Source organism: Glycine soja, chromosome 13 (assembly GCF_004193775.1).
Source record: "Glycine soja cultivar W05 chromosome 13, ASM419377v2, whole genome shotgun sequence".
In the NCBI taxonomy this organism is placed as follows: Eukaryota; Viridiplantae; Streptophyta; class Magnoliopsida; order Fabales; family Fabaceae; genus Glycine; species Glycine soja.
In genome coordinates this window covers 23,405,933-23,468,714 of record NC_041014.1, presented here as the reverse complement: position 1 = coordinate 23,468,714, position 62,782 = coordinate 23,405,933, and the positions used below count along the sequence as shown (strand labels likewise).

The window sequence follows — 62,782 nt, the reverse complement described above, 5'->3', positions numbered from 1 at the left end:
GTCGTGAATTTCTATATCTCTTTGACTAAACATTACAAAAAAGTTGATCCTATTAGTTTAAGGGGCGTACTTTTACATGCTGATGATGTAGTATTAACGACTAATTTATTTAACCAATGAAGTGTATTTAAGGACTTTACGTATTAATTATTAACATGATTTATTCTGTATTTTTTAGAAACTAAATTGAGCTTTTCTCCGCTTATGTAATTTGCCGGCTCCCCATTATGTAATTCTTAACAATTATATTATTTTTATGCAAAAAAACAATTATATTATTTTTTGCTTAGAAACTACCGTGGTTATGCCATTAGTGACGCATATTTGATTGTTTGTAAATTAGTAATACACTATTACGCTCCTTTTTTATTTGGTTCCACGGTTGCTATACCTCCCTAAAAATAATTTATTTTTTTTTGCAACAAAACAGTATTATTATTAAGGCTTTCTGGGGCCATTTGACTTCAGTTGAGGCCGGCCGGCCCAACCCATATGGAATTAAAGAGAAAAAACTAATTGCTGGTGGTTAAGAGTTAGGGAGGAAGGCACTATCGATGACCCAAAGAAGGTTTATTTTGTTTTTTATTTTTATTTTAATATATCTGAAATAGGGGGACGAATGACCTTGAACTTCTAGTGTGTATAGCAGCAGTGGGAAAATCAGAAATAGTCTTAGGCTATTTTTTATGGCATATTTTATGTAATAAGCAATAGTCTTAGGCTATTTTTGATGGCATATTTTATGTGGTTTTTAGTTTTTTTATTAATTGAAAAATTTGTGTAACTATTTGATAAATAATTTTTTATTAATATTTTAATAATTTATAGTGTTTTTTAAATGTTACTTGACGTAGCATTTTGTTCTAATTTTTTATATTTTCTTATATTTTTATTTTTAATATATTTATTCAATTTTTTTATTATTACATTTTTTTAAAAATGAATCATGATTTTATTATTTGTTATCATTTTACATTTTTTAATTACTTCAACAACTAGTTTTACCGAATACTTATAATTTTAATAAGATAGTTTTTTTAACTTCCAATTACTAGCTAATTTTTCCATTTTCAGCTTTTAATTAATTTTTCAACTAATTTTATCAAGCATAACATTAATTGAGTTGGTTGAACGAGATGTGTAAATTATTATAAATTTCAATGTTTATCTTTAATTTGTGTGGTGCCTTGTTATTATGTGATAGATGTGTGGTACAATATGTTGTATTTGTTTCAACTTTAGATTTAGTTTATATTTTAAAACTAAAGGTTAACTTAATTTTTAAATCTCCTAACTATTTTTAAAAAAATTAAATCTAACCAATAAAAGTTTTAAAAATTTAAATAAATCTTTACACTTCAAAAGTCTTTAATTTTTAAATTATATATTTTTAATTGGAACCTTAACTACATTTTCATTAGAGATTTATAAGTAGAAGGATTTGATAGAAATTTGCAAGTAGTCTAAGAATCACGTAGCCATTTTAATTATTTAATAAGTCTTTAAATTGATTAATTTTGTTTTTATCAAGTCATTGTACTTAACGGAATCTTAACGAGACATTGACTTCAGACCTTATTTAAAATAATTTATAGGTTTAGGGTCTAATTTTTTTTTTTTCAAATAATTTAGGAACCTATAGTATCTTACCTGAATTAAAATCGTATTTTCTTTAAAAGTGGAATACGGGAGTTTAGCCGTTTGTGTATCATCATTTCTATTAAATTATCATTGAAATTTATAAGAAAAATGGAGATTAATTTTGAGACATTATTACTACAAATCTTATCACTCAATCAGATATTATCTCATCATTAAACGAGTGTGAAAGTCGTTGTCAGTGTCAAGTTGTTACTAATAATGTAGTAATACATGATTAAGTGATAACGTACAATATTTTTACATTGTGTCAATATTGAATCCAAACAAAGATGCAGTAAAAAGTTTATCCCCTTAGAACTGTGTTAAAAGTTTGAATAGTTACATACGAGAAGCCCTGCATCAATCTTAATTTTTCATATTTTCATGTTATTTGATGTTAATGTGATCAATCTGATATGACCACATATTCAAATCTTAATCGTAGGGTGGTAGGACCATCAAAGATACTACAGATCAGATGAGAGCTGACTAGTGAGATTTGAGAGGAGGCAAAGTTCATATAAGAGAAAAGAGAAACCTCCAAGAGTAAGTAACAAATATTGAAAAGAGACTAAAACATGTTACAAATATTGACCCCTCGTGCTTTTCTTCATGTGACAAGTTGTTTCTTTTCCTTGTAATTAATCAGCACATGTGCCTCTTAGAACTAATCCATTTCATTCATAGGTTTTTCACTTTCAAGTCTTCCATGACTAATTAATACTAATATATAGTAATTATTAATTTTTCTCATATGTCTCTTACTAATCTATTTGCTTGCTACCATCACTCCTTTCCTATTTTATCCAAGAAAAGATGATTTTTTTTATTTGGTCAATTATCAATATGATTGACAGATAATCTCATGTCTTCGTCATGTCTTAAGTATGTGATTAGGAATTTAATTTTAAATTTGTGTGTATAAAAAAATATTAAAATTTAATATCTTAAATAAATTTCAATCCCTTAAAGAATTAGTGTTTGACTATTAACCGGAAAGAGATTTTCAAACAACCCAACAAAAAAAAAAAAAGAAGCTAATCCTACTAGTCAAACCTATTTATGAAGACATTCCACATCTCTCATTCACATCTTTGCTTATGGCACTGAACAAGAACCACTCCTACAACAACAAGCTTGGTAATGAAGCTCTCCCACCCATCAAAACCCAGGCTGGAACACTCCAACACCCACCACAACCTGCTTCATCAGACTATGCTTTTCCCATATTTGTCATTGTTGTGCTCAGCATCTTGGCCACTGTTCTGTTGCTCCTCAGCTACTTCACTTTTCTAACCAAATACTGCTCAAACTGGCGCCAAGTTAACCCAATGAGATGGATTTCCATCCTTCGAGCTCGGCACGAAGAGGACCCCTTCATAGCATTCTCTCCTGCCATGTGGAACCGAGGGCTTGATGAGTCTATCATCAGAGAAATCCCAACTTTTCAGTTCATAAAAGGAGAAGAAGGTGAGGACCAAAGTGTATATGGTTGTGTGGTTTGTTTGACTGAGTTCAAGGAACAGGATGTGCTAAAAGTTCTTCCCAATTGCAACCATGCTTTTCATTTGGACTGCATTGACATTTGGCTTCAGACCAATTCCAATTGCCCACTTTGCAGATCAAGCATTTCAGGCAACACACACTGTCCATTGGACCACATCATAGCACCAAGTTCTTCTCCTCAGGATTCTCAGTTGCTCTCCAACATGGGTAGTGATGAAGATTTTGTGGTTATTGAACTTGGGGGAGAATCTGGAGCAGTGATACCACCGGTGCAACAAGAGAGGAATGACTCAAGGGGAAGCTTGGCACATAGAAACCACACTACAAGGAAGTGCCACCATGTTTCCATCATGGGAGATGAGTGTATTGATATCAGGAAGAAAGATGACCAGTTTCTGATTCAGCCTATTAGAAGATCTTTCTCAATGGATTCAGCACATGATAGACAAACTTACTTGGATGCTCAAGTCATTATACAACAAAATAGACTTCAGAATGAGGCTAGTGCTAGTGAGGATTGTAATAGCAGATGTCGAAGAGCATTCTTCCCGTTTTGCTATGGAAAGGGATCCAAAAATGCAGTTCTTCCTTTGGAGAATGATGTTTAATTTGAGATGATTTTCCTTTTTTTCTTTTTTTTTTTATTTTTCCCATCTCTTTCGTTTTTTGGACAAAATTTAGATGCAGTTCTATAGGTACTTTTAGTGTTGTTCTTCGATCAGACTTGGAATTCGGGTTGTTTTTTTACTTTCAGTTATCAAAATGGAGATCTTCAAGTTCGGATTGGCTCAGTCATCCAAATGAAGCAAAGATCTTTGAATCTCAGTGGTGAAAAACGGCAGAGGCAAATGCAGACTGTAGAGTGACTTTTGCAATGACAGTGACTTAGTGAGTCTGACAGTGGAATTGTTGAGAAAAAGTAAAAAAAAAAAAAAAAAAAAAGAAGCCTTTGCTTTTAGACTTTGGTAATTAGTACCTTGCTTAATTCGCAAGGCGTGGGTATTTTCCTTTCTAAAGTTTGGTTTTTACTCGCTTAATTGATTGTTAGCAGTGTATCACTTTCATACTCATTATTTTTCACTAGGTTTTTTTTATTAGTCAGTTTTGTTAGAAATATCAAGGAGAGATTTGAACCCGTGACCTCTCTCTCCCTCCTTCTCCCTTCACTGCGTACACTAGTACTTGAGAACTTGCCAAGCATTTTGATTCCGGGTCCTTTTTCTCTGCATGCTATGATGCTCATGATTCATGCCTCTTCCTTTATTTTATTTTAGTGTATTGTATTTGGGTCCTGGGAATGTGTATGGGGGTAGAACTAGCAAGCAAGTGTTATAAGTAGAAGCTATTTATTGGAAGCCAGAGATCATAGGGACCCAAGCAATGAGAAACCATAAGTAGCAGCATGAGAAATGTCTTTTGTGGAAATTATCACTAGTGTCTTTTTGCCTCATTGCAATCATATGGATATTGGGGCAACTACATAATACAGCATTGAATGTGGCTTAATTTTAACACTATGGTTGGTAGGTATTCCGCTTCTGTCCTTGTCCCTTTAAAGTCTTAACCACTTTCTCCCCTTGGCTGGGCGTTAGTAGACTTATTTTTAATGTCACAACAATTTCAAGAAGGTTGCTGGCAACAGATTTATGCCAAGAATCAAGAGAATCTGAATGGAATTATAAGGATACTAAAAATCTAATGTACCCCAATGCCAAAGGCTCCTCACTTCACAAAAAAGTAAAGAAATTGTTTCTTAATTTGAATTCATAACAACTAGTCATCAAGACATAACTTTATTGTCTCACTAGAACTCACTTTCAATTATAAAAATACTAATACAAAGTAAATTATGACTTGAATTTTTTTTGTATAAAATGCAATTAGTACTCATGGTCATGGTTTGACAAAGCTGTCACAGGGGCTGCCATTTGGACTATGATTTCAAAACACCATTGATGAACAACTCTTATATTACAACCAGCTGTTCAGATTACCTTCTAATTTAGGATTCTATTAAATGTTTTATTCTTTGATACTTTTTACTTTAAATTCCTTCTTTAGCCTAGACTAGAAGATATCTTTTATACAAGACAACCATCCATCTTTGAACAGGAAACATTAAAAATATGATTCAATTATGTCTTCTAACAAGAGTTTTTTTTTTCATATACAACTTGAACCCAATATCTAACGAGTTATTTTTTTCTTAGACAACTGGAACCCAATATCTTATTTAAGGGAAATATGATGTGTACCATTTAAACCAATTTCTGGAGAGCCAAGTTCCTTATGGCACTGATTTTTGTTAATAATCTACAGTCACAGTTTGACACTCTCCTGTGATAAAGAAGAAAAGAACAGTAGCTTGCCCTTCAACTCCAAGCAAGCGCCCATAGACCATTATAGAAATTACAGTAGTTTCCTTCCTCGTCCTTACTCTCTACTATGCTCGTCCTCACTATTTGAAGGTCAAAACTTTATTGAGGAATCAATATCAAGTAACAACATATGCCAATAATTTTTCTCACTCCCAAAAGCCTAAACCAATTATACTTCAGTACGTATAGACACTTATTCCATTGGCTTAACAAAATCTATTATAGCTACAACAGAACAAGTTTTTTTAAAGACGTTATGAAACGTCAACTTTGAATTTGCTGTCTTCAAAGGCTAACAATAATAAATGAATAAGACATGTGCCAGCTAATTTTAGTTTCTCTCATATTGCATGTATGAAGATAAAAAACACCAAGTAATACTGTATCCTCTTACCATTCCTTCTACAAAATTTCCAACAATTTTATAAAGAAAGTTTTACATTATATGTGTTTTATTAAAAAAATTCTACAAAAAAATTGAATATAAGATTGGGCATAGGAATGATAATGAGCTGAGCGAACCTAGGTTGTAATCACCTTTTACCCGTATAAATAATTGTCATGTGTTTGCTCATTACCCACATAGTACCCGTTAAGCATACCTGTGGATTTTTTTTTATTACCGTGATATCTACGGGTATTCATGGATATTTTTGTAAAAATAAAAGAGTTTAAAAATATTTTAACAAACATTTTTTTGTAATTTTATTTATTTAAATATTTTATTGAAAAATAATTTTAATTGTTACAACTAAAGTTATTCAAATATTTTACCATATACACAATTAAAAATGCCTACGAATAATTCTAAATAAAGAAATTTTGTGAACTTCAAACAAAATTATCTAAAAATTACTCTCTAAGATATAAACTTAAATAAAAGTACACTAAAATATAAGTCCAAATAAAATTATACTCCAAAATGTAAATACAAATAAAAAAATATTTATAAAGAATATTTATGTATTTAAGATTAGTAAAAAAAATTAAATATATTAATATTAACAGATAATACGCAGAACAAACAGATAGTGACAATACATTTACTACTTCATTACACGTGAGTACCCACTAAAGATACTCATTTAGTATTTATTTCAAATTTTATCTACAAATATACGCAGGGTATGTGTTTCTTTGTCATTTCTAATTGTGCATACTATTTTTAAGTAAATATAAAACAATTTACTATATATTTTATTTTTATAATATTTTAATTAAATGATAAAATATATTTTGTAATTAAATGGTTGAACATAAATAAAAATATTCACAAATATTATATATTAAATTGATAATTATATTACTTTGATTGATATTTTAATTTATTATAAAAAGTATTTTTAAAAGATATGATAATTCAAAATTTAAGATACATATTTAATTAAAATAAATATTGATTATATATTCTTATCAAATTTTCTATGGGTAATTTTTATTGGAATATAAATAAAACTGAGAAGCAGAAGAGAGAGACAAATTACATGAAGAATAACATATGATGATTAAAAAAAATTATTTGATTGAATTAAGTTTAAATTATTAAAGTGATAGTTAATGTAATTTATTATAATAAATTTTGACTATAAAAAAATATAACAAATTTTAAAATTAAATATATTCAATGCATTGATTATCAATCAAGCATTAATTTGTTAATATTTATTATTTTGCATATATATTAATATATTTTTATATAACGTGATTATCAATTCTTCTAGTAATTTACTAATAATTTTTCAATATATATTGTTCATATAACTCATGACATGTATAAAAAAAATTTATGCGTAATGTATATTTTTCATATATATTAATTTGTAAAATACAAATTGATCAAACTAATTTATGGATTAATATCAAATTGATAATTATCTTATTAATAATTAATTTATTGTATTAATTTATTAACATGAATCTATTGATTAATTAATTTATTAACATGAATTAATGTTAATTGATTGCACTTAATTGTCAATTAGTTTGTTTAAATGAAAAATAAAATATTTTCATTTAATATTTCTAGAAGAGAATAAATTAAAAATTTATGTTAAATAAACAATAAAAAAGATAAAAAAAAATTACCATAATTTGATAACTTGAACCAAACTAACATTTTAATGACATTGGTTTAGTACATATTGATAGAAAAAAATTTCAGAATCCAAACCAAACCAACCCAATGAAATATAATTGATTTGAATTTAATTTTATCCAAAAAAGAAACTCAACCCAATCTAACTTAGCAACAACATCAAAAAACAAATAGGAAAAACAAATAGGAAAAGAACTATATTATTTGAAGAGGAAATTCCATATTATTAATGACAAACAACTGAGTACAGATTTAGAATTTTTTTAAAAATAAAATCTGAATAATATAATGACAAATCCAAAATAACTATATGATTGGGATATGGGATATAAGTACTACTTAATTTCAGTAGTCACCCACATAAATCTGTAAGGAAGCCTCAAAACTGTCAAACAATCACCAAAGTCGTAGATATTCATTGCAATATGCAATGGCAATGTGAAAGGGAAAGTCTACAAAACTGTTCAGGATTTATGTGGTAAGGGCAAAGCCTTCATAGGAAGTTCATTTGGCAAAGCCTTCATATGAAGCTCATTTGCAGAGGCGTCACGGGCCTTTTTCTTTAATTGGTCAAGAAGTCGTTGGCCTTCTCTAAGTTCATCTTCTGCACTAGCTCCATGGCTTTCCCAAGCATCAACAACTTGCTGTTGAAATTCAATGGCAAGGACATAGCTGCAATTCCAAGATACAACTGTTTAGAAAAGCATCAACTTATATCCCTTTGGTCAGACAGACATATCAGTTGTCCATGGCACTACCAATAAATTAAAACAGGTAGAGATAGTTGCAGATACTCCCCACAGAGACAGCAGAGAAAAATTAGGGACAGAAACATGCTTGTGCATTCCATTCACCCAATAAGAGTGTATTGTTACATTTAATTCCTATATTAAGAGAAGCTCAGAACTAAGAACAACCAATGTTCAAATATAAACACATTTCTCCCAATTCCTAAACTTTACTGTAGTTCAATATAGGAATGAATGAACAATTTGGCTTTAAATTTAATAAACAGCAAAATCCAACTGAATTGCCCTAAGAAACTCTAAAGTCTAAACAGAAAAGGCAGCTTACTCAAGAAATTAACTGATCAATATTTTACTAACATGACATCTTTGTATTTACTTGCAGAAATATCGAACAAAATAACACATGCAGATGGTGGCAAACATAAGAGGGAATTCTCCTACATGAACTTAGATATCTACCCATATCTCATATGTGCTCATCAAACAGCAACAACTGCACCATATAAGGTAAAATTCTAACACACATTCCCAGGATAGGATTACTATATAACAACTTCAAAAATAAAATTCTGTAGACTGTAAATAAAATAACATAGGCAATGGAACTCAAAATGAACATACTCATCCCTGAAATATGATTGGATAAAAGTTCAAAACAGACGCAAGGCTTATACGGGTGTTTAGATATGCAGCATTTCCTCAGGACATTATCCCTTGCACTCAAGATCCAACCTCAAGGAAAATCTTTCAACGCAATTACATTTTATCTAATATCTGAACAATAGAACTTTATGCAATGCGAGTGTGACCACCAAATCAGAAATCTTATGCTAAGTACAAAAGAGAGGATAGTGGTTTATATATTAACTAATTTTTAGGAGGCAATAAAGTATAAAACTTAGTTTAGTGAATAATAAGAACTAGGTCAGAGGCAGACACACAAATTAAAAAGACTAGGAGTATTGCGTCATTATATTACGAAGTTGTCAATAAACATAATGAGAAAATGCACACAGACATATAAACCATCATACTTTCTCTGTAATAAATTATTAAAGGGGAATGCATGGGAATTCACTCATCCAGGAATCTCACAAGCCAAAAAACAGTAGTTCCAATGGAATTTGAATGGCACACTAATGGGTCATGTTCAAAAGTATTGCATTTTTAGACCACTAAAATTACATAGAATGTAGTACATCACATTACAATAAGTGTACCCAAAACAAATTGTTCTCAGAATCAACAAATCAAGAGAAACAATATCAAGATACAAAGTCAAACCAACAAAAACCATCCATACCTTCCCATCTCGCCATAAGCCTTTGAAAGGTTTTGACATGCTTCAATTGTATCTGCATGATGTGGACCAAGAGATGTATCCATGATATCCTTAGCTACTGCAAACATTTGAGCTGCTGACTGGGGTCTATCCAACTCCAAATATGCTGCCCCCAAATTGTTGTAGATATAACCCACTCCAAAATGCTTGGGACCAAAGCTATCTTTCAATCTTTCAGCAGCACTTTCCAAATAAGGAATAGCCTGCTGCACCTTACCAGTCAACAACAGTAACCAACCTATTCTTGCAGAAACACTTCCTTCCGAGTGCTGCTCTTGTGGCTGCTTCTCAAGCAAAGCTAGTGTCCTCTTCAGCAACGAAATCGCAGTTTCAAACTCATTCATGGTTTCATACTGCATTGATATCTCCGAGTATGCCTCAGCAACTTCTACTGGGCAAATCCGTTCCCTTTTGTCAAGAATCCCAAGAGAAACCTCCAAACATCTTTTGCAGTCCACAAACTTCTCCTGATTACACAATGCTTTCGCCATCGACACAAGCACAAGCGCCTGAGTCTCACTATCCTTCTCTGTCTGCTGCACAACACCCTTCAAAGTACCAACAGCCTCGTCATACCTCCCTAGAGCAATCATCATATTTGCAGCATCAATCTCAGCACGCAACAAATCCGCATTAAGATTCCAGTTCTTCAAAATCCTCTGCGCCAAAACATTCTGCTCCAGCGCCTTCTCATGCTCCTCCAACCCGCTATACACAATCCCAAGAAGCTTCCTGTCATGCGCAACCTCCACTGAGTTCATCCCCAACCGCTTCATATGAATCTCCAACGCCTTCAAGCAATACGGCAGCGCCTCCTTGAAGTTCAAAACCGCAACGTAAGCCTCGGCCAAGTCGCGGTTCCCCTTACCCAACTCCCCACTATCCTCCTCAAAAGTCATCTCCTTGATCTCCAAACACTTCCTAAGATTCTCAAGAGCCTCCTCCCTTCTCCCCACGGCGTTCTTAACATTGGACAACTCAAGCTGCACAGCATGCAGCACAGGCCTAACATCATCAACACTAACACCACCCTCATCCTGCAACCTACCCAACACCCTATTAGCCCTATTAAGGTACCCTAAACTATCACTAAACCTTTTCAAGCTAAAACTAACAGACCCCAACAGCTGCAAACACATGGCAACAGGCAAAGAAGAAGGAAAGTTGTTGTTGTTGTTATCTTTTTCCAAAGCTTTCAAAGCTCTGTTAGCAAAGGAAAGAGCTTTCTCAGGGTCCTCACCTTCATGGTCAAGTTTAAGGCCAATTTTTAAAGAAGCCAAACCAAGTTCTCTCTCGTCGAAAACCCCTTCCATGTTGCTGAAGACTTTGAGCATTTCCTCGGTGGTTTCTGCGGACTCGAAAGCTTCGTCAAGCTGCGATTTTTCCATGATTTTTCGCTGCCTCGAGGGGATTGGAGAGGATTTCTGGACGAGGGTTTCCATGTTTCGAAATGGGGTGGTCGCAAATTTGTTGTTGGGTCTGATGAGTAAACCGTGGGTTTTGGTGCAGCGGTTGAAGGGTGCATCGGAAGAATACGATTTGGAGAAGGAAAAAGTTGATCTCCGACGAGCGAGGAGAGACAGCGAATTCCAGAGTTTTCTCATGGTGGTGAGTTGAAGAGCTTTCGTTTGTTTCGAGTTTATTTGGGGTTAAACCTACGTAAAACCCTCCATTGAAGCAGGGGGGAGAGAGAGAGAATGTAAAGCAGGAGAGAGGTAAACGCCGTCGTTTCCCCGAGATGGTATCATACTATCATATCCCACAAGTATTTTTCTTAAAATTATTGCATTATTGAAATTTATAAAACCGAAATTTAGTCATATTTTTTATCATTAATTCTGAATTAATAATTTCTAATTACTGTAGCAAATCCTGTGACTTTTTTTAAAAAAAAATTGAACTAAATACTTTATTTCCTTTTTATTTTTAGAAAAAAATATGATTTCATTATAGCATTAGCATCAATAAACCGAAGAAGCAAATTATTGGAAAAATTTAGTGCTTGCATAGCAACTCCCACTACAGTAGCGTACGAAATGGTGCTTCCTAGGTAATTGTTGTTTCATAAAACAAAGTTGTTTACCAAATAAAAAAATAAAGAGAAAAAGTAGCAAATTATAATTATAATGTGTACATGTGATAAAACCATGGGATAAAAACAAATCAAAATAGAACTTATGAATTTTTTAAGAATGAAATGAGATAAATTTGAGAGGTTTTAATTGTGCTAAAAAAATCACATTACACTCTATTTATATTGCAAAAATTCTAATGACTAGATTTTTTTTTCCAATGAATAGAATGTATGTTTTTATCACATGTACATATTATAATAATAATTTGATACTTTTTTGTTTAATTTTTATTGGTAAGCAAAACTGTTGTTTTGGAAGCAACATTTGGTATGCTGCTGTTCTGAATGCGTAACCTCCACCGATTACACGCAGATCCCATTGAAAGCAACTATTATGAGTTGATGCAATGTGGATACTCATTAGGACAACTCCAATTTCTCACTTTAAGAAAATACTGAATTGCTTATTTTCTATTTTTTTTATCTCACCTGTATGAAATCCTGAAAGATACCTTGTAAAATTAATTTAAGAAACTATTTTAAGAGATTGCAACTGTACAATTAAAATGCGAGTAAATAATTCATACAGTAAATGTAAAGATATGATAAATTTAGTCTTCTATAATAATTACTTTTAAAAGACTTATCATAATTTCTGTTAATAGTATAAAACTTTCTTTAGTGCCAATACATAAAAAAATAAACTCGAAAAAAGTTATTGAGCAGAATTACTCTAATAATCAAGTAAGGCCTAGCTTTAACTCAAGAAACTTAACGCAAAACAATTATAGAAATCTGAACTGCCTTATGTCAAAGAATCTATTTACAGCAAAGAATAGTTTCCATTTCCACACAAATAACAGAAATGACAATCATGACTTGACTTCGGAACTCTTGCATTCCAGAAGCAAGAACCAGCCAAAACAAATAATGAAGGACAAAGTCATCACTTAAAAGGTTGCAGTGCTAGGATTTACAGTGGAATTTTGTGGTGTACTGCTATAAACATCATCAAATAGAAGATTGAATTTTCCTGCATCTAAATCATCTACATGTGCTGTACTAGATACTACTTGGTGATAATCTCCCCAGTGCAAGTGTTGTTCCTGATCATGATCCTCTGACCCTCTATCAGAAAACTTTTCATGGTAATTGTATACTGGTTGGTGATTGAAATCTGGTGGCTCAAAAAAGCTTGTCTGAGCATGTCCACTCTGGGAGTGACTTCTAGCCCACCAATGACTCCTGGTAGTGAGGGGCATATCAATGGAATGTTGATCCTGAATTAGGCTTTCCCTGAAGATGGGAGCTGATGTGGAAGCGCCAAGATGGGAAGTGACATGTTCATCGCAATACTCATTTATGTATTCTTCATGCCCATGTTGCTCATTTTGTACCAAGATGGAGGGCATCCAATCTGGGGATTGATGCTCCGTTACTTCAAATGGATCATCAGCTTGAATATGTCTTTGAGTTGTTGCATCATGAGGTTGGGAAGTGTAGTACCAATCAAGAAGATAGGGATGATTGTTTTGATTTCTTGATTCAATTAGCCACAATGAACCCAAATGATTGCCAGTTGCAAAAGTACTAAATGGCATTTCCCTGGATGCAAACCTGTTTCTGTCTCCATTGCTTCCCATGTTTGGACTGCCTCTCCACAGTCTAAGAGGGGAAAATTCATGTCGGCTTACGTGTCCTGCTAAGTTTTGGTCTCTGAATGTTCTCAGATTTTGCAGAAACTGCTTCCCTTGAGCATTTGGTTCCCATGAAGGGTAACTACTCTGAAAGCTGCAATGAAAACAAATAACCATATATTGTCTCAATAGCTTTATTTAAGACCTGAGAGGTTCAGAAAAACCTCAAAGAAAATAAATTGTAATAGAACTTTAACAGACCAGTCTCACGACTATGATGAGCTCAGCCAAGAACATACCTCAAAAATGATTTCTCCAACTTCCCCTGGGAACTTCTCTGGCTGTGAGGTGCATTAAATGGAGAGCCATAATTACTGTTTCCATGCTCTTGAAAATTGAAGACACTAAAACTGATAATATGATACAATAAAACATAATTATATGGTTTGCCTGCCATTAACAAGTTAATATAAGAAGCCCAAAAAACATAATTAAAGGATGAAATTATATCATTCCATGCCAACCTGCAAACATGACCAACACCTTCAACATCTACAGTAAAATCTGCAATAAACTGCAAGATATCATCAACCCGCTGCAAAATGAAAAGAAAACATACTTAATACATTACACTAATGTGTATAAATTAAGTCATAATTCTATTGTTCTGCAGTCAAAAGTAGGGGAAACTATTCTGTCCAAGTACAGCAATGACCTTTGGGACAACCAACAGAAGTAAGTATGGAGTAAGGAAAATCGAGGCCATCTCCTCAAGTAACATCATCCCACTATACTGCACCACCAAAAAAAAATATTAGCATAAATAGAAGAATTCAAACCTATGCTACAACAAAAACAATGAAGGACACATAAGGGTGGGTCTACTTTAATGCAAATGTGTTAAACCAACACCTGAAAGAGTACCTGGAATAAGGTTTCAAACTCAATCCGGACCATTTCAGTACTTTCTTTTCCCCGCCATCTCTTCGGCATATAATGTGTATGCTCAACTACCATTGACATTGCTCCTTCGGGGTCTATGACTAGAAGCTCATCTGTAATTGAAGCCCGTCTAATAGCAGTTATAGTTCCAAAAACAGCAGCATACCAGAACAAGTTCCGACCAAATATCTGGATTGATTTTTTGTTTTTCAAAAAAAAAAACTATTACTACTGACTGTCATGACATATATTTACAACTTCTTTCAGCATAAGAATGGAAAAACCATTACATGACCCTCCAGCAGAGACTCCTCTAGAAAAGCAATGATGATCAGAATTGCAGCAAAGCCACCCGATACAAATGAGATGAATTTTGCAATGATAGATATGATAGGCGAAGGAAATTGCTTGATATAGTTAGTAGCATGTAATACACTGCTATTAATCCGATGCCTGAACAGATGATCCACCTATAACACAAGTTATTGGTAAGCACGAAATATGCTAAAAACAATAATTAGGCAGGCACTAGTTTCAAATACATAATGGTTAAATTTATAATACCACTTCAAACAAGTAATACTTTTATCTTGAAAGTACAAGAGAGCACATGGATAGTTAGTTACTAATTGATACATGGATTTCTTCAAATAATGTGTTAAACAAGTAAAATGAGCACAAGAGAGCTGGTAACTATGAGAACAAAGTAACTATGATGGCTTGCTGCTAATCTTGATTCTTACCTTGCCAAGCCAAGATGCTAGCCAAAAGGGAAAAAGGCAAAGCAATAACTAATAATTGTCTACATTTTTAAATATTTCCTGTATAATGATTCTTTTCAGATACTAACATTAATGATTAAACCCATGCAAGTAAATGGGCTGCAAAAAAGGGACAAAAAATAATAACGATACCTCATTGAATTCCCTAAAGACCCATCGTGACAAATTTGACCATCTTCGAGATGATGCTGTGCTTGGGTGATTATAAAATTGTTCAGCGTGCCCCAGAAAGAGATATACCAGCATAAATATGACAAGAAATGGAGAAAGTAAAAGCATTACAATCCCAACTACCATAAGCCTTTTCTTTAATGTCTTTGGATTTGACACAAAGTCTCTTCTAACACAGAAGTTTCTGCAGAGAAAGCACATTCAAATGAAAAAACCATCACTGGATACATAATATTATAAACATTAGGCTTAAACATGTTTTTCTTCAGCAGCTATGAAGATTTGAGATTGTGTGAAACCTGTGACTCTAGGCCCCAGTCATTAACAATTTTACTCATTGGTAGCAGTACTGCCACAACAAAAAATTTAGGATTAAATATGTTTTTAGTTCCTCAAGTTTTTGTGCTTTTACCATTTGGTAACTCATTTATTTTTTTTCTGAACAAGTCCTCCTTCAATGGCAATTTACAGCTTTGCATCAAACAGGGGTTAAAATTTTCAAGAACTTTTTTAAGGTGACCAATGTCAACCGCCCAATAAATTTCAATTTTCAAGCTTAATATCCAGAGTAAAGTGAAATATGTCTCCCGATAGTTTTAAGCATAAAAAAACAGATGGTTATATATCAATTGTAACTTTTTATGAGTCACAATCCTTCATCTAGATGGCATCCTTCAGACCAACACATAATTTCTAAATATGGTTTAAAGATTAATAACTACACATGAGATGGTGAAAGACCATCATCTATTTACAGGTTACAGGATCAAGTGATACTGCATATAATGATTATTTGTAGAAGGCATTTATACAATAATTAACATACCGATCAAACATGCTTTGCAGTATGCACCAGTTCAAAGTCCACTCAAGGGTCTTGGGAAGTATTAGACGATATCGTGTGCGATTAGTACCAGCTTTCACTGAAGGTCCGGCACCTGGGACCCACAGAGAAATTGGGAAAGAAAGCACACCCTTGTTGAGCATTCCAATCAAGTAGTTCTCCTTCCGCATCAACCTCATTACCATGTCATGAGCAGAAAGATCCTTTACCACACAGAGTTGTCGTGAGCTTTGCACAAGAACAACCTTTTCAAGAATTGTAGCCCAGGGCATGGTTTGAATTTCATTATCAGTAACACAGAGACTGCAAGAAGATAAGGTAAATTATGGCAAAAAGACTTGAGTCATGCAAAATTTATCAATCCCTTAAAATTCAATACGTTTCAATTGTTTATTATTCAATACTTACTCATTGTAGTAAAACTGTCGAATATCCAAAGTATCCTTTAGTTGAACAAAGAATCTCAAGAAGCAAAATATCCAATAGATAGAAAATATTCCCAAGTATCCAACAATAATAGCTTTGCCAAGTGTAAATGGGGTTAAAGGGTGTTCATGAAGAGCTTCTTTAGCAAGATCACAAGGCTTCCTTCCAGATTCAACTGCATCCATCCCACACTTTGCATTTCGGAGCCCATTCCAGTCAACATATAGTAAGAAAAAACCCGAAAAACATATGGTGAAACCAAGACTCAGAAGTTCAACTATCCACTTTATGATGATGCACCAGAGCCCTTTCTCACAGTAGTAGCAGTAAAGCCTTTCGAAGAAGAAATCCAAATCAGCAATGGGCTCTACATTTAGGCTCTCACCATTAAGAAGGTCTGAAGGGCTCTCACTACCTGGACTTGGGATCCTTCTATAATCCGACAATTCAATCTCTGGTGGAACATCCTGAAGTAAACCTGTTGTCACAGATGATTCACCTTGATGTTTCCAATTCAATACATTAAAAGCACGAGCACCTCTTGGCCTGTTAAACATTCTTCACAGATATTGACAGTTGGCATAAACAGCCAGTCCATGCCCCAAAGACCTAAATGTTTATTAGAAGGTTCTACAAACACGACAGAATCAATATTAGTATCTTCCAAAAGCAGTACAGAAAGAGATATTGCAAGATAGTATTTCATACTTCAGCCCAATGAACTATCAAATTGAACAAGGAGCAGAAAAGTTGAAAGCTTGGTGCAGCTACTAAAGCAGTGGTTCCTATTTCCAAACCCAACCTGAGGTAATAAAATCTAAAAAATAGAAATCACCAACAGAAATATGATCAGCTCAACAAGTTCTTATACAAGTGGTTGCAGTCAGCCCCTTGAAAAATGTTGCAAATGATTTCTACGCGGAGCTATCTACCAAAGACATCAGCATCATACCCAACCACTACTATCTCAGTTCATTACCAGCATCTCATAAGGACATGGAGGGCGGATAACCAGTCCTCACCAACAAGCAAATTGTATAGAGACATCATGCTAACATATCTACAATGAGACACACTAGACCCCACCAGAGGAACATAATTGCACAACATGCCAATCATGTTACAAATATACAGCCTAAACCAATAGAATCATATCCACCCCAAACTTCAAGAGGCAGATAAAGGTTGCAAATTTCAGTTTCACTAGCCAAGTTTGAGCACAAGAAGATTTTCCCCCTTAATTTCAATTGGAGGGGCAGGTGAAAATCGATAATATTTTTTTGTTTCCACGTAAAGAAAACAAAAAACCCAGAATGGGAAGTGGCCGTAGCATAGTATATCCAAATTGAGCTGAATAATCCATCGAGACATCAAAGTACAACTACATTATCAGACAATGCATTACACGTAAAAAGAACAATCAAACAGTACAATTACCTACTTATTGACACTTATAATCAGAACTAGAAAAGTAACAAAAAAAAAAACACTTCTAACAACACAAACAACATTCATTGAAACAAAAAGTGGCGAAACAACATAATTATATACAAAAAAAAAAAGAACCCCAGATGAAACCGATTGTTCAGCAACAAAAATCACACGAAAATACGAGAATTCAAGCATTAAAAGATGAGTTTTTGCGCAAAGATGGAAAGAGGTGAAGTTACCTAGAACTAAGCAGAAAACATGGAAGGAGGGAAAGTTGAGGATAGCCAGAAACAGAGTTTGGGAAAAAGACAGGGAAAGTTGCAGAATTTGAAAGGACGAGGCAAGTTGTGCAACGAGTGATTGAACAAGCGATGAAGACAAAGAAGGAAAAGAAAGAGAAGAAGAGAGGGGGCTTTGTTGTTTTTGGTTGCGTGGAGGGAGAGGAAATTACAGCGACAATAATTTCATATTATGATGAAATTCTTTTTATTCACTCTTTTTTAATTTCTCTGCTTCCTCTCTTTTTTTTCTTCTTCTTTCTAAATTTGTTTTCTTCTAACAAAGCAAAGCCTTCATATGGGGAAGCCTACTATGTGAGAATGGGTAAGTTCCGTAGAAGATTATTTATGGGGTTAGTTGGAAATATTTTATGAGAATCGATTAATTTGATCATATTGTTTGTTTAGATTTGATTTAAATTCGATTGAAATCTGATAATATACATGAGAATCTGATTTATTGACGTAATATATCAATTTTGATAAGGATTTTTAATTGATATATATTATGTAAATCTTTTTTCGCACCAGATTGGGTTGATGAGAGGAGATGGATTACATCCGATCCTAATTTAAATAACATTTTTCTAGTAAATAATTTCATTGTTTTTTTAAGTGTCCGTTATGTTCCGTTAATAGTTTTGGTTTAAGAAAAAAAAAGTGATGTAGTTTAAAAAGTTTTGTTGCGGAATAATTATATTAAATTATTTAAAACCACGATTTATAATTAAATAATACTATTGTGTATAAGCAATAACCTTTTTTTCATCCTTTGAATAAATTTTAATTTTAGTCTTCTAAAATTTTAAATCTATAAATTTGATCTTTAAATTTAAAAAAAAATATTTAATTCCTTTATTTCTTAGAATAAGTAACTTTAGTCATTCTGTTAATTAATCATTAATTAATCATTTAAACAAAAAATGTTAACTTTAATTTGACATATTTGTACTAACCTAATGACTTTTTTATTAAAAGATAAGGTAATAAATCATTAAAATATTTATTTTATTTAATTAATTTCATAAACATAATTTTCTATATATCATTAGTTAAGAGTTATTAATTTTTTTAAAATTTTATAAATTAAAAAAAATGAATATATAATTTTTTTAAAAAAATATTTTATCTTTTTATATATTTTTATTTTAAATAATTTACATATTTTTATTTTTATTTTACTAATTTATAACTAAATTTCATAAATTAATATATGAATTATTTACAAAATTATTTTGTAAAGTAATTTTAATATAGAGATTATGTTCACTCTAATTATAATAATCAATATAACTGCATCAATTAAAATATAAATTATATAAATTAAGTAAATTTATTTTAATATGTAGACTATTTTTTTAATTCTATAAATTCAAAATTTAATATTTAATTTTTTAGAAAACTTACCTATTAATATTTTCGTTTTAACTATCAAAAGTTATTTCTTAAATAATTTTTTAATACCAATTATTAAATTTAAAAAAATTATGTAAATTATCCATTAAATTATTTTATGTAATTTATAAAATAATACAAATTTATTTTAATTATTAATATTAATAAATTTTCAAATTTTAGATTATTTAAATATTATTTTAAATTAGCTTTATTTTGTATAAATTACAGAAAATGATTTTTTAAATAATTTATATATTATTTTATGTATTTTTAAAAAAATTATAATAAAATAAGAACACATTTGAATATATAATAACTTATTAATTTATATTAAAATAAAATTTGATAATAAAAATAAATGCATGTAAAATTAGATATATTTAAATATTAAATAACTTATTTTAATTTATAAATTTTAATAAATTTAAAAAATAATAAATTTTGACTAATAATATGTATAAAATAATGTTTATAAAATTAATTAAATAAACCAAGAGTCTTAGTGATTTATTGTTTGTCTTTAAATAAAGAAATCATAAATTCAACTTCTAAGTATCATTTTTTGTTTTTCAATTTATTTAACATTTATCATATAATTATATATCAATACATTACATCAAAATTAATATTTGACTCTAAACAATCAATTAGCATACCAAAATTATTTATTCTAATAAAAAGACAAAATGTCTTGATTTAAAAATAAAGAAATCAAGATTATAAATTTAAAATTATAGAAAAATTAAAATTATATATTTTTTAATAGTTATGGTTTTGAGGGGAAAAAATGCAGTAACATTTAAAAAGTTTTATATAATCATTTAATCATAATTTATGTATACTTTATTGATTTTTTAAAATAATGTAAATAATAATTTGTGATGGAATGCATAAATATTAAATTGTTTGTTTTTTTATAAATATAACGTACTTTTTCTTTTTATATGAAAAAAAAATTGAGACTAAAGGAGCCTAAACTATACCAGTTCTCAAAGTTAAAAGAACGTTCATTTGTCGTATTATGATAACTCACAAACAAAGTTTGACAAATTTGAAACTTGACTAACTTAATTAACACGACAATCTTATGCTAATTATAATTGACTTTGCTTGTTATTTATCCACATCTTTTCTTTTAATTATACAATGCACAGTACCATCACAAACTTTCATTCTTTGCATCGAGAAAAGAAAAACGAAGTTTCTTATTAAAAAAAGAATAGTACTACGCGCCAAGCTATTGAATTGAACAAGCATCCGAAACAATTATAACACGTACATAATTTAATCAGAAATATACATATACCTAAGCTTAAACCATAGCAGAGTTTAAACGTGTAGATAGCTCCATTAACATATAAACTAATTAGTTTAGGACAAACTAAAATGTTAGTCAATTTGTACGTGAATTTATTCAGCCTGACTCGTATAATTCACGAATCAAATAAACTAGCTTGCATATGAATTACTTATTTTAAATACTCTTTATTATTTTTTTTATTTTCTTAAATCAGAATATTTTTCTATCTAAAGTGAATGATTAATCGTATAATATTAAATATTATCTATTAATTATATCACATCATATTGATATTTTATTATTATTGATATATTTAAATAATTATTATTTGATGCTTGATTAGTTTATCCGTTTTTTTAGTATATGAATATTCATAATTTATTGACATAATCTAAATTAACTTTTGTATATTTTAATTTATGTTTACGTGATGTAAATCAAATTATCTTTTAGATTTTACTATTGAGTCCTTATATTTTAAAACTCCTAAATACCAAACACCCTAATAACAACTTTAATTTCATTTTAATTTTCTCTTCGTATCACATTCTAATAATCTTATTAATATTTTTCTTTATTGTTTTCCTCTCTCGAGTTGTCAATTGATTTAGAGATTTTTTAAATATTTTTTTCTTTTCTTATTTCATCAATCTAAGCATATTTTTATGTTGATATTCTACACTCACACTTTTTAAACACCTAACCAACACTCATAATTTCTTTCTATCTCTCTTTTAATCTCATATCATGATGCCTATAATATCTATGTTTTTCTCTCTTTCTCATTAAGTGTATAATAGCAAATTGAATGTTGATGAATACTTTTCCTTTTATGTTAATCTTATTATATATATATATATATATATATATATATATATATATATATATATTAATATATAGTAACAGATTAATAATTAATTATGTTTTTGAAACCTAAACGGCATTGCAAGGTAACCTGTCCCAGAAGTTTTCCTATTTAGCTTTAATCGTAGACGCACGCACACTCACGTGCCGGGCAGAGAGAGGTCCATCATACTTACTGGGCTACACGTTTCAATCATCGAAGGCCACTGCTACACGCACCCAGCGAAATTACTGGTACACCCACCAGGCCCAAAACAACGGAGCCGCGTCCTTTCTTTCTAGGCTGGGCTTTTAGCGCGAAGCAACGCCACATTTTGGCGGGAAGCAACGGGATCTCATCTCACCGAGGCACGCCTCCTCAGTTTTCCCGCTAAAAAAAAACACTATATATAAGAAGAATTCACCCTAATTCTTCGTTCTTCGCGTTAATTAAACATCACTGATCCTCAATCAATCACCATGAACAAATCCTCAGATGCAGCAGCGTCTCCATATTGCAGAGGCAGGTCCAAGAAACCCAATCTCCGAAGCTCCAAATCCCAACCCCCAAGCCACGTTGAGTTCAGCTCCAAGACGCCGGAGAAGCCGCCGCAGCGAATCCGCAACCGCGGCGTAGCGCTCTCCGTCGCCGACATCAGAAAGGCCGCCTGCAAGCGCTTGCAAGATCAGAAGCAATGCACTGAAACGACGTCGTCATCGTTGTCGTCGTCGTCGTCGCTCAGCAAAAGTGTCAGGAGGCAGATCTCACTGGGGCCTTCTTCTCCCAGTAAACCCATGGCTACTGAAGATGAATCCTCTAATCTTCCCGAAAAGTAATTCACATTTTGATTTTTTTTTAATTTTGATTTTTTTGATTTTTTTTATTGATTTCTTATGTGTGTGTGCAGATATGAAATTTTGGATGAGTTCTTCAATCGCTTGGATACTTTGGTTTCACTGCACCGTCTGAAACGGTGGACTCCAACCTTTACTTCATTCAGTTCACGGATTGAATCTTTAACTGACAGGTGCCACTCAACTCATCTAGGTTATTTTTATTTTTCTTGATATTTTCTTAAATTTTTTATGTCGATATGTTGGTTTGAGGGTTTAATCATGGAATTGTGTGATTTGGCTTATTTAGGAGGTTTACTCACAGTCATCTAGCCCAGTTGAAATTTATCTTGCGTAAGGCTATTGTTCTTAGGAAGCATCTAGTGCTTGATGAACGGACGAGTTGTATGAAGCCGGATATTCACATTTCTTTAGACCCAGATGCGGTGGAGGCTGACGCTGCCAAGTTGCCCCCACAAGGTGGAAGAGTGTCGCTGAAGAAGGTGTTTCGGGCACGGTTAAAAGAATTTTGGGAATCTCATCCTGAGGTGGGACACAAAAATTCCTACTAGCGTATCTTTTTAATGAGATTTATTGTGAAGCATTTCTTATTGCCAATGATTTTTTTATTTGATTTTTGTTCCTGCAAATCATTGCACTGAGTGGTTGTGTAGTTTTGTTCATGATTGTGGTTGTTCTTATGCTAGATTAGTATAGGTGTGCTAATGGTATAGTATTTGTTGAGAATTTCTTGTTGCTAGATCCGAGTCCTTGAGATGTTGTTCCAACTTAAGTGTTGTCCTCTTTTTGGATGAATTCATAAGGATGATAATTTTTAATGAATCCGTTTTTTTTATAATGAGCAATTTCTACTGCAATCACACTAATTACTTTTTAATCACAGATTATATGGTCTGAAGGATGCTTCTATGTGTAGGGTGATGAAATTCCAGAAGGGACATTGCCTGAGCCATTCAATCGCCAAAAGAAAGACAGTGTTGTGGACATGTTGGAAACTCCCCTACCAACAAAATTGCCACCCTGCATGCGCTATAGTGACATTGTCAATAATGCAGACTTAGATGAAAAATTGTATGTACCTGTCAATGCAACAGTTGAATTCCCTAATGAGCATCTGGCAGCACCTTCTCACATGGCTCCATCCTTTAGAGCAGATGATGTACAGCAAAATCCTCTGTTAGATTCATTGCAGCCCCTGGCTTTTCCAGTTTCAGAGTCAAGCCAGAAGGAAAATCCACCCTTGGTGGATACTGAATCTCACCTGAAAACTTCCCCAGCTAAGTTTTCTTCAGAAGCATCTAGTAGTGAAAGTTGTCTAACAATTTGTGCTTCTCTGGAATCATCCAGTCCTCACCCTGCTACTCCAAGCAAAACCATTGAGTACACAGAAAAAAAAGATGGGTCTCTCAAGAGCATTGATGCCATGTCAACACCAACAAGCAGAACAAACAAGTATACAGAAAACAAAGATGGGTCTCTCGAGAGCATTGATGCCACTTCAACTCCAGCTAAACTGGTTTCTACCCCAATTAGGTTGATGAGTGCCACACCTGCCTTGCGGTCACCCAAAAGACGTTATATGAGCCCAGATGACCACTCTATCAGTTCTTTGAACAAGTTGGCTCGGCATCCATCTCGCTCAAGGTCATTGAAATTCGACACTCCAGTGAAGAATAAAGATGATATTTCTGACACCCTCCAAGAAGAATTTATCCAATCGGTATGCCATTTTTTCATGATGTGCCACATGTTACATATCCTTTTTATTTGTTTTGATAATAAAAGATCCTTTGGTTTTAAATTTCCTATATAAGTTGGTTAGATTAAATACTAAAGCATCTTATTGCATTGGTAAAAGTTTTACAGCCACGGCTTCCATTTGACAATTGAACTACTTTGCTAGGAAAAATTATTAACTATTTTTAAATTTTCTCAAATATTGAAAGTGGACTGAAAGAATAAATATGATCTTACTTGTTAGTATTGAGGCTTTGCTTCACCTTATTACTTATTGTCTGATCACGTCTAATTAAAACTTTGTATTTTTTCACTAGTGAGTGCATATGGATGATTCGTTCGTACATTGAACATAATTTATATCAGCCTCACTTTTATGAGTTTGTCTACTTCATGAGCATTTCAATAATATTGGGCCCAAGATCTATTTAGGTTTACTTTAACCCTTTTTAAGAGTGTGACCAACATTAACTGTGTCTCTTGCAGATTAGAGAAAAGGAAAGACTGGCAATGGAGGAAAGAGACCCAGCTATCACACAAGCAAAGAAAAGAAAGAAGAATATAGCTAGCATCCCTAAGCTCTTTGACATGATTCGTGGGTTGCTTCGACAGCGGAATTGTATCACTAAAGCAGAGCTTGTAAGCAAGATAATCTCAACCCGGTGTGATATTGCTGACAGAAGTAAGGCACTGATTTATACAAAAATGATTTACTATTTTATAGTTTTCTGAACACTAAAATTTTCTGGTTTGTATTCTTCAGGTGAAGTTGAAGAGCAGCTAAATTTGTTGCAAGAACTAGCACCAGAATGGATTTATGAGAAGCATGTCTATAGTGGGGATTTGCTATTATTGTAAGTTCCTTTGGTTTAAGCGTGTTCTCTATTTTGAATTTACTATTTTAACTATGTACCTTACCTTTTCCATTGTTTTGGTTTCATGCACGTGTTTTTGTTAGCATAAATAAAATGTTGAGCCCTGAAACCGTTCGAGCATCTCTTGAAGAAGCAACATAGGGAGCAAGGAGACAGATAAATTAATTGAAAGTACTATTGGAGGTTTATTAAGGCCAGTGCTGTTTTGTACAGTCGTTTAGGCTTCTCGTCGATGCACTTCATTTTTTTGAGTTACTTGTAGCTGTCCAATCTTGTATATTCTTTTTGGTTGGATTGGCTGTGCTTTGTTGTAAATTGTGCTCACAATGCAGCCGAGTCAAAGGAAACACTCCTTTTTAATCATTTACCTTGGGTGGATTGGCAGTGCTTTTTTGTACAGGATAATTATACTCACATCCCAATTTAAGCTGATCAATATTTTCTATTTGAACTAGATTATGGCCTCATTGGCTTTATGTTTCTTTGAAATTGGTATTTTTTTATCTCTTTAAATATATTTAAATATTTCTTCTGGTTTGGGGGAGATTCGGGGAGGGAAATAATCTCATCTTTCTTTGTAGCCTTTGATTGAAAGTAAACATTAAAATTAGACGGGTCAAAGCAACACAAGTTGATGACTGTTTACGACTAACTGAATAATAACACGTTGTCTAGGCCAATTTTTTTTCTACAAGTGCACATAATTCATCGAGTTACATTTTATAATCACTTCTCGTAATCGTAGAGCAAAAATCAGCTTATTGTTAGTGTATTTGTTTTCTGCAATAATTGGGCCATATTAGCCATTAATTTGTGGCATGTGATACGCTCCTCTGTGGTACCTCTTCCTCAGCTGAAGTCTTTATCTGCGTCCTATATTCCTTCTGCTCAACATGAGTTGGAAAAGATTGTTGTGACTTGTAATCTCCGTCACTTTCTTTTCCCCATAATAGCAAGTATAGGCCGATGATAACAATGACCACTCCCAATAAACTGAAACAGCAAAACGCAACTTTAACTGTTGAATCAAGGACATGATTGTGCTTAAACAGTAAAATGTACTCTACCTGCCAGTGTGAAGTTGTTCCCCAAAAACAAAGTATGCTAGAATTGCCACCAAAATTGTTCCAAGGGGATTAAACATGCTCACAAAGACTGGCCCTTTTTGTTCTGCGGTCCAGAATTGACCGAATATAACAAAACCACCACATATAACTCCCTGTCATAACTCACGTGAGACTGTGTTAGGATTTTATTTTAAATTGATCTTACTTTTTTTTTAATTTCACCCTCTTAATGCTTTTTACTTACTGCATAAAAAATGCAACAGAGTTCAACAGTGGATGTAATGAACCATGCTGTGGGCTTGCGTTGCACGAGTACAGTAAAGGCAGCAGACTGGGCTGCACCCATGCAATTTATCCATGCTGTTAGTGACAGTTGTGCTGGATATTTCTTCACTATGATTGCCTACAAGCCAAGCAAATAACCATAAGCTTTGATGTCTGTGGTCTCCATCCCCACCCCCACAATTGCTTGTTTTTACTTCTTACTATTTTCAAAATCTCTGAATGCATGTATATTCCATATAAATGGCATTTTAATCTCTTGTAAATTTTGTTCTTTCTAGGGCTTGTTCATAAAACATGTACAGATTACTTCCTGTGCTGTCAAAAACTGTATTATTCTTTTTACCTTGTTTTTATGAAATTCTACTCAAAATTATCAACAAGTTACTGTAGCTGAAGTTGTGATGAACTGATGATATAACTTTTTTATAGATAAATATACCTGTAGTATGTACCATAAAGACCATGATATGCAACTTGCAACAGACAAAATCGATCCTTTAATCCAGTTATTATGAACCAATTTGCCTCTGACATTGAAGGGTGCACCCCGTAAGCTTTGTATCGTATGCCCTTTATACAAAGTCATTATCAAGGCACCAATCAAAGATAATACAGTTCCAAAAACTCTAGCCATCCCACGAGGCTTCTTAACATCAACAACCTCTAGCCTGTTTAAAAGAATAATGGAAAATAAAAGTCAAAATAAAGCTCGTTTTGTTATAGTTGTAAGACTTTGCTAATTTCACAACAATATGACTAATCTTGAAAACAGTTTAATTTCAGCAACTCACCTGAGTCCAACTGCAATTATAAAAGTAAGGGGTGAGATTGTATTAATCATGGATGCAACAAAGGAAGGAGTGGTATACTTCAAGCTTTCAAAAAACATGTTCAGAGTAAGACTGATCCTGTTTTTCATAGTGAAAGACAACAAAGATAAATGTAAGTTTCTTCCTGATTATGTTAGATCTAAATTACTGCATTTGTGTTTAAGAAAAAATGTCATTTGAGAACAATACCCGAAGAGGGAAAGAAAAAATAGCTCCACGAACATCGTCAAAGTCAACTTTGGCCATGTTTTTCTGCAAAGAAGGAATTAGATATGAATGAAAGTCGACACTTGAACGTGAACATGGTTCTTCTAGTCGAAGTTCATACAATTTCATAGGTTTAGCATGAGTACTTATGCAAGTGCATAACTTGCTAACTGGAATAAAGTATCAACAATGAACTAGCATTATTTTAACAAAGCTTTTGAAGGCATGAATATGTCCAACCATAATTAAGAAGCACGTAACATATGGATATAGGATGTACCTTTCACGAATGTAAGCAAAAGGAAGCACAACTATGCCCCCAACAGCATGCCGATAGGTAACAAAGACATGAGGGTTCATCCCTTTGTTTAATGAAGCCTCTACTAGGAAGTAGAGAAACGAAAGAACCAGCTGAACTAGAACCATGAGAAGGTGAGGCTTGAATTTCACATACACCACCCCAAATGCACATTCATTGTTAGACATAGTTCAAGAATGTTGTGCTAAACTTAGGATGTCCCTGGTTATTTGTGAAGTTGGGATGCAAATTTGGTCCTATATATACCGATGGAAAGTCTTTTTCACATTATTCTTTCATGTTAGCCTCAACTTTCTAAAGGAAACTGGCTTGGAAAGTTGATGGCTGATTTGATGAAATATCCTAGTAGAACAATATATCCTCATCACAGAAAATAATTAGCTGTCATCATTGGTTTTAACTGCTCCCTACAACCGCATTGCGGCTTGGTCACATTAATTGCATTTGTTTTGCAATTTTCCACGATATCAAACATTGCAACATAACTGCGATCATAACCGTAATTTAAAACACTAGCTGCAATACTTTCCCCTACACCCTAACTTCTATATAGATACACTGTTTAAGAGTAGGTCTTTTGTTGATAAGACAAATTAAATTGAGTTATAATTCACATACACCAAGTTGTACAATAATTTATACTACACCATATTTTGTATGTATCTCTTTCCTCAATCCTATCATTTATTACAATTTAAATTCAATTTTTTTTCTTTTATCTCTTTCTCTCTAAGTTGTATATTTTGTTGTACAAATATCATTTCTCAATTAAATTGCCTTAAAATTTAATTACTATGTCCTTCAAAATGTTAACATTATGTCAAATACATCTATAATATCCCAGAACTAATTCCCAAGCAAGTGGACAGACAAAAATGAAAAAAGTTTAGAATGGTCACTAGTTGGATACAGATGTTGTACACTTTCTACTGAGTCTACAGACTACAGCCATAATGACTCTTAGCACCTTCTATTCCTTTTCTTTTTTTTTTCCTTTCCCATTTTGAAAATTCAACACCTTAAAAAAAAATGGAGTTGTATTTTGTCTTTTGTATCGAGTGTATTACAATTACTTATTGAGCCGTACTTTATGTGTTTTATGACAAGTGACAAAAAAGTTATGTCAAGTATGTTACATTGTTACTTATTTCCTAAGGTATAGATGGGGCAGAGGAACTTGTGATATGGAACTACACAAAATCAGATTCAAGGTCTTTTGCAGTTTCCTGATTGGTAAATATCAGATATGCAAAGTAATGCAACAGATTTTATTCCACGGTACGAACTAATCTTTTTCCATATTTGGCAATAGTTGTTTCTTCTTGGCTGGAATATTTAGGCTAGAGGACTAAAATGGAAAATGGATTCTTTCTTTAGTGCATCATTGTCATCAGTAATATTTTCAACTTTTTTTTTCCAAATATCCAGTGGCCAGAATTTAATGTTTATTTCTATCCTCTACTATTTGTTCTTTGCTTTTTGTTTCTTCTCCCTTCCCTGCTCCTGCTTTATGTTTCCAACTCTGCATTCTATCCTTTTCTATAACTAAATTCTCTGGAATATGTTCTTATTTCTCCTACTGTTGTAACATTTCGTGTTGCTAACATGTACTTGAAATGAGAGGGATCAAAATCCCCCTAACCAAGAAAATGACAATCATTATGTGTTATTATTATTTATTACTAGTATATGGATGGTCAGTTTATCAAAAATAAATTAAGGAACATGAATTATATAAGAACTTTGCTTGTTCGATTAAGTTGATGACCTTATTTTTTCACCTAGTGCTAATGGACGTTTGCATCATCCAGCTGTTAAAGTAGTAAACCTTTGTCTCCTGTAACTCTTTTTCTTCCTGAAAACATTAGATTCTCATCTCTCAAAAAATTTGAAAATTAAGTTATCGTTTTTCAAAATTTTATCAATCACAAACAGGCATTAATCAAATGGCATTCCCGTTCAAAATTGAGTCCCTTGATTTGTCTAATTGTCTTAATCGAAATTGGATCACATAGCTTTAATTACTCACACTAAATACTGTTATTCCCATCATTGGTGTTAGGAGTTGTCCATGGACCACAGTTAGTATTTATTAATTACGTAATAGCGTAGTATATGAAGTACAAAAGAAATCATATTCACTCTCTACATGTGCAGACACTAGACAGTGTCAAACACGACTCAACAATTCAAGATACATATTGATAAATATCAAATGTTATTATATATATGTCGTGTTTCAGACTGCATTGTGTGTCATTGTCCATGACTCCATGCTTCCTAAGTCACTTTTTTTTTAATGGAATTCCTGCATAATTTGCATGCTCTAGAAGTGGCAATGTTTCGATTTTGAGGAGCTTCTTTTGGGCTAAATCACAGCAAAAACTAGATAGGAGCTTAATTATTAGGGGGAAGTTGAAAATGTAAGATGACATAATCTTATATATGTGGATTGTCAAAGTTAGTTTTAAGTATAACCAATCATTCAGGTATTGTATGCTTAACGTCATCTCTAATTTTTTTACTAGATATATCCCATATATGTGTATTTGTAATAATATAGTCATTTTGCAACGAAGTAAGGGTCAGCTTATCATTTATCTAGGCATAAATCTAACTTTAAGAAGAAATCTTCTAAAAACAATTTATGAGCATGATTATAATTTTATTTAGAATTTGTCTTTCAAAATCATTTAAACTATATAATAATCAAAGTCATTTTAACAATACATTTTCAATCAATAACAAAGTCAATTCATTTAATCATTCTCAAGACTTTTTAATTTTAATTTTGAAAAATTTGTTCTACTATGATAAAAATTACGACTAGCTCTTTTCCTATCTATAAAATCCAATTACCTAATTAAGAAAAGTAGTTAATTTAGTTGATAGTAATATATTTATCCTAAATTTATATATTTTTCTAAAAATATCATTATCACTTATCTCTTTTCTAAATATATGTTAATATAGCCTCTTATTTAATTATGGGTATTTTTAGTCTAAAATAATTGGTGCATGAGATAATATGGATTAACTCTTATATAAACGGAAAAAAAAGTTTAAGAAGTTATTTAATTACCAATAAATGCATTTATAAAAGAATTATGTCTTCCTATGTCAAGTGGCCTGGGGTGTTTATATATATATATATATATATATATATATATATATATATATATATATATATATATATATTAAAAGCAATATTTAATTCTAAAAAATAAGTTAGTTTTCATCATTTAGGGGTCCAGTATTACTAAGTTTTTCACTTATTCTCAAATACAACAATATATATTGTTGTGATATAGAAAAATAAAATGTTGAGAGATAAATTAGGTAAAAATCACTCCATATTACCATAATTAGTATATATGTGTTATTGTAAACCATTTTGTATTTGATTTTTATGATAAAAAAATTAGTATTTATCATAATAATAATAATAATTAATTAGAAAAGACAAAACACACAACAAAGTGGACTTGAAACTTTTCCTTGGGCCCATAAGACCAGTGAGGAGTTGTGGATGGAATAGGCCATTGGTCTACAAAAGTAACAAAACCTGGGAACTGTAGAGGTTTTGGTTTCTCCACTTTTCGGTCAAAAAATTAAGTTTCTCTTTCTCGTTTTGTTTATGGCTTGCCGGTATATAGATTCTCAGGCGGAACAAGGTCTGGGGTTATTACTCTCCAGTCTTCATTTGATGTTATGAGACATTTTTGTTATTATACATTACAACAATTAACATTGATTGGCTTGCATTTATGTTATTTTGTTGAGCAATATTGCTTTAAATCGCTAAAGTGAATGGTTGGTGGTGTAAAATATAAGAACTAATTATCACATTCTATAGATGTTTTTTTATTTTTTCCAGCGTGTCATATTAGGAAGTTGCTGAGCAGTACTAATCACAGAGAGGTGACAACAGTAGTAACTTCATCCATCCATCCAAGACTTCCTGTTGATGAATGCAAAAGACTTCCTGTTGATGAATGCAAAAGACTTCCTTAGTGCCTATATAACAAGAAATTATTATAAGGTTCGAAATTAATTAGCACCTGATTGTAGTCTCTCTTAATCTCTATATGATACATAGTCAATCAAGTTTTGTATTCATTAGGAAGAATTAATACTGCAACGTCTTTCGTCTTTAAGATCCAACCCAAGTTGAAGGGATGTTGGTTGTTGAATAATTGACCATTTTGTGGCTAGGGCTTGAAAAAGTTTGCAGTGCAATTGAACATTTTTTTCCCATTTACATCATTGCTTACCGCAAAGAAAATGTTGGATAGTCTAAACTCTAACGACAGAACGAGAACAACATCCTCTTACACAGTTGACTGGCACGCTTCCACTGAATTAACAAAGTGACGACTATTGTTTCAGAATGAAGCAGATGATTCTTGTAACTATATATTTTGTTTCAACACTAGATCATGGTTTTAAATTTTGGTCCATAATTGCAATTGCAGTCCCAACGTTAAGATATTTTGATTTTGCAATCTCATCACTATTGTAGTTGTAGTCACATCAATCTCATTTTCTGTAATTGTCTGCAATATAAAAGTTTTTCACCACAACACTACATCAACACTAATTTAAAATCATGGCTAGGATAGTGTTGACTCGTTGGCAAGTGTACCAAATCGTCACAAGTAGTAAAGTTCTCGGAAGTCCGAGTGTCGAATCTACAGGGACTTTGTTTGTACTTAGATTAATGCAAATCCAATTTACAAGCAAGAGATAATAAATTTAAAATAAAAAATAGAAAAAAATAGAAGATAAGAAAAGATAAAATTAGAAGATAAAGGAAAAGATAAAAGAATTAAAAACAAAATTAAAAGATAAAGAAAAAGGTAGAAGATTAGAAAAGTGAAAGATAAAAGATTTAGATAAAAAAGATAAATTCAAGAAAAAGATAATGTTGGGAACTGACTTGCCTAGCCTGCCTAGGATGTATGAGTTTATGATTTTTTCTTTACCAATTCAGGTGATTTTATCCCACCCACATCTATTCATTTACTTGCCTCACGATGACAAGTCTACCTTAATTACCTATCTTCCAAATGCCTTTGCAAAGACTCAATAACTAAGGTGCATTAAGATTAAATTCTAGATTGCTTTGACGCATGGGCATAATGCAATCACTCTATGTCTAGCAATGATTTTATTATGATATCTTTTCTTCTTGTTCTATTAGAAGTTATCCTCTCCCGAGCGTCTAACCCCTAAAACTAATGCATGCATATCTTCTTTAAATCTTATTTAGAAGTTACCCTCTCCCGAGCATCTAATCCCTAGCAGAATATAAAGATGAGTATGCAAGATAAAAACAGAAAAGAAAATAGGAAAGAAAAACCTGGTATTGCATTGATAAATAGTGAAGAGTACATCATACATCGCTTCTAGGCCGCCTGTGAGGCCCTAACTAACTAAGGGGGTTTAGCCACTCATGGTCATTGAGGGCTTTACAATGAGAATGGGTGAAAGAAAGAAAGGGAGTAAGTGAAACCCCTAGGAGAGGGGTTCTGTCGTGGTTTGTTCTGTCCCTTGGACTAGCTCTCTATTTATAGCTGCTGAAGTGGGCTTTGGGCCTTCGTAGGCGCACTCAGCGCGTGTAGATCGCGCGCTTAGCGCGCATGTTGCAGGCTTAGCGCGTGCTTCTGTTAGATCGCGAGCTTAGCGCGCTCAGCGCGCTCAGCGCGTGCTTCTGTTAGATCGCGGGCTTAGCGCGTGTTGCAGGCTTAGCGCGCGCTTCTGTTAGATCGCGGACTTAGCGCGCGTGTTGCAGGCTTAGCGCGCGCTTCTGTTGGATCATGGGCTTAGCGCGTATTGTTATGTTTTTATATATTGATTATTGTAGTACAAATTCATCAATCTCTGCACTTCTATCTATGTTATTGTTATTAACTAAATGAAATGAGATGATCTAATAAAAAAATTTGATGAGATTACTTCAGCACTTAAATGTTAAGATTTTATATATTATATTATAAGTAGATAAACTGAGTCATCTATTTTCTTTATATACTAAATACCTTTCTAATAACTTTTTACTTAATTTCATCCCGAAAATTTAAGTCTTTTTTTATGGTTTAATTTTTCATCATCTAAATTTCTACTTAGAAGTGTACAATGTATGATTGGTTATTTGGGATATGAAATGATTTAAAAGATTTAGAAGTGACAAATTTAATAATAATTTAAAAGATTTCTATTTAAATCAGAAAACGAGGCTAAGGTTTAGGAGTAATAAAAAAACATGTAAATTTTTAATTTTAGATATTTTGACAATTGAATTTTAAGTGAAATAGAACTTTAAATAGTTTAATTTGTTCAATCAATTCACAATATTTTTTTTATAAAACATGAAAATTTAATGATTTTAAATTAAAAAGATTAATGAAAACTTTAACTGTAGCAATTTTATAAACGGGAAGGAAAATTAAAAAAAAAATCAAGACCACTTGTTAATTCATCATCACATAAGAAGTTAAAATAAGCATAAATTCTAATTCACTCTTAGTTGGTTTCATTTTTTCACTCCAAAAAGTGATAGCAAGTTTAGCAACAAAAAGGGGACTCCTAAACCAAATCTAGATAACTATATAGTGTGAGGTTCTTTTAACAACAACTTTATCTTTGTCAGCTTTTCTAAACTTCCTTCCTTTAATTCTTAAATTTTAATTTTTTTAGCATTAAAGCTAACTAAATTTAAATTCCTACAAAAAGTCAAAGGTTTGTTTGCATGTAATATTTTATTTTTTTATTATTTATGAGCAGAGAAAATATGTTTGTATGTAATAAAATATGAATTTAATGGTCATATATTGACATTGTAAAGTAATTTTATATTATTATTTAATATTAAATTATTTTTAATATAACTATCATAAAAACCAATAAATTTATAAAAAATGATGACTATGACTTCATAAGAATGTAAAATTATTTTATAATATCAATGCATACCTATTTTCATAAAATATATTATTTTCAATGAAATTATGGGTATTTTTTTATGAAATATATTTTTTTTATCATGCACACCAATCTTTTGAATTGACAAAGACCTTTTGAAACTAGTTTTCCTCAAGTGTCTTGCGCGGTAGCTTGCTTCCAAGCTCCAACAGTCTATTCATACTTTGTTAAATGATAAAATTACACTAAATCAAAATTACTTAAATTCTAGAGTTGTGTGGACAAAAGATCTTATCAATCTTATCATCTCATGTAAGCTTTATAATTTGGATAATGTTGAATAGCATAGTCATTATTGTCTCCCATGAAACTAGCATCTTACTGTGAAAAGATTAATTTCGGCAGAAAAATGGGGTGAGAAATATGTACAAAGAATTTACAAAAAAGATATATCATTCTTTTGTTGTTACCCACTCTTTAATCTATCATTCTTATCTTTATTCCTAGATTGAATTTAATATTTTTTTAAAAATATTATAAATAGTTAAACTAACCTTATATCATGATATAAGTTAGTTATCACACATATAAATTTATTTATATGTTAAAAATCATTTATTTATAATGAATTTTAATTATAATATAATTTATACATTAACAAACATTTATTAAGTATAAGTTTTAGTTAAATAAATTAAATATTTATCTTGTGCTTTGCATGTGTTAATATACTTAATTTTTCGTAAAATAAATTAAGATGTACTTACACTCCATATGCTGGTATGTTACAAGAATTACTGTCCATCTGTAAAGATAACATATAATGATGAGTACAATATAACACGCGTGATGAAAGCCTAACAGGAAACCCGTGCGAGGGTTCTATTTTTATTTCAACCTACAAACATAGCCATTATGCATGAAGTTACCAACCACGAAAGGAGGGGGTAAAAGTTGTGTTAGCACCTTATTATATACATCATGACCAACATCTTTTTTTTTTTCGAACATGATCAATGTGTTGATTATAACCTAAAATAATGAAGGGCTTTGGAGCCATCGAGCCCTTTGGACCTGTAATGAGCAAGATATTCCCCAATGTTGGTCTCCCTATATTTGGGTGGGTTTTCGTTGGATATGAACTCCTCTATTGGCCCATATTTATAACTTGTGTTGGGATATACAAGGCATGCAGCTGATACCCTAGGCCCAACTTCAGTTAATTTAAATGTAAAACACAGTTTACATTATCATTCAACTTAAAATAATTATTTTAAAAATTAACAAATTTATCATAAATAATAGATTATAATTGAATAATTATTTAAAACAATACATATTTATTTTTGTCTCATGTATAACTATTATAAATGAAATAATCTCATTTGTTATTGTATTTCTTCTAAACATTTTTATTCTTTAACTATTATAAATCACTCTAACATTATCTACATCTTTCGAAATAAATTACATATACAACTAACTTTCAAGTCCAGCTATACCTACCGTCATCATATATTTTTGAACCAGTAAATTATAGTGCATTTTTAATACTCATTGAAAAGTGAAAAGTAAAACAAAATTATGAAAGTGAACGTCATCATATATATGGACACTAGACAGAGAAGTGGTAATTTTCAGACTCTTGCCGTTTTTCTTCTCTTTAATGCAATTGTATTAATAGTGGGGCAATTTTTTGCACAAAGTGTAGCGGGCAACTTCGATTTACAAATGCCCTCCTACAAAAAAAAAAAAAAAAAAAAAAAAAAAAAAAAAAAAAAAAAACTTTGATTTACAAACATTTAATGTTGAATAAACATACAAAAAAGTCTATCACAGTGGAAAAAAAAAGTGACTAACTATGGCTCTGTGACCACTTCTTCATTAGTTTTATTCAATACTTACTTTTTAGGGGGCGTTTCATAATAGAGAAATTTTTTATTTTTCAGAAATTATAGATTAAAAAATTTAACCTTAGGTTGACATGAGATCTCGAGATGAAAGTATATATTCAAATTATGTTAGTTATCATAACAATCATTCAATCTAGATGCTGGACTTTGTGTCTTTTAGCTTTTAGATTCTTTGGTATGGGCCAATGTAAATGAGAGGATTTGTAAGAATACATACAAGTGATGCCAATTCAATAAAAAAATTAAGGATAATATTCATTTCATCAAATCAAATCAAATCAATTAAGTTGTAAAACACAACTTTTGAGCACATGAGTTTGATCATCTTCCTATTTTCTCTTTCTCTCTCTCTCTTTCTAGTTTTTCTTTGCAATACCTACTGTGAGTTTTTTCTTGGACAAAAAACTTGTTAAACAAAACGGACAACGTCTTCTCGTGCTCAAGAGAGGTCGCTCCACTCTTCCATAATAGTAAACGCCATTAATACAGTTTAATAAGTACAATTTTACATCTTTGGTTCCAATAAACCTTATCTTTCCCTCTCTAAAAGAGAATGTAAGGAAGAAAGACTCAAGGTAGGAGATTGTTGTCAGTAATAATAAAAACCTGGGAATGGCCCTTGCTGATTCATCACCCTATCACACTAGCTGCTGTAACAGTCTAACATGTTTGATTAAATATTGAGTCTGACGTTGAATCGCATACAATGATCATTGGTGTGGGTGTGTGTGACCACTTTCGATAACAGCTTGACTTATTAAATTCATAAAGAATACATCTTAGCCTATTCAACATGACAGGTAGAAATCCACATTTCAAATGAAAAATATCATAATATGATGCTAGACTTTCTTATAAAATTTTAAAGGAAAAAGGACCTCGTAATATCGACTACTCTCAAATGTTATCAATATCACTCCAACTAACACTTTTTTTCACTAAAAAATACTGACATATTTTAACACCAAATTATGTTAATTTTAAATCATATATCAAACTAATTTAATCAATAACATATCAACATTTTGCAAATAATTGCATTCTGATATTTCGTTAAATGTAAATAGATTTTTTTGTGTGAAAGAAATGTAGATAGATTATCAACCCAAACTAGTTTGAAACTTAACTTTCTTGCCACTGCAAGAACTCCCGGACCCCTCGTAGTCCACTACAACCGTAAGGGGTAGCAGTCTACGTAAATCATTAAATCTCCTGGATTAAACTTTTGCTTTTGGCCTCTGTCTTATTGTTCAAATCTTCAGATCTATTGATCTGTTGAAATTCCATGGCTGATGTCTTTTCTGCTCTTACAATGGCTGCTAAGGAAGACCAGACTTCCTCTGGCTGCTCATGAACCCAACACATGATGAAATATATCTTCCTTTCAGCCAGCTTAATGGCACTTCTAGTCCCACCTCTCTGGGACTTTCTTGGCCTTTCTGATTTGGCCTCCTTTTCGCCTTCTTGAATGCACCAATGCATATCACGAAGGGCACAAACCAATGCAGGAGTTCCCAAACCAAGCAGACTGATCACATCATCAATGACACCCAAACCAAATTGCAATCCTCCAATGTGTCTGTAAGCTGGACAGCATACCTGCTCCAAGCAATGAGAAAGGGCTTCTAGTACTGTCTCCGGCTGTGCACCTTGACCCAACACCGAGGACACACTCAATACAACCATGACTGACCCTAAGGCATCTGACCTCCAATCTCCATTGTAGAGACGAAGAGTGAAGCAATAGCTATACAGAATATCGACTAGGTGAACTGTTAAAAGGGGTGATGGCTCCTTGGAACTAAGCCTGCTTAGAGGAGGAAGTGGAGTTTCAGGTCCAAGAGGAACTTTGCTGAATTCATCACTTCCAATATCATCATCTAGCAATTCCTGATCTGGAATAGGTTGAACAAGCTGAGTTCCTTCCTTACTGAGACAGATGTTTCTTGCAGAAGGCTTTGACCACCATGGATCCCATGGTTTGATCATCTTGCTCAGTTCCCCATAAGCAATTGCTATGTGAAACCGTTTCTTTTCTTCAAGTGATAAATCGTCAAAGCTGATTTCCTGTCCTATAAGAAGATGAAAATCAAATCAGCCTTACCCTCTATGATGAGATGGACATAAAACCAGTTTTACTGGTACAGGCAGAGCAATCAGAAAACACATGCAAGTTGCAACAAATAATAAGCACCGTTAAATAGGAAAATACCAGACAAAATTTTTTCCATTGTCTACTCTGATAAAGTTGAATCTGCAAAAGCTAAGGCAATAAGGATAGAAGTTTAACTCCCTTCTCCAGCAGTACTTTGAATAACTCACGAATTAACAATTACTACATCAACAAATCTTCTAAAGCAATCAACACGAAACAATAAGAGTGAACTTCTGATATGAAAATTTATTAACATTCATTGAATGACTAGCCATGATGAGCTCCAGTAATCACAGAATCCTATTAACTCAGTGCTCCATAGACTGTTCATTAATTTTGCAGGTTCTTGTTCCTTTCCTTTTCTGGTGTTTTGGTTACATAGCAGGTGACCTGGGTAGGGACTAGGGAAGGAGGAACAGATTGGCATCTTCCTGTTTCCATTACAATTTGCAACAAGAATTCTTCTAACTCTCTACAGTTGTTCCTTCTTTTCTTAGTCAATTTTCTCATTCTATCTTCTATGAAAAAAGTGGCAGCCATACTCCATTATTGAAGATTCTTTTCAAGCCAACTATTGGGCATTCTTTTCCTAATAAAACTACTTATTGTATTTTAGTAAGAAAACAAACAAACCAAACAACAAGCGATATCCCAACATGGCAATGAAAATTACAGCATCTGAAAGCAAAGGAAAACATGGGTTACTTACAATCCTCATCCATTTCCTCTTGTGAATGAAATCTTTTCAGTATGTCCAACATCTTATTTTTAGTTTGTTCATCAGGCTGCATTTGGTGAAGTTGCTGAACTACATTTTCTTTCATGAAGGATTCAGTGCAACGGAGACTATGGGACTGCCAAGATTACAACACGAAAATGATCAAAATTCACAACAGTAAACAGGAAAAAGCATGTGAGCAACAGCCAATAATTAAAAACATAACAAATTGAACATACCAACACAAGTAGGTAACTACTAGTGCACTTACATACTTTGTAACATTGGAGGGAACAGTATCGCGAATTGCATCGAGGACACGTGTACTGGGAAAACTGCTTCTGACATACGTGACAGATTATCCGAGTAGGGTTCAGCGAGGCCGTAGAAGAATTGCTGGAGGTAACAATATTATCAGCCATGTTCCAAAGCAGAAGAAGAATAAACGAATTGGCTTCTTCAATTAAGATTATCGTTGAGCAACTAAGTGCTTCTAGAATCTGTTGGAATGGGAGCTGCTGAGAATTCGAAAGGACCAACCTCAGGTCAACTTAAAATTATTTCAACCGTTCGATTATGTAAATGCTCCTGATCGTGACGTATCTCACTTCAAAATTCACATATTCATTCTTTTATTCTTACTCATATTAGTCACTTTTCCCCTATTTCTTTGTAATCCATAAAGATATATTATTATATTTAATTATCATATTTTAATGTGACTATAGTGAGTAATATGTGGTACTTAGTTTATAGGTAAATCCATAATTTATTATGTTAATCAGTTAAATCATTGATTTTTTAAAATAGATTTTTATTTTATGTAATGTGGTAATTAGTTTATAAGTAAATGGTCATTTTCGTTTCTAAATATATAATGTGTTGACAAATGCATTCTCCAAATAGGAAAATTCAAATTTTATTATCTGAAAGTGAAAAAAGTGTAAATTTATGCATTTATTCACTATCATTAATAAAATAGTCCACGTTACATAGAAGGATGAAAATGTCACAGAAATGATTGTCAAACATGAATGCTAAATAGATTGAAACAAAATATCTTTTAAGTTTCCATTAGACTAACTTGTCTGATCCAAAATTTTATTTCATTTAAAGATAAAATATAATTTAATATTTGTTTTTTCCTTCCTTTTTTTTATCATTGCAAGCATAACATTGCATAAACACCTTAAAAAATACTAAAACAAACATAATAATAATCATAATATTAATTAATAAGCCTAATCTATCTATTACTCTAAAATTTTTATTATGACAACATAAGGGGGTGACAAAATCAAGTTAAGTCTTATTTTTTTTTGTAAGAATTAACTTAATGATTGTATATTTTTGTTTAAAACCTCAACTTTGCTTGGAGGAAGTGAAGCAAATTTGGTTGTTGGTCGAGAAGGAAGGGCTAAAGAAGACAAGGGTAAAGTGGTAGGTGTTTCTAGGAACTCAGAGAGTATGTATGGAGGGTGGGTGAGTGGGGGCTGAGAAGAGAGACTAGGAAGGAGGAAATGGATTTATATAATTCCCTTTCTCTATTATTTTTTCTGTTTTGAGTAAATTCCAGAACTGTTTCTATATGCTCATTTTTTTCATGTAAATCACGCAAACACATCCTTAGACAAATCTTAATAGAATAAAAAAGTTTTAAAATGAGTTTATTTTGAAAATAAAAAATAGAGAAAAAAGGAAGGTGAAGAAGGGTTACATAAGACATTTAATTTGATGGGAGAGGGATGTCTCATTATTTTTTAAATTAAGAGTTTAAGTGTTGGACCATTCTAAGTTGGAAGGAGATTTAACACATGAGTGAGTGTAATGCTTATGACTCCAACAAATTCCAACATATATCATTTGTTAAGAGAAGGATAAACGAACTTCTTGGGATGATCTCATCTCCTTACTATTAATCATCTTATTATTGAAGATTTGATATTGAATGAAATGATATAATATTAAGTCTTAGTGTATCTATTGACGCTTGTGAAATGATTATTGTGACTTGTTACGTGATGGTGGGTAATTAATTATGTGATTGTGAGATGTTGTGTTGTACTTGAGATGTGTTGTTATGGACACATGATTAATGTGAAAGTGTGGAATGTAATTTTGTTATTAAATCATTGGGAAAAGTGATGTTACGCAATGAGTGGTAAAATGATGCGAATTGTGCTAAGTTGAGCTTGTTATACTTATTATTATTATTATTATTATTATTATTATTTTGTTTAGCTCTACCTATTTAGGAACGTGATAACTCATTTCTTGTGTGTTGTTTGTGTTTGGATCTTGTGATGATCTCGAACCTTATGTTCATGACAGATAGTTAGGTGGATGACTTTAAAGAACCTTGTGTTAAAGGACGCTTGGACACAGGACTTTGGGACATGGATTTCTATACTGTTTGCATAATATTATGAACATGTTGCTTTATGCACTTGTTTCTATATTATTTGCATAATATTTTGAACATGTTACTTTATGCACGTGATTAATGTGAAGGTGTGAAATGTGATTTTGTGATTAAATCTTTGGGACAAGTGATGTTATGCAATGAGTGGTAAAATGGTGCGAATTGTGTTAAGTGGAGTTTGTGTACTTATACTAGATATGTGTGCATTCGTTTATCTCTACATGTTTAGGAATGTGATAATTCACTTCCCAAGTGTTGTTTATATTTGGATCCTGTGATGATCTCAAATCTTGTATTCGTGGGAGTAGATAGCTAGGTGAATTACTTTAAGGAACCTTGTGCTGGAAGACATCGGGACACAATGCTCTGATAAGATGTAACATTGGAACATGAGTTTCTATTTTAATTGCGTGATGTTCCAAACATATTATTTTACTTTATTTGATTATGTTGCTTAACTTGAATTTTTTTTTAAACTTGAACGACCTTGTTTTAAATCAAAAATGTTTCTGAAAAGTTTTTTTGATAACAATGAGGCGAATGTGAACATTTTACCTACGTAGATTTACTTAAGATTTTATTGAATAAAATTTATTTCATTAGATTCTGTATTTTATATATGTTTTTCCCATTTATATACATATTAGGGTAGATGGTGTCACACCAAATTTGTATCCAAAAAAAATAAAAAAGTAAAGTTACCTCCGGTGTACTGAAAAAAGAAAACGAATAGCTGTTTTAAATGATAAAATTGTTCCACAAATCCTACAACAGAAATTATTTACAGGGGATAGTGAAAATTTTTAACAGATGTGATGGAAGATGAGCCTATGTCAAAATTCTTCAATACATGGTAAAAAATTCATTGGTGCTTATGATTCTTTTCCCCCCTCAAATTAAGACCACAGATAATGGTAATCAGGAGGAGTGGTTCAAGACTTCAAGTCCATATAAAATTACAGGATAGCCAATACAACTGCATTGCACATGTGGTAATTAAACTGACTTTTTGAAGAAAGGGATCTATTCTTGTATGTCTCTTCTTACTGAAGAACCCTCTATTTAGTAGTCACTTTTGGCTTAGTTTTCTATAAGACTTCAGAGAATATTCAAACTCGACCTGTCACCAAAAGTCTCCACACGAACACCTTCCATCTTTAAACAAATGGAATCGGGCAGCATCTCTTACAAGAATCTCCCTCTGGGTGATCTTAGATATATACTTAGTTGCATTGTGGCAATCCCCACAAACCCTTAAATTTTTAACTACTCGTATGGGCAAACCAGGAGGAATAAATATCAACCCAAAAGCAATTGCAAGCTTTTCACTATGGTGATTAAGCATCTTTATTTTCTCTGAATCGTCAACATCATGCAAAACAGAATTCATGTCAGGCACATATCCCTCTTGTACCATTTTATAGTTCAATTTTTCAAGTTCAGAATATATCTGATCTGAAAATGGGTTTGACTGATCATCAGCAGAGAAAATGTGCACTTGGTTCTTATATTTGATCCAGCTACATCCTGGTTCCTTTCTCAGGCCCTTATCTCTCATCCCTTTTCTTAAATTGGCAACTTCTTCCCATTTTCCTTTAGCAGCATAGATGCTCGAAAGTAAGATGTAACTAGCAGTGTTATGTGGTTCTAATTTTAAAAGAGACTCAGCTGCCCACTTGCCAATTTCCATGTTTCGATGGAACCTACATGAACTTAATAAGGATGCCCAACCAATTGCATCAGGGCTGAAAGGCATCTTATTTATAAATTTCCTTGCCTCTTCTAACCTCCCAGCTCGACTGAAGAGATCAATCATGCATGTGTAATGATCTTCAATTGGTATAATCCTATGTTCCTTAATCATTGATTCAAATATCTGATTTCCTTTCTGTACTAGTCCGGCTCTACTGCAAGCTGAAAGAACCCCGATAAAAGTAACCTTGTCGGGTTTGAAACCATGAGCTAACATGCTTTCAAACAACCTTAATGTTTCATTGGCTTTACCAAACTGTGCATATCCAGAAACAAGTGCAGTCCATGAGACTTCATCCACGTAGCTCATTTCACTAAAAAGCCTATGGGAGTCTTCAATGCTTCCACACTTACCATATAATGTAACTAGAGCATTGGAAACAGTAATAAAAGAAATTAAGCCAGAAACCAGAGCTCTACAATGAAACTGAGCCCCCTCTTCTAGGCTTGCAAGGTTTGCACATGAGCTAATTACACTCCCAAGGGTGAAATCATCAGGCTCAATCCCATTGTTTTGCATATCACAAAAGATTTTAACAGCTTCTTCACTGTAACCATTCTGTCCATAACCCACTAACATCGCAGTCCAAGATACAACATTCTTGCAATTCATCTTCCTAAAAACTGTTTCTGCTGATTTTATACTCTTACACTTACAATACATGTCAACAAGAGCGCTACCAACAAATATATTATCCTGATAATCTGTCCTAATTATATAAGCATGAACTTGCTTGCCTTCTTGCAAAGCCATAACACCACCACAAGCAGTTAACACGCTTCCAAATGTGTACTGATCCATCTCTAGATTTTCTAATCTCATCTCTCTGAATAAATCAATTGCTTCTCGGTCCAAACCATTCTGAGTAAATCCTGCAATCATCGCTGTCCAGGAAATAGAATCCTTTTCCTGCATATCATAAAACAATTGCCTTGAATCTTCAATCCTACTGCATCGCATAAGCCCTGCGATCAATGTATTATACATAACCACATTCTTCTCAGGCATCTCATCAAAAGCCTGCCTTGCACAAAATACCAGCCCAGTTTTAGAGTACATATCCACCAAAGGACTCCCAACAAAAACATATGACTGGAAACCAAATTTCACCACATGCCCATGAACCTGCAGACCCAAATGAACACAACCCTGTTTGGAAGCAAGTATAAGCATAGTGGATAACGCAATCCGATTCAGATTGAATGGCCCATTGTACAACATCAAATTATAAGCCTTTACCGACTGAAGAAGGAAACCACGACCAGCATAGGCAGAAATAAGGGAATTCCATGATACCATATCTCGGGTTGGCATTGCATGAAACACACGTTCCATCTCAGGAAGACAAGCAAGTTTGGAATAGGAGGAAAGAAGGGTGTTCCAAGAGTAGAGATTCCTTTGAGGCATTTGGTCGAACACCCTGCGGGCATAAGTGATTCTGTCAAACTTGGCATAGGCACTGACTAAGTTGTTTAGCAGGAAGATTTCGGGGTTTCGAAAGGCCTTGATTATGTGGCAGTGAATCTTCTTTGTGTCGCGGCAATGTTTGAGCAACTCACAGTAGTGGTTAGACAGTGACATGGAATTGAATTGCTTTGATACGTGCAAACACATTTAGGTTCGGTTCAACATGAAAACCCAACACCAAAGGTAAATAAACTATAAAACTTCACAATTCAGCTGCTTCCTTTTCCTTTGGTCAGGTTCATAGAACTGCAAATGAAATGCAAATAGCAGTCACATACAAAGTACGAGAGCAATCATAAAAGCTGCACTAGTAAAATAATTAGTTCATTTTGAATTCGTTATCAATATACACTAACAACGAACCACTTCAAGCAGTTAATTGAATACGTTTCATCGAAGTGTAAAACTTCATCATCAAGATTAAAACCATAAGAATTGTAATAGTGTTCAAGCCTGTTCTACTCCAGGTACTATCTCACGCTGCCTCCACAACAGTAGAGCAAGAAATTTTAACAGAACTACCACTATATACAATAAAATAGCTGTGATGAGATTCTTAGCAACAGACAAGGCAGCTTCGGTGTTCCTTTCTAGTTCCCTTGTCGTTTGTTTTAGACTTGTGAGATACTAATTGTAATACGCTAATCAGATCTTCAAGTTTGATGATACATTTATCTATTCCTATATTACCCTATTAGTAATTTTAAGAAATATGTTAATTAGTATTCTAGGACATTGATTAAAGAAATTAAAAGTATAAATATTTTTATTGGAATACGCTCTCTTATTATTTACTCAATAAATAATCTTTTCTTTTAGTTCCTTAAATAATGTCCTAATTATTAAAGATAATTATTAGTAAAATCTTTATTTTAAAAAGACAAATTGCACTGTCTATGATATTTTTGTGTGTTCTCCTATGATTTTAATAGTAAATATTCTTATTTTAGCAAGATCCTTTTATAAAATATATATACATTAACACTCCTTTTTATATTACACTAAATCTCTTAATTTTTTAAAGTTATGCATTGACATCATCACCTTATAGATTATATTAACCTCCCTACAAGGGAGGTCACTATATGTAACAAGTGTAAAAAAGCATATGAGAGGTTTGCCATGAAACTTTAGGGGTAGTTAGTGTAATTACTCAATAATATTTATTTGATTCATAGGAATGGAAGTCATGCAAATATCAATAGTTTACTATAATTCATGCACGCATCTTACTCAACCGATTCAGTTAGATTTCCTTGATCTTAATAATTTACTCAATAATATATGATGTTGATATTTTGTGTTTTAGCATGTGTATTTCAACTATTTCGAAAAAAATATTTCAAAATATTTATAATAAATATTTTAAAATATATAAATTATACTATAATTAATTTCTACAATAAAAAATATTTTTTAACATATAAAAATAATATTTAAAAAAAGAATATGTTTAATTATTAATAATTTCTTTTTAAAAATATTCAAATCCAAGTTATAACTAAAAATATTGAAAATGATATATTGAAAGAGACAAATTAAGAATGTATTTGAATTTTGAATATAAGAACATCTACATTTGAAATTAGTTTATGATATTTAGTTACAATTGTTAAATCATAGACTTTGTAAAATAGAAGAAAATATACCAAAAACATGTTAGGAGAATGAAGTTTATCACTTAATGAGATTATAATATTCAAATGAAAATGAATGTGAGAAAAAGTGGAGGCCTAAGGTGAGGAAGCACACTTCCTAATACACGTTTATGTATATAAAGGGATTAGTTAAAAGAAAAATTTGTAACACTTTTTAATATACTCTATTGATCACTTTCTTTATTATTTGTTAAAAATTATCAAAACTTATAAATTATGTTAAATCTTTCCTTTTATTTAATGATTTTATCTCGTGATGTTATACTTTTCAATAAATTGTACTTAATGAGAATGTGTTAAAAAGAACATATTAAAAAAGTGTTATTAACACTTGTTGGAGTTAAAAATAAGAGTGACAAAAACATAACATTTTTTTGTATATATATATATATATATATATATATATATATATATATATATATATATATATATTGTTTCTTCTAAATTACATATAAATCTTCTAAATTACATATAAAGTTAAACTCATTTGATTATGATGATTGAAGATTGAACACTTTTGTGACAGTAAAAAAATGATAACAATGAAAAAAGTAATAATAATAGTCATTCTTGTGGTGTTAGTTATGTTATGATGATAATGATAATAATAGAACATCCTTATTCTAAGTCAAATCCTAACTTGACCCGTCCCCCACACACCCGTGTCTAAGGTGAGTGCATGCATGATATGAGTTGAGCCAATCACATGTGGTGCTGGCAGTGTAAATGTATTGCGCACTAAACAAAGTACACTTACACTGAGCATAAAAACTTCTAGAGAGAAAGTCTGGAGCTATTACAGTGCACTAAGCACACATAGACGTGTTAAGCACAAGGGTACGTCCCCTAAGCAGAATCTACTGATGATAAGCTACCCATATTTATCTATAATATATAAAAGTTGAGTCTCTCAATATCATATTTTCACGTCAGAAATTAGTAATTTGGAGGGATGAGAAGTTCTCAATATTATGTTGATACGTCTGAAAAAATTAGTGATATTAAAAAAAGAGAACATTTTACATTTTGTGTCACTATATTATTTCAAAGCAACATTAATCAATAGTCGTTGATGTATTTTAATGAAATCAATAACTTCTCACATTAATAATAATTTAAATTATTTGTAATATTTAATTTTACATATTAAATTAATATGAAAGAAAAATTATTAAATAAAATAAATGTAAAATTTTACAGTAATTTAGTATTACTATTTATGCACAAATTTATTTATTTTTATAATTAAATATATTTCTGAAAAAGTAATAAATTAAATTCATGAGTTTAAAGTTATAAAATAATATAATATAATATGAAAATAAGAAAAAAAATATAAAAACTATATATATATATATATATATATATATATAAGTAAAATTATCAATAGTTATATTCAATGTTAATATAAATATAAGAATTTTTATATTATTTTTATTGTAAATTTTATTTTATAAACTATTTTTTTTAAAATATAAACGTAATATTTAAATAATAAATATTATTGGCTTCACTTTTATATAAAAATAGATATATGTAAAAATATATGTTACAAAATTTATGGTATGATAAAGCTAACAATATTTTTCAATTTTAAAATGTTTTCTAAAATAAATTTTTGTTCGATGATTAAAAATAATTATATTTTACATTTTTTTAAAACCACATTGAAGTTGCACAATGAATATCTAAAGAAGGGTTACATAGGACATTTAATTTGATGGGAGATGGATGTCTCATTATTTTTTGAATTAACCTTGTGTTTGGATCAGGAATTTCAAAATTTCAAGGAATTTGAAATGCCTAGAATTTGAATTGCTTTGATTTTAATTTTCTTCATTTTTCAAATGTTTTGTTTGGATAAATCAATTCAAAGTTTCTTTCATTTTAAATTTTTTATTTGAATAGGGCAATTTGATTTCCTCCATATGCAAAATTTTAATTTTATATTTTAAATAGATGAAATTTTAATATTAAACTTTATCGAAAATAAACATAATCTAATTTTGAAATACTAATTAAATTTTTTTTCAATTTTTAATAATTTATAAATACAAAATATTGATAATTTTAACTAGGGTTGTTTTACCTGACCACAACCAGTGATATTTTTAAACTGACATCAACCAAGGCTATTTTTCGGTCGACATCAAATATGATTTTTTTGTCAAAGTATGCTGGAAATAATTGTCAGCTGACGTCATTCAGGATTATTTTTTAGCTAACGTTGGTTGAGTCTATTTTTCAGCTGATGCTGGCTAGAATTTTTTACCAACGTCGGCTAGGGTTTGTTTGGCCGACACTGGCTAGGGTCTTTTCGAATGACATTGACCAAGGCTAGTTTTAGCGAACGCTGGCCTAAAAAATCCTAACAGGCGTTGACAAAAAAATCTCTTCAATATTGGCTAAAAAATAGCTTGGTCGATGCCGACCAATAGAAACTACCCGATGTCGGCTAAAAAACATCATTGGTCGACGCTGGCCGAAAGACCCCTAGTCGAAGTTGGCTAAAAAATAGCCCTGACCAATGTCGGACAAAAACCCCCACCCAACATCGGCTATAAAATAACCTTGACTGATGTTGGCTAAAAAATAGCTCTGAGCGGTGTTAACCGAAAAAATTCTGGTAGATGTCGACTAAAAATAGGCATGCTCAATGTCGGTCAAAAATACCTAGTTGGTGTTAGCAGAACAAACCCTAACCAACATCAACCAAAAAACCTAACTAATGTGGTTAAGAAATAGCTCTGATTGATGTCAGCCAGAAAACCCTAATCGATGTCAGCCAAAAAATTCTAACCGACGTTAACTAAGAAAATCTAGTTGACATCAGCCAAAACACCCTAGCTAACATCGGCTAAAAAATAACCCTAGTCGATATTGGCTAAAAATAGCTTTGGCCGATGTTGGCTAAAAAAAATTAGTTGCCATTGGCTGATTAAACCTAACAGGTGTCTACTCAAAAGTTAGTCATGACCAATGTCACTAAAAAAAATCTAGCCAACATCAGCCAAAAAAATTATTGGTCAACATTAATTGAAAAAACTTGGATAACAACGACCAAAAAAATCCTTGGCCGACGTTAGCAAAAATTTCCCATGACTGACATTAGCGAGAAAATAACCCTAACCAACATCATTTAAAATAAATCTTAGCCGCTATCGGCAAAAAATAACTTTGATTTACATCATACAAAAAAATAATAACCGAAAAAATCTCGGCCAACGTTAATGAAAAATAACTTATGTCGATATCGGCTGTAAAAACTTTGGTCACTCGTAGTTGTGAGTGTTGAGCGAGAAAGAGTCACGAGCAAGAACGTGAGTTAGAGTAAGTATCTCCGAAAAAAGAATTTCAAATTCTATATTTTTTGAGAGAATTCCAAATCTCACTGTTTTAGTCAATCAAAATAATTCATACAAATACCAAAAATTAAATTTCATTTCAAATACTCTATCCAAACAAACTATTTTATCATGAATCATTTTAAATTTTTTGAAAAAATAAATTTTTCTGTTAAATTAAATTGCTTCATCCAAACACACTATAAGAGTTTCAATAGTGTTGGACCATTCTAAGTTGGGAGGAGATTTAACACATGAATGTAATGCTTATGACTCCAACAAATTCTAGCATATATAATTTGTTAAGAGAAGGATAAACGAATTTGTTGGGATGATCTCATCTCCTTATTATTAATCATCTTATTATTGAAGATTTGATATTGAATAAAATGATATAAATATTACTTAATAACAAACAAATATAGTCTAGAAGAATAAATAAATAGTCACAGACTACCTATGCAATAATTCTCTAACGAAACAAAACAACGACATAAACCCTTAATTATTAACTAGGAAATATATGTTAAATTGCTGCAAATATATGATAATTTTAGCTATATATACTAAGTTACATATGAGTAATAGTCATTTTTATATAGAAATTAAAATATGTATAGAGAATTTTTTAATATGTTTTTTTATCCAAAACATTGTTAGGAATTTTTTTCCTAAGGGAAGAGTATTTAAATAATTTTTTGTTGTTACCTACTTTTTAATTTATCATTCTTATTTTTATTTCTAAATTGAATTCAATATTTTTTAAAAAATATTATAAATAGTTAAATTGATCTTATATCATAATATAAGTTAGTTATCACACATATAAATTTATTTATATGTTAAAAATCATTTATTTATAATGAACTTTAATTATAATATAATTTATACATTAACAAACATTTATTAATTATAAGTTTTAGTTAAATAAATTAAATATTTATCTTGTATTTTGCAGATGTTAATATACTTAATTTTCATAAAATAAATTAAGATGTACTTACGCTCCATGTGATAAGATACTTGATTTTCATAAAATAAATTACTTGTCATGTTGGTATGTTCCAAGAATTGTTACTACCCACATGGGATTGTTACCATTGATGAGTACAATACAACAAGCATGTACCTACAAACATAGCCATTATGCATGAAGTTACCAACCACGAAAGGAGGGTGTAAAAGTTGTGTTGGCACCTTATTATACACATCATGACCAGCATCTTTTCTTTTTTTTTCGAACATGATCAATGTGTTGGTTATAACCTAAAATAATGAAGGGCTTTGGAGCCATCGAGCCCTTTGGACCTGTAATGAGCAAGATATTCCCCAATGTTGGTCTCTCTATATTTGGGTGGGTTTTCGTTGGATATGAACTCCTCTATTGGCCCATATTTATAACTTGTGTTAGGATATACATGGCATGCAGCTGATACCCTAGGCCCAACTCGTCCAACCAGTACTCGATGCTCAACACTCTTGAGCTTGTCATTACTGATAAGCTATGTAACAAATGACAAAAAGGAATTAGACACTTTACTCACTAGGAAAACGAAGGATTTTTATGTTGGATTTTGATTTGTTTTATGTAGTATGTATAATTAGTTGAAAAGTTAATTATAAGTTAAAAATTACTAAAAGTCATATAATGATAAGTCATACATTATTTTTATTTGCTAATAGTGCGTTTAACCTTTTTCAAAAAGAAAAATCACTAACCAAACACTTATTGTATGTTTGGTTAAAGGTAATCTAAAGAGAATCAATTCACTTTTCCAGGGTCACAACAAAGAAAATCTTTTTAGTTAATTTCAACAACTTTTTCATATTTTATGTGGTTTCAACACATGAAATCAAACACATGACCTATATATAGTAGTTTTTTTTAAGACCACATGTATAACTCATAGTAGACAATTTAAACTAAATAAAACTACTATGAATAATAAAAAAATTCAATCACTATTTAAGTTAGAATAATGTTGTATCAATTAATTTACACACTTCATAAAATTATATTTTATTATTTAAGAAGATATTTGTGCTAGCTTATAATTAAGTTACCCAATTACTATTTGGCAACACACTGTATGTATATAGGAATCCATATGTTAATGTTAATACCTGCATGAAGTCACCAATGTTGGCCACTAATGCTCCAGGCATGGGCTTAATGTGAACCCATTGATTTTCATGGAAAACTTGGAGACCACCCATGGTATCTTGAAGAAGAATTGTTAGGCATGATGGGTCTGAATGCTTAGTGGCACCAAGTGTCAAATCTGGCTCTGGACAAGGTGGGTAATAGTGGCACACCACTGTTTCACCTTTCATGCATTCTCTGTTTTTAAGATAGTCCCTCTTGAGCCCCAATGCCTCTGAAAGTAATTGTGACAATATCTCCCTCAGTTTGAACATGTGCTCCATGTATTGAATCACGGCTTCCCTGTGGGAAAAACAACTTTCATGGGTATCATCATTTATAAAGTTAACTAATTTCTTTCTATATATCCAATTCGGGATACCCACATTTTCGTTTTGAATGAAACATCACAAGAAATTTGGGTCAGAGAAATCAATCCCTTATAATAATAAGTACTTTAAAAAAACTAATCATATTGATCATTAAATATGGAACATTTACCAATACAATTGACATTTGTATGTGATTTCTATAAACTAAAGTCAAATTTATTTTTATACTCTTAATGCTCGAAGTGTTCCTTCATAGTAATGAAAGGCTTGATATGTGTTGATATATTAATCCTTAAACATAGAATACTTTAATCCTTAAAAGGGATAAATGCAACTAAGATTTTCAATTTTTATGAATCGATTTAAGTGTTTTTATTTTTTATTTTTAAGGTCTTGAGCGCCAATCATCAATAACATAGGGACATTGTTAACGAATTAAAACCATTTTTCATTTATTAAAAACCATGTTAATTAAGATGTATTACAATTCATTTGTAAGAATATATTTAATAATATATTGAATTAAAAATTTTACTTTTAATTTTTAACCATGCTTTCCTCTAACTAACGTTAACATTTGCCATTTTTTTTACAGAACATTTGCCGTTTGTCGAAGACACATGTCTCAACAATTTCTTTTTTCAACACCAATTTGAGTGTTGAAACATTAAGGTGCTATCTTGGATATATAAACCTAATCTATAATTATTTTTCTATAAGTTAATTAAAATTAACTTACACCTAATTTACATAAAAACTTTCTCATTTAACCTTTTTAAAAAAACTAAATTACCTAAATTAATTTTAATTTATAAAAAAACTTAATTGATTTTATCTTTTTATTTTCTTCTCTTATAATTACTAACAAAGAAAATTATCTAAATATGATTAAATTAAATAAGAAAATATAAGATTAGCTCAATAAAAAGGAAGAAGAAAAAGAAAAATAAGACAGATTGGGAATTTGAATTCCTCAACTAACATTTCTAACCAAAACTATCAAACTATAAAAAAAAAAATAATAATAAATTAAGCAGCACATGCTCCCTCTCCCTTGTAAGCAGTACCTGCATACTAGTGGATATGCCTCAGGGCCGAGAGGACCCTCTTGAAAATGAAACATTATGGTGTCCCTCCAGTTTGCTACTTTTGCCACAAGGAGATCTCCATTGCAGAAATACCTTACTCTCACCTTAGGGTCACGAGAATACCACTCTTTCTTCACCTCCTTTGATTGCTCATGGAACTCTCTTATGACCCTTAGCATCTCATCCATGACACTAACTGGAACACCATGATTCACCATCTGAAAGAACCCCCACTTTTCTGATGCCTCGCGAATCTCTCTCACTATCTTTAACCTGCGACAACAACTTTCATCATCATCATCATCATCATCATCATATCCTGTGAAATCTATCACAGGAACCTGCAAGGTTGAAGTTGTGTTGTTGGAAGATGTTGGTGATGATGGAAGAGATTCTGGTGGATGGATGAGGAATCTGGGAAGCTTGAGAATACCAAAATCTACGAGTCCTTTCACTCCTGCTTTGGTATCTTCAAACTCCTTCACTTCCTTGGCTCTGTCATAGCCTGCACCCTCTTTGTCAAAACCCACCACTTCCATGCTATTGCTAGCTTTCCTCTTTAGATGGTTACTAGGAAGGGATTTGCTTCAAATTTTAGACTTGGTGGCCATTAATTATACCAAAAATGGTACAAGATGCCAAACATTGAACGTAGAAAACAATAACAACAATATATAAAAAGTAGAAGACAATTGCAAATTAGATACCAATAATTTCTGTCAGATAACAAAGAATTTATACAATAATTCATATATATTATTCAGCTAATTGAACTATACTTTGTTTGTATAGAAAATTTGTTTGAGATCATGTGTATATATCATTCATTAATATTATATTTGACAAAATATTTCATATAATTTTTAATTTTTTTAGTAGCCTCATAATATTATGTTCGGCAATACTAGTTGGAATGATAGTTAAAAGTAAAAAATGGATAACTGAAAAACTAGGTTATTAAATTATAAAACTATGTTTGATAATATATTTTAATTAGTTTTAAATTTTTTAGTAGCTGAAAAATTTGTTTGGCTTGTTATATAAACAATTTTTTTTAATAGCCTTCTAACGTTTTTTGAAATACTAGTTGAAATAATATTTTTTAAAATGTTAACTTTTAGTTTGTATTTTTTTATATTTTCTTTTATTTTTATCCTCAATATATTTATCCAAATTTTTTAATTAACCTTTTTAATTAAGTCTTTATTTTATTACTTTTATGTCATTTTATATTTTGTTTATCCACTTCAACAATTAATTTTACTAAACATTTATAATTTAATAAACTAATTTTTCAATTATTAATTTTTAGTTAATTTTTCAGCTAATTTTGTCAAACATAGTCTAAGTGTTCTATAAAAATAGTTGATAAAATAACTGAAAAATATAAAATGACAAAAAAATAATAAAATCATGCATGGTTTATTTAAAAAGAGTAACTAGGATTTTTTTGATAAATATATTGAGGATAAAAATGGAAGAAAATAAAAAAGCTAAAAGCTAGTGTTTTAGAAAACATTACTTCAAATGACATTTCAAAAAATGATAAAAACTACTAAAAACTTATTTACCGAACAGTCAAACAAGTTTCTCAGCTAGTAAAAAAAAGTTAAAAACCAGCTAAAATGATTTGTTGAACATGGCCTAAAAGCGTGTTTAAGTGGTCAGTAAACAAACTTTTTTAGTAACTTCTAACCGTTTCTAACATTTTTTGAAACTCTACTTCAAGTAGTATTTCTAAAATGCTAGTTTCTAATTTTTAGCTTTTTATATTTTTTTCATTTTTATCCTTAATATATTTATCTAATTTTCTCATTATCCTTTTTTAAATAAATCATGATTTTATTATTTTTTTTGTCATTTTATATTTATCAACTACTTTATGAGCCATACACTTATAATTTAATTGGCTAATTTTTTAAACTTTGAGCTAATTTTCAATTACTTTTGTGGAACATAAGTTAAGTTGTATTCGACAAGTCATTTTATCTAGTTTTTAATAAAATCATGCATGATTGTTCAATAAACAAAATTTTTTAAGTAGGTTCTAGTATTTTTTTAGTAACTTTTGATATTTTCCGAAATCCTATTTAAATAAGCATTTTTTTAAAAAAATTAACTTCTAATTTTTTATATTTCATTTCAGTTTTATCTTTAAAATATTCATTCAATTTCTTTATTGTCTTTCTTAAATATGTCATTTTATTTTTTTAAGCTATTTCAACAAGATAATTTAAAAGCTTTCAACATTTAGTTACCAACTAACTTTTTAACTTTTTAATTAATTTTGTAACTAAATTTATCCAACATATCCATAGCATAAGAGAAAATAATACTTATGTATTATAATTAAAGAATGTGATAAATTTAAATGTATAATTACGTTATTTATATTTAAAAATAACATATAAATAACTGTGATAATATCATTTATTAATTACACAAAATATGTATTATAATCAATCACCCTAAATATATCCAAAAATATCAGCCAAGAAACCATACTACTATTTTTTAAAGATAAAAAAATAACGTACTGTAGTAATTTACGTGAAAAAAAGGAAAAAGCGCCAAAGTGCGTGAATCCACCAAAGAGTCTAATGGTGTCTACGAGGAACCGTAATGATTGGTCTTATCTTTTTCGGATATTTTAGGAATTATGTCTTTTTTGCAGAAAAAAAAGGAACATAGTTTAAGTCTTTAAGAATTATGTTTGATAAAAATAATTCACAATATTATAACATGGTAATTAATAAAAATAATTTTTAAAATATATCGGACCTAATATGCACTTAAGAAAAAAACCCGGTCTCCTACCTATGTGGAAAAATGGGCCTAATACACAAAAAGACAACACGAAATTAATTTCAGATAGACAACACATAAAGTAGTAGTGAGTAGTAACAACCTACAAAAGCATCCAAGCAACTAAAAACAAAGACCTAACTAAAACCAACGACCATTAATTTCATTCTCTAAACAATCAATGCCACTTTCTTCTTATTTTTTTATGCAACAATGTCACTTTTTATCCTTTACACCTGCAATTGTCCTTTGAAAAAAAAAAATTACACTTACTCAGTAGGGATAACAACCACACATTCACACAATAAAAATCTAGAAAGGACGATTTCGAATGCCGACAAACACAATATTCATTTTCCGATGTCACTCTCCAATCATTTGATGAGAACAAAGGTGCCTCAAAATATAACAAATCTCGAATTACCACCTATACTTTCCATATGATTTTATACGATGAAATTGATCGATACCCAAACTAAGTTATAAGGCTAATTAAGAATTTATTACTCGTCAATTAAATATAACAAATATGATTTTATACTTTATAGTTTGTACAATATGCTTGCCAAAAAAATTATTATTTTGATTTTTCTATATATATTCTGATCATCATTTCCTGTATAAGTTTTATGTACTTCTAGAAATTTTCCAATTACTTGCGGATTTTCCTACAGAAACTTATCTACAGTAAAATCTTCGTGGATAATTAGTTTCATGCGGAGTTTAGTTAAAATTTGCATGAAACTTTGTGTGGATAATATCACAGGAACAAAATACATATCCGCAGGAAATTTTGGTGAGGAAGTAGGTTGTTTTAGGAAATTTCCTGCGGAAAAATATTTAAGGAAACGTTTCTTGTGAAACAAGATGTAGGAAAATTCACGGGTGCGTTTCTTGCGGTTTTAGCTTCCGCGGGATATTTCATGTGGATTCATTATTTGTAGGAATTTTTTTTTATTTACAGGAAAAAAATTTCCTACAAATTTCTAAAGTCACATAATTTTTTATGCGGATTTTGAAATTAATACGAAAGTTTCCTATAAGTTGCAAAATCCGTGGGAAAAATTCTTGCAAAATTTTCTACGTATTTAAATCTGCAACAATTTCCCTGTAAAATTTTCAAAAGTTATTTGTGAAACAATTTTTAAATGTACCAAAATATCTATTTTTTAATTTTTTTTAAAATCTACAATTTTTTTAATTTATAAAATATCATTAAAATGAGGGCGAGCCCTGGTGCAGCGGTAAAGTTGTGCCTTGGTGACTTGTTGGTCATGGGTTCGAATCCGGAAACAGCCTCTTTGAATATGCAAGGGTAATGGGGTAAGAAGTTTTTTTTATAAAATATCATTAAAATAGTAAAGTTGTACATTGGTAGGACCTTTTCTTTACAAAACATACTTTGATACTGGTGTGAAATTTCCTTGTTTAATGAATTATAAGGGTTCTTGCTTCTTGCAACTCCAAGTATTTGATTTGAAAATAAAATTTTATATTTTCTCCAACAATAATATCTACTAACTACTTTCCTTTCCCCACTGAACCAATGTCGTAAACTCATCGCCTACCTTGTTACACGCCACACTTCATAGTAGTTGTGTTGTAACCTAAAATAAAGGAAGGGCATTGGAGCCATCCGTCCTTTGAATTTATGATGGCCAAGAAATTTCCCAACATGGGTCCCTGTGTTTTTGGTGGGTTTTCATTTGTATATGTAGCAGCGTCTACCGTGGAAAAGCTAGCAAAGTTTCAAACCACGGTGAGAAAGTGTTTTATAACCATTGGATATATAATATTTTTAATCAAAGGCCAAGATTATTCTCTATTATTCTCTTTTTTCTTTTTTCTTATTTTATCTCCCTTTCCAACTTTGTGCTCTCTCCCCATTCCTCTCCCACGCACCAGCACCAAGATTATTTATTCTCTTGATTTCTCATTTTGTTTGTGCCACCCTTTTACCAACACACTTGGAATTTCTCTAACAAATAAATAACACTAATAAAAGTCATAATCATTTATAAACGAAACCATGAAACTCGATAATAAGCATATATAGTTTATTATTCTTTGCAGATTATGTACCATAGCTTTTGACGATTGTCCTGTGATATTTATTGTAATGCGAATATAAGGAGTCAATTCATTGTGAAAGTTGGAAGGAGTCTTTGAATATGTGAAGGGAGTTGGGTTATATGTTTGTTACTATGTACTTTGAGGAAAGTTGCATGCACACAAAGCACCACTCCCACTGAAATGTCCTTGTTTTTTATGCCACCACTTTCGTATGATTGCGAGAGTAGTGGGAGAACTCCATTTTAGTTAAATAATAACTTCAAGTGCCAGACTTTCAAAGACTTTACATCAAGATAGATAGAACAGAATGAAATTGGCACTGTGAAGATTAAGCGCAAAGGCTTCTCATCCTTTTGTTTTCCTTTTTGACAGACAAGTTTGGCAATTGAAAGATAGTTCCTAACGCCGTGATAACAGATCATACAAAAATAATAATAGTAGCCAATAATATAATCCAAGTGAAGCCAAAACTACAAAACTCAAAGGGAGGAAGATTGGTTCTGAACCAGAGAAGAGAGTACTCGGTGCAAATCCTGCCAGATTGGAGAGGATATGATGAAAAACCAGGAAACAACAGCTCCCACAGCCCCCACTTCTTGAAAGGGGTCCTCAATGCTGCAAAACTAATATGTTTTTGTCTTTGGAGCCTTCTTGGGTACCCTTTTAGGGATGGAGTTTTTCATGCCAATGAAAAACAATACAGCCCCGAAAAGAGCCATATTCTGCAAGAAGTAATTATATTTGATGAATAACAACAGCTTAAATATGGCACATAGACATGAAAATAAATTCAAAATAAAAAAAAAAGAAGTCACTGATCTGACCTGTGTAAATTTGATGAACAGTTGAGTAAATTCTTTGTCCTCACTATCATAATTGTAAAAATCATAATGGATTGGAGTAGCAATCAGCTGGTGCAGGAGCTATGGCAAAAAAAAAAAGAGTTATAACTTAAAAAACGGGACACATGAGAAGAATATGAAATCCAATATATTCATAGAGAAGATTTTGACTACAAACCAGAAGCAAAGCTCCAAAAGAGCTGCCAAATATGAAAAGAACCCCTCCAAGACCCTTCAGAGCAATAGCCCCAGCAATTAAAAATTTCAGCTGTTCAAAACATCAACAATATCAGAAAAATTCTATCATACAAGATAATATAATATGCATGCAAGAGAGAGTTCAAGTCAATTAAGTATATTTTGATGTATAAACTAAGAAGGTGCTATATGTAGATAACAGTCCTAATGCAAGAAAGTCAATTATTTTCAATAGTGATGTTAAACTGTTCATAACTTCCCCAACCCCTGCCAATCCCCACCAGCATTTTATCAACAGATCTACTGTTTTATTATTTTTCTTCTCAATTTTATCATTCATGGCTAACACAAGCTGAATAACCTCACCTGTTGAGAACCCCAAATTTGGTATGATCCAGCACCAATAAACCTCAAGGATAAAGGTAAATACTTATATCCATTAATACCATGTCCTAATTGGCTCATTCTTCTTTTTCAAATCAAGTACATTCCTTTTATTTTAATGAAAGAGTACAATTATCATCCAACATACATTGCAAGTTATGTGAGATAGCATTACATAAATATTTATTATTGTATTAGATAAATTCTCCAATCACTAGGAAGTTTAAAATGAAAACAGGCACAGACCTAATTTTCCAAAAATAAGACACATGCATACACACGTTAGAGAGAGAGAGAGAGAGAGAGAGAGAGAGGGGGGGGGGGGGGGGGAGAGGGAGGGAGGGAGAGAGAGAGTCTAACATTAATCTCTGGAATTTGAAAGCCCACTTGAGAATGCACCCGATGTGTAAAGGCATCAAACTTAGGTCTGAGTGCTTTTGTAGCAGGTCCCCCATCAACTCCATATTCATTAAATCTATAGTAATGAACAGAAGACAGTGTAAACAAGAGACTTCACATCAGCATTAAAAAAAAAAGCAGGGATGGACCATAAAAAAGTAAAGAGGACCAGTCAAGAATAATTAGCAAAAGAGAGCTTCCAAACTTAAAACATTAAATTGGAAGAACTTGATTATTAACCTTAGTCTCTAAGTTAACATGGAAAGTAAGCACAAGCAAAGCAACCAACCCATCAACTGCTCCAAACCCACAATGAATAATTTCTAAATCAAGCACAATTGAATGTGAAGTCACACAAGAATTCAAAGCAACCCAATTCAGTAAGTATGAAAAAACTGTCAAGCCAAAGCATAATTACACATTACACGGCAGAAAATATAAGGTTGGTATAGTGGCAAAGGAGGGAGACCAGGAGAGGTCATGGGTTCAAATCCCCGTTAACAAAAACTAACAATACTAACATCTAACATTGGCCGATAAAAAAAACACATTACACAACAAAATATGGTAAATATTAAAACATACTAACATAAATATACCATGTTCCAGCTTTAAAATAATATCCCTTGACAAGGAAATGAAATCAGACACGCAAATCCGCAGCCTAAGACAAGAACTTACAGTTAATTTCAAATTTAGAAATATTTAAAAAACCAAAAACAAATTTGATCTCCTCGCACTTCAACCAAATCTGAGCACAGCTAGTACACATGATAACGTCGAAATCTTAGTGGACCGAACATGAAAAGATAAACGCAGATCTACGCGGTCGTTTCACTTGTACAAACGGTTTCAACTTTCAAACCTTAAACGTAACGTATCCAACTACCGCAGCAAGTAAATAGCCAAATCTATGGAAGCAAAGTTACGGAGGATCCAGAAAGTTTAATTAATTCGTTTGTTTGAATTAAAATTACATAAATAACATTGCATGATAAAATCAACGAAAAAAGGATATAGAAAATGAAAGGCGAAAAAAAGAAGGTACTGACTGTTGGTAAGCAGAGAGTATGAAGACAGAAGCGAAGAGGACTCTGCCGAGGAAAGAAGCGAACGCCATTGTTTTGTTTGTTTTCTCTTTCTTCCGAAGCAGAGAAGAGGAAATCTAGGACGCTGTGTTTTTTTCTTCTTTTTCTATTTCTTTCTTTTCCTCGGCAGAAAAAAGAAGAAAGAAAGAAAGAAAAGATTTCAAATTAAAAGTGAGAGAATAAGGGTAATAGAGTCAACTTGTTCCATCTAAATGTGGATTTTGGTGGGAATTGGGCTTTGGGCCTGTTGTTGGGCTGCTATTAAAATGGATTTCTGTGAAGAGGAAAATTGATAAAAGAGAAATTGTACAATTCATGTCTTGTAAGGTTTTATTTGATATTTTAAAATTAAATACGGGGAATTTAAAAAGAAAGGTTTAAATATTTTTTTCATTCTCATAAATATAAAAATATACATAATTCATCCATGTAAATTTTTTAATATATTTTTCATTCTTACAAAATTAAAATGTATCATTTTTTTATATGATAATTGATTATATTTTTATAGATATCACCAATATAATATAATATTTTTTTATATTAATTATGTATATAACTAATGTAAAATATACTTTTTTTATATTAATAGTACATATAATTGATATAAAAAATAATACAGGTAGGTTTAAATATTTCATCTTTATTTAAAAAAATGATATATTTTAATTTTTTGAAGACTAGAAACGTGATGAAAATTTTATAAGGAATAAAAATATATTTTAGGAAAAAAAAGTTTGAAACACAGAAAACTTGCAACGGAGTTGAGATGAAAATTTATCCGAAAACATCACATGAGTTTTGACGCAACTGATGAACTGTGGCAACATAAGAAAAATAGAAACTGAGCTGAATAAATGGGTGCAGTTTTAATTGTTTAATGTTTATAGTACTTGGTAGCTAAGAAAGCTCAATCTCTCTGGTTCCGAGTCACATCCATCCACCAGGTGCTTTTCTTCCATAACTTTAACTCCTTGGGAGGCATGAATCCAACTAATCCACTCAAGAAATAAATATAGGATTCAGCCAATCCAACCATTTTCCACTTAAAGTAGATATGAGAG

General features: G+C 31.6%; 8 protein-coding genes and 1 pseudogene across 8 annotated transcripts; 2 read left to right on the top strand and 7 right to left on the bottom strand.

Moving 5' to 3' along the window:
• The first annotated feature begins 2,689 nt into the window (after positions 1–2,689).
• On the top strand, positions 2,690–4,363 carry LOC114381952 (RING-H2 finger protein ATL16-like). Its single transcript, XM_028341182.1, has one exon. The coding sequence runs from the start codon at positions 2,742–2,744 to the stop codon at positions 3,753–3,755; it is 1,014 nt and encodes a 337-aa protein (XP_028196983.1). The 5' UTR covers positions 2,690–2,741; the 3' UTR covers positions 3,756–4,363.
• Positions 4,364–7,820: 3,457 nt separating this feature from the next.
• Positions 7,821–11,443, bottom strand: LOC114382724 (protein KINESIN LIGHT CHAIN-RELATED 1-like). Its single transcript, XM_028342310.1, has 2 exons — positions 9,673–11,443; positions 7,821–8,292 (listed from the first exon to the last, which is right to left on the bottom strand). The coding sequence occupies exons 1-2, from the start codon at positions 11,313–11,315 to the stop codon at positions 8,085–8,087; spliced, it is 1,851 nt and encodes a 616-aa protein (XP_028198111.1). The 5' UTR covers positions 11,316–11,443; the 3' UTR covers positions 7,821–8,084.
• Positions 11,444–12,570: 1,127 nt separating this feature from the next.
• LOC114382535 (autophagy-related protein 9-like) lies at positions 12,571–18,521 on the bottom strand. The gene is made up of 10 exons (XM_028342022.1): positions 18,258–18,521; positions 16,570–17,217; positions 16,144–16,464; positions 15,279–15,501; positions 14,655–14,834; positions 14,347–14,553; positions 14,138–14,215; positions 13,947–14,017; positions 13,722–13,832; positions 12,571–13,576 (listed from the first exon to the last, which is right to left on the bottom strand). Exons 2-10 carry the CDS (start codon positions 17,142–17,144, stop codon positions 12,736–12,738), a joined length of 2,607 nt encoding a protein of 868 aa, XP_028197823.1. The 5' UTR covers positions 17,145–17,217; positions 18,258–18,521; the 3' UTR covers positions 12,571–12,735.
• Positions 18,522–22,254: 3,733 nt separating this feature from the next.
• On the top strand, positions 22,255–25,768 carry LOC114381279 (CDT1-like protein a, chloroplastic). The gene is made up of 7 exons (XM_028340500.1): positions 22,255–22,670; positions 22,746–22,865; positions 22,982–23,219; positions 23,609–24,412; positions 24,916–25,111; positions 25,193–25,283; positions 25,388–25,768. Exons 1-7 carry the CDS (start codon positions 22,318–22,320, stop codon positions 25,443–25,445), a joined length of 1,860 nt encoding a protein of 619 aa, XP_028196301.1. The 5' UTR covers positions 22,255–22,317; the 3' UTR covers positions 25,446–25,768.
• A 119-nt stretch (positions 25,769–25,887) lies between these two features.
• Positions 25,888–28,248, bottom strand: LOC114380823 (WAT1-related protein At1g43650-like). The gene is made up of 7 exons (XM_028339888.1): positions 27,974–28,248; positions 27,676–27,738; positions 27,448–27,564; positions 27,096–27,324; positions 26,616–26,774; positions 26,372–26,523; positions 25,888–26,297 (listed from the first exon to the last, which is right to left on the bottom strand). Exons 1-7 carry the CDS (start codon positions 28,177–28,179, stop codon positions 26,111–26,113), a joined length of 1,113 nt encoding a protein of 370 aa, XP_028195689.1. The 5' UTR covers positions 28,180–28,248; the 3' UTR covers positions 25,888–26,110.
• Positions 28,249–37,872: 9,624 nt separating this feature from the next.
• Positions 37,873–40,267, bottom strand: LOC114381282 (annotated as a pseudogene).
• Positions 40,268–42,854: 2,587 nt separating this feature from the next.
• On the bottom strand, positions 42,855–45,990 carry LOC114381365 (putative pentatricopeptide repeat-containing protein At1g68930). The gene is made up of 2 exons (XM_028340605.1): positions 45,728–45,990; positions 42,855–45,610 (listed from the first exon to the last, which is right to left on the bottom strand). The coding sequence occupies exon 2, from the start codon at positions 45,509–45,511 to the stop codon at positions 43,268–43,270; it is 2,244 nt and encodes a 747-aa protein (XP_028196406.1). The 5' UTR covers positions 45,512–45,610; positions 45,728–45,990; the 3' UTR covers positions 42,855–43,267.
• A 5,386-nt stretch (positions 45,991–51,376) lies between these two features.
• On the bottom strand, positions 51,377–54,558 carry LOC114382092 (1-aminocyclopropane-1-carboxylate oxidase homolog 1-like). Its single transcript, XM_028341330.1, has 3 exons — positions 53,909–54,558; positions 52,491–52,812; positions 51,377–51,868 (listed from the first exon to the last, which is right to left on the bottom strand). Exons 1-3 carry the CDS (start codon positions 54,466–54,468, stop codon positions 51,626–51,628), a joined length of 1,125 nt encoding a protein of 374 aa, XP_028197131.1. The 5' UTR covers positions 54,469–54,558; the 3' UTR covers positions 51,377–51,625.
• A 4,521-nt stretch (positions 54,559–59,079) lies between these two features.
• LOC114380793 lies at positions 59,080–61,873 on the bottom strand. The gene is made up of 5 exons (XM_028339842.1): positions 61,683–61,873; positions 60,592–60,706; positions 59,828–59,917; positions 59,632–59,730; positions 59,080–59,529 (listed from the first exon to the last, which is right to left on the bottom strand). Exons 1-5 carry the CDS (start codon positions 61,748–61,750, stop codon positions 59,431–59,433), a joined length of 471 nt encoding a protein of 156 aa, XP_028195643.1. The 5' UTR covers positions 61,751–61,873; the 3' UTR covers positions 59,080–59,430.
• Positions 61,874–62,782: the final 909 nt, after the last annotated feature.

Coding starts and splice junctions, on each gene's coding strand:
- LOC114381952 (XM_028341182.1), top strand. CDS start 2,742: ATGGCACTGAACAAGAACCACTCCTACAACAACAAGCTTGGTAATGAA.
- LOC114382724 (XM_028342310.1), bottom strand. CDS start 11,315: ATGAGAAAACTCTGGAATTCGCTGTCTCTCCTCGCTCGTCGGAGATCA. Junction 8,293..9,672: donor GCTTATGGCGAGATGGGAAG/GTATGGATGGTT, acceptor TTGGAATTGCAG/CTATGTCCTTGCCATTGAAT.
- LOC114382535 (XM_028342022.1), bottom strand. CDS start 17,144: ATGTTTAACAGGCCAAGAGGTGCTCGTGCTTTTAATGTATTGAATTGG. Junction 16,465..16,569: donor CGACAGTTTTACTACAATGA/GTAAGTATTGAA, acceptor ATCTTCTTGCAG/TCTCTGTGTTACTGATAATG. Junction 14,554..14,654: donor AGTCTCTGCTGGAGGGTCAT/GTAATGGTTTTT, acceptor AAATCAATCCAG/ATATTTGGTCGGAACTTGTT.
- LOC114381279 (XM_028340500.1), top strand. CDS start 22,318: ATGAACAAATCCTCAGATGCAGCAGCGTCTCCATATTGCAGAGGCAGG. Junction 22,866..22,981: donor ATTGAATCTTTAACTGACAG/GTGCCACTCAAC, acceptor TGGCTTATTTAG/GAGGTTTACTCACAGTCATC. Junction 23,220..23,608: donor TTTGGGAATCTCATCCTGAG/GTGGGACACAAA, acceptor TTCTATGTGTAG/GGTGATGAAATTCCAGAAGG.
- LOC114380823 (XM_028339888.1), bottom strand. CDS start 28,179: ATGTCTAACAATGAATGTGCATTTGGGGTGGTGTATGTGAAATTCAAG. Junction 26,775..27,095: donor CTTTATGGTACATACTACAG/GTATATTTATCT, acceptor CTTGGCTTGTAG/GCAATCATAGTGAAGAAATA. Junction 26,524..26,615: donor TCTGTTGCATTTTTTATGCA/GTAAGTAAAAAG, acceptor GAGTTATGACAG/GGAGTTATATGTGGTGGTTT.
- LOC114381365 (XM_028340605.1), bottom strand. CDS start 45,511: ATGTGTTTGCACGTATCAAAGCAATTCAATTCCATGTCACTGTCTAAC.
- LOC114382092 (XM_028341330.1), bottom strand. CDS start 54,468: ATGGAAGTGGTGGGTTTTGACAAAGAGGGTGCAGGCTATGACAGAGCC. Junction 52,813..53,908: donor GCATATCCACTAGTATGCAG/GTACTGCTTACA, acceptor TTTTTCCCACAG/GGAAGCCGTGATTCAATACA. Junction 51,869..52,490: donor ACATTGGTGACTTCATGCAG/GTATTAACATTA, acceptor TTTGTTACATAG/CTTATCAGTAATGACAAGCT.
- LOC114380793 (XM_028339842.1), bottom strand. CDS start 61,750: ATGGCGTTCGCTTCTTTCCTCGGCAGAGTCCTCTTCGCTTCTGTCTTC. Junction 60,707..61,682: donor ATACTCTCTGCTTACCAACA/GTCAGTACCTTC, acceptor TCATTACTATAG/ATTTAATGAATATGGAGTTG. Junction 59,918..60,591: donor TTCAAATTCCAGAGATTAAT/GTTAGACTCTCT, acceptor TGTTTTGAACAG/CTGAAATTTTTAATTGCTGG.